At 36.4% G+C, this 72,089-nt stretch overlaps 1 protein-coding gene across 1 annotated transcript; it reads left to right on the forward strand.

Moving 5' to 3' along the window:
* Positions 1 to 14,199: 14,199 nt before the first annotated feature.
* SLITRK6 (SLIT and NTRK like family member 6) lies at positions 14,200 to 21,789 on the forward strand. The gene is made up of 2 exons (XM_032208119.1): positions 14,200 to 14,694; positions 18,062 to 21,789. Exon 2 carries the CDS (start codon positions 18,077 to 18,079, stop codon positions 20,597 to 20,599), a length of 2,523 nt encoding a protein of 840 aa, XP_032064010.1. The 5' UTR covers positions 14,200 to 14,694; positions 18,062 to 18,076; the 3' UTR covers positions 20,600 to 21,789.
* Positions 21,790 to 72,089: the final 50,300 nt, after the last annotated feature.

Genomic DNA, 72,089 nt, shown 5'->3' on the forward strand with positions numbered 1-72,089 from the left:
GCCTGGACAGTAAGATAACATTTAACTGCAATGCTTGTCTTTAAAATCACGTGTGTATCTATGTATATCTTTGTCTATGTACAGTTCTAATTTTTAATTATCCACATTACATTATTTTCTTTTGTTGCTAAAAGTTAGAATTCAAAAAAAATATTATTTACTGCAATTAATTTCTTATCTATATAAATAATACACGAAGGTATTAATTTTCAGGCTCTTGAACAGTTGATACTTCCACAATTAAGAAAAAGGCATGAAGTTAAACATGAGCGATTAAATGTAATTCACACAAACAAACAGACAAACACCATGATGCTGACAGCTTCAAAAGAATAAAAACAAAACAAAACAAAACAAAAAAACAGAAACATAATTAATTTAGAAGTTTGGAAACAAAATTTGGCAGCATTGTGAGGATGGAAAAATACAGTGTATTTTTTTTTCCTGCTTACTGCCACTGAGACAAATGTGAATGATTCAGACTGTTGTGAACTCGTATACTGCCGGTTTTGATTATCTGTTTTTCAGACTGAAGCAAGAAATATCAAGTAAAGTAGCATTCATGATATACATTTTATCTTAAAATTACATTTTTCAAAACTAGATTAGGTCATTATTTTCCTTTGTGAGGACACCAGTATCTGTGTTACTCCAGATCATCCATAAATATTAGGAATAAACCAAAGATGAGCTGGCCTTAATTGAGCTTCTTAATTATTGTCATTTCTAGAAGCTAAAATCACATGGCTTGTTTTATATGAGCTGTTTTATGTTGATATGACTTTTTAGTGGTATATGCTAAGCTTTCAGATAACAAAAGTATTATTTCCATAGCACTCCTACAGTGTCACTACATGACTTTATTTTTACTATGAAAGGTGTGAGTGTGATCACACAAGTTTAGCTAGAGAAGATTGCCAAGCATCATGTCCACTTGGGTTTTGAGCAATTCCAAAGATGGAGACTCCATAACCACTCTGGGCAACCTGCTCCATGGTCTGACCTTCCTCATTTCAGTCATTACACCATGTTTTGTGAACTAATGTAATTCACTGGCTGTAGACTGAGAACTTCAGTTGTAAAGACATAATGATCACATTTTCCTTCTTTCTTATTTCTTCCTTTCCTTCTTTCTCTCTCTCTCTCTCCCTTTCTCTCTTTACTTTGTTAGTCTTTGATGTTAAATGTGTAACAGATTTTCCTATGCTTATATGGCTGGCAGGATGAAATAGGTGTCATCCTTTAAGGAAAAATAATATTTTTAATACTATAATATTCATTTACCACAAAACAGAGAAATTTTGGAAGACATGGACTAACGATTTTTACACAATAATACTACATGAATGCAACGAAAAATTAAGAGGTAGTCTCTGTATGTATGAATTGAAACATCATGCAAAGTCAACTGAAAAATGTGATGGTCTTAGTGATAATGATTGAGATCGTTATATGACAGTTGAACAAAATGGTGTTATATTTTGTCTATTGAAATGATACTATTTCAGACTAACCACACTGTCTATGAAGAAAAGAAAGCTATTGTGGCCGTCAAAATTAATGTAGCTTTGATATCTTTGATAGCTTTGAACTATCCTGATAAAACAGAAAGCTTAGACTGCAGCTGTAGATTGTCCCCTCTGAGTTTACTCTGTATAGTTTATAACTTCAGCCTGATCTCTACAAAAACTATTTATTGTGAGACACCCACAAAGGAGATTAATACAGGGAAGCCATAGTTTGGAATACTACCGTTTCTTTGATGAAGATAATCTAGATCTATTTTCACTCTGTTACAGAGACTGATTAGCTGATACCTAAAAATCTTCATTCATATAACAAGAATATTTTTTCCATTCAATGACAGCAATAATTTCAATCTAAGAGTTATATACCAGTTCTATGTTTACTTTGATGAAAAAAGGATTATTAGTATTAGATACACATTATTAGTATCTAGGTATATGTTTGGAATATGTTCTATAAATTTTCTCTTTTGCCACTTCTTTCAGGATATAGAATCAAGAGGATATTACATTACACTCTGTAATTACATTCTGTAATTTTGCACTCATGTTACTGATATATTAAGGAACTTATTAAAATCTTAATAGACTACTTTGTTGGTTTTTTTTTTGTTTGTTTGTTTGTTTATTTTTCTCTTGCAGTGAGACTTTAAATTATTCTGTAGGTCTACGCAGATTCATAGAATAGTTAAGGTTGGAAGGTCATCTGGTCCAACCCCCCTGCTCAAGCAGGGACAGCTAGAGCAGGTTGACCAAGACCATGCATGATCAGACAACTTTTGAAGATCTCCAAGGAGGGAGAATCCACAAGATCCCAAGGCAACCTGTTCCAGTGGTCTGTCACCTGCACAATAAAGAAGTACTTCCTGATGTTTAGATGAAATCTCTTGTGTTCCAGTTTGTGGCCATTGCCTCTTTTCCTGACAGTGGGCACCACTGAAGATAACATGGCTCCATCTTCTTTGCACACTTCCCTCAGTTATTTATACACATTGATAAGATTGCTGCTGAGCCTTCTCCAGGCCGAACAGTCACAACTCTCTGGTCCTTTGATCATATTGGTGGCCCTCCACTGGACTTTTTCAAGTATGTCCACGTCTTTGTTGTATTGGGGGCCCAGAAATGGACACAGAACTCTAGGTGTGGCCTCACAAATGCTGAGAAGGAAAGGATCACCTCTCTTGACCTGCTGGCAATACTTTACCCAGTGTGTTGAAGAATGCCATTAGCCTTATTAGCAGCAAGGGCACATTGCTGACTCAAGGTCAACTTGCTGTCTAACAGAACTCCTAGGTTCTTTTCTGCAGAGCTGCTTTCCATCTAGGTGGTCCCCAAAATGTACTGGTGCATGGGTTTCTTCTTCCCCAGGTGCGTGGCTCTTCACTTGTCCTTGAATGTCATGAGATTTTTATATCAGCCTACCTCTCCAGCCTGTCAAGGTTCCTCTGCATGGCCCTCCGGCGAGTCTGCCACTCCCCCCCACCCTTCACCCCCCTTTTGGGTAATCCATGAATTTACTGAGGGTGAACTCTATCCCACCAACCAGACTGTTAATGAAGATGTTAAATAGGACTGGATCCAGTATTGATCCCTGGGGTACTCCGCTCATTACTGGCCTCCAGTTAGAATTTGTACCACAGACAACTACCTTCTGGGTCTGGCTGTTCAGACAGTTTTCAATCCACCCCACTGTCTTCTCTGCACTCATTCAAACTATAGAGAAAATAAACACATAAATAATCACAGTTGAGAAAACTGAAAAGCATCTGAGTGGTTGCTGCCATTCATGAGCATGTAGCACATATAGCATGTACATCTTTATGTATGTGCATGGTAGACTTATATAAGATGTAAAATATCAACCAAAAACTTATGTTTGGTTTTGGTAAGCATATGATCTTCATTTACACAAAAAAGCCTCCAAAGATAAAATGATTTTCCATACTAAAGCTAGATAATTTATTTTCTAGTTAGAACTGAAAATGTTCTTTAAGGATACTGTAAACTCAAATATATGGTTCTTTTGGGGAGTATTTATCTTATTGTTTCAAAATACAGCTACAGCCTGGAAATAGCAGGGGAGAAATAATTTATATTTATTCAGTTAGGTTACACTACACATTGTACAAAACTTTTTATGAATTCACTGACCACGTTCACTGTTAATAATTGGTGATTACCATATCGTAGTATTTTAATGAGAAAAATCTAACCCCGATACCATGCAGAATACCAAACCCTACTACTGACTCAGTAGCTGTCTTACTGGTAAGCTCAAACCTGCTCACATTCTGTGCTTTACTGAATTCCATATGGCTTTGCATGGATGCCAGTATATGGTCAGTAGTAGTTAGATCTTTAAGTCAGAGTCAGACAAAAAGTCAGAATATTCCTTTACTATGAGTTCTAAACAAAGTTTCTTCTACAAAATCCCAGGTGAAAAAGAGATTAATTTAACTGGAAAAGTTAAGTGTACCTAAAAGGCTTTATACATAAGAAAGGTACATAACAAGTAGCATTTAATACAATAGATTTTTGGAAGTAGAAATATGTCTATATTAAAACCTACTTTATTTATCAGTGCTGATATGCTTCTTTTCCTGAGGAAAAGTAAAGGTGTGTAATAATATGACCACAGCAATCAGATGGACTATCTCAATGAAGAAAGTCACTGCTTTACTCTATTCTAATCTCCTTCAGTAATAAAAAGAACAGCAAGCTCACTCCTCCTGGCCTACTTCCTGTTTTTTCTTTACTGGAAATATTCCCACCCCTGTACGTATCCCTCACTCCTGAAGAAACTAAATTGAATCTTTTTTTTTTTTTTTTTTATAAAGAAGCTTTTTTCCCCCTTTCCCCACCTTTTCAGGGGCAAAGTGACTGATTCTGCTGTACTAATGTCATAGATAACATAAGCAGCACAGATTCAAGATTTGAGCCACAAAGGACATTTCAAGATAAGATGCTGTATATGAATAAATATGGATATAGGTTGTATGTGAATAAGAATTCTTACTGTCACATAAGATTCAAAGGATCAATTTGTCTGTATGTCTGACTGAATAAAAAAAAAGCAGTAGTCAGCATCTACCTAAATCAAAATTGAAAAATAACACTGAAGAAGGTTTTATAAGCCTGTCCCTACTTTGGAAATAAAACAGTAAGTTGCCCCATGAACTTGCTGTTAGAATCAATTTTTTTAAGAAGGAACTTGACACTTTTTTTTTTTTTTTTTTTAATAGAGAGAAATCTCCTGGAAACTTTTAAAATAGTAGGCTTTTAATTTAGAAAATTGTACACTTTTTGTTCTGATCATTACTTTTTCTTCTATATAATAAATTCATTCTATAGTGGCTGCATGACCTTTATATTTTTAAAAGTTACATTCTACAAACAAAGAGATATTTTAGAATAGAAGCCAAAATGAAATCACTGGCAGATGTAGGTTTATGTGTTCTCCCCACTTAGACAGAAAAGCTTTTTAATATTGCTGAAGTGAGGGCTAAATTTTTAATGAGCTCTATTTACCCCATGATAGTAATGTGAATAGAAACAAAGAGTATGGCTACATGGCGGAATGAAAAGTTGAGAAAAAATATTCAAATAAATAGCTACTCTATTAATTAATAGCATCTGAGAATTTAGATGCAGGGATTAACTGAACAATTCTGGCCAACTTGCTACTAAAAAAAATGACAGTAAAATAAATAAATAATGAATAAATAAATAAATAGATAATCCAAGTATTTCAGGATAGACAAAAGAGCATAGATTTGTAACTCCTTTCCTTATTTGTATCTGTATCAGGTATATTCACTCTTCTTTATAGCTTCTGCGTTTCGCATTAAAGCCCAGTTTTCTTGCACTCTTTTCTATAACAGTACTGCATCAGGGAAGGGTGAATTTCCCTACAGATACCCAGAGAAAAGCTGAGGTAAGGAGAAATGGTTTCCAGTTCTTCCACTTCCTGAAAAGTCTTACTAGTCTGCTATTGTGCAAAAGGAGAACACAGCCACTAGGAACTTAGATACAGGTGCTTTTTTGTACCTCTGTGTTGTAGGTTAACCCTGGTAAGCAACTCAGCTCACCCCTCTTCTCCCTGCAGTGGTATGAGGGAAAGGAAAGAAAGAACAAAAGCAAGAAAATTAATTGGTCAAGACACAGTTCAATAAGCAAAGCAAAGAGGAAGAAACAAAAATCTCTAAAATGGGATGCCAATGCAATCAATCACCACCTTGCATAAGCAGACCAATATCCAGCCACTGTCGGAGCAGTGTCTGCCTTCCCAAAAATGGGCCTGTTGTAGTTTAATCTGGCAAGCAGCGAAGTACCAAAGAACTGGTCACTCTCTTTCCCCAGGTGGAATGGAGGAGAGAAGCAGAAAGGTAAAAGTGCAAGAACTAATGGGTTGAGATAAAGACAGTTCAATAGGTAAAGCAAAAGATGTGTGCAACAGCAAGGCAAAGCAAGGAATTAATTTGTTATTTCCCAATGGAGGTAGATGCTCAACCACTTCCAGGAATGCCAGACCCATTCATTACCAGCAACAGTTTCTTGGAAAGACAAATGCCATCATTCTAAAAGTCCCTCTCCCCCTTCCTTCCTCTTTACCCCAGCTTTTGTTGCTGAGGATGATGTCATATGGTATAAATTATTTCCATGGTCACTTTGGGTCAGCTGTCCTGGCTGTGTCCCCTCCAAATCTCTCACATGCCCCCAGCTTATCTGCTGGGAGAGCAGAGCTGAAAAAATAGAAGTGTAAATATGGCTCAGCAATAACCAGATCACTGATGTGATTTATCAACACTATTTTAGTCACTAATCCAAAATGCAACACAATACAGACTGTTATGAAGTAAATCAAATCCCTCTCAGATAGACCCAATACATTTTGTTAGCTACCAACCTGGGAAAATTATTTAGGATAAGATTCGTCTTAGGGACTGCAGTTGCCTAAAAACTACTTGTCTAAGCTAAGCTCTAGATTTCCCACTGAATGACAGAAAGCAATAGAGACTTCCAGAGTGATACATTCAACATTTTAAGATGCCAATCTTATTTACAGTTTTATAGATAAGATGAATAATCACTGATTTGTGCATGAATTAAATAAAGGACAATAGGACAATAAACTTAGGTTGAAGTAATGACATTTTAGATTGAAAATTAAGTGACTTCAGTACTGTACTGAGAATTCTGACTGATGAGAGGTGTTTCCCTCTGTCAAGATTTACAACTGAATACTACTTATGACTGTAGAGATCAAAAAAAACCTTTGACCTGTGCACACACTGGTTTCAGTCCCTATATTGCATACTCAGAGTTCAGAGTGTAAGTTATTACCTCTATAAAAGACATGCATTTTCAGAAAGAAAAAAAAATCAAATTCAAAACAGAGTTTAAATATGAATTGATTAGACTTGTGTTGGACCTATGAATTTTACTGAATATACATATGATCCTCAATTGAATTCTATGGCTAGTTGCAATCTGGTGACATTCCAAACTTGATTGTTTACTGCAGTATTTATTTACTTTTTTTTTTTTTTTTTTTTACAAGTTGTCTGATACGATGTATGTTGGCTGTATTTCTGTGGAAAAGAAGTATCAGGTAACGTACAATTAGTTTATGCACAGACATGCATTATCATGAATAATCTTTGGCACAGTCAGCACACAGATACTAATTTGTGTCTAATAGGATACTAATGTCAAATATCAATGCATTATTCATAGCCAAAAGAAAAACAAACTGTTTTACACAATAGTTTCAATATTTCTTGTTTTCTTATTGAGACATAGAAACAGATTAAAGAGAACAATTTTTTACCACTGGAAAAAAAAAAAAAAGTATAAACATAAGTAAATTGTCATACCCTTTGTTTTGCTTGTTGATTACTGCATGTTTAGTGATTATTTTTTCTTTGTTTTCCTTTTCCTGTAAAGGGCTTGTAACATAGTACTATACATGCACTTTTGTAACTTTATGAACTGCTGACAGCTGAATTTCAAGTTAGCACTTCATCTGAACTGTTAGTATCTTAGACTGTAATTTGAAAAAGGACATCATGGTACATCACAGACTTGTACAGCATGTGTGTTCATGCTTCACCGTCTATCTTAGGAACAGAACACCACAAAGATTTTCTTCTATTATGGTGTGGTACAGAGAACAAAAAAGTTCTGTTATTTACTTTGAGAACTTTACACAATTTGGTTACCTATGTAAAAGTAAAGAGAATGTACATAGCACAGATAAACTTAAAAGTATGTTCTAATTTAATCTTTTTATTCAAATGTTGGTTAACAGATACTGAATGGATGTCCAGAGAAACTAGAAAAGAAGTAAATGCACAAAGAAACCAAAAGAAATTCCTCTTGACTTCACACTGTGTTTTTCTCTTCTACCTGACAAACAGGTGCTTTGCACCACTTGGCTGTTAACAGTTTCACTGGCTATGTGCTAGTAGAGAGGATGACTTCATTCTAAAACTACAGTAAAATTACTGTAAGGTTAATGGACAATAATGCTTCTGGGATTGCAAAAGTTGCTATAAAAAGGGAGCATAGGTAGAATATTAAAGAGGTTTTCAGGCTGATAGCATGTTACATAAAGATCAGATCACTTACCAGATGTCTGGTAGAAATACAGTACAGCAGAGAGGAAACAGACTAGGACATTCCTGTGTAAGACAACTTCCTGACACATTTGGTGAGTTAGCCAGCTAGAGAAGTGAGCCCTGCTGCACCTTTTGCTTACAGAGAAGAGCTTGTGGATGATATGAAGGTTGGAGGCTATCTTGGGCGTAGCAATCACAAAATAATAGAGTTTTCAATTATTGGAAAAGTAAGGAAGGGGTTAGCAGGCATGCCACCTTGGACTTACAGAGGGCAGACTTCATTTTGTTTAGGTGCCTGTCTGGCAGAGACCCTTGGAAGGTAGTTCTGAACGGCAAAGAACTCTGGAAGGGCTGGACACTCTTCCAGCAGGAAATTTTAAAGGCATAGGATCAGGACATTCTCACATGCCAAAAGATGAGCCAGCAGGGAAGATGATTGGCCTGGCTGAACAGAGATCTGTTTCTAGTGTTCAGAAAAAAAAAAAAAAAAAAAAAAAAAAAAAAAGATAGAGAGAAGAGTTTATGATCTTTGCAAGAGTGAGCAGGTCACTCAGGAAGACTACAAAGATGTCATGAGGCTATGCACAAGAAAATTAGAAGGGTCAAAGCCCAACTGGAGCTTAATCTGGCTACTGCCATTAAAGACAATACAAAATGAATTTATAAATACATTAGCAAAAAAAAAGGAGGACTAAGGAGAATCTCCATCCTTCATAGGATGTGGGGAGAAAAATAGTGATGACGGATGAGGAAAAGGTTGAGGTATTTACTGCCTTCTTTGCCACAGTCTTTAGAAGTAGAACCTCTTGTTCTCTGAGTACTGAGCCACCTGAGCTGGTAGATAAGTGTTGGGGAGCAGAATGAAGCCCCCATAATCCACAAGGAAATGTTTAGTGACCTGCTGTTCCACTTAGATGCACACTAGAATATTGGCCCAGATGGGATCCACACAGTGGTTCTGAAGGAGCTGGCAGAAGTGCTCACCCAGCCACTTTCCATCATTTACCAGCATTTGACTATCAGAGAAGGTCCCACTTGACTGATGGTTAGCAAATGTGATGCCAATCTACAAGAAAGGACAGAAGGAGGATACAGGAAACTACAGGCCTGTTATTCTAATCTTGGAGCCAGGGAAGGTCATGCAGCAGATCATCAGATGACATACAGGACAACCAGGAGATCAGGCCCAGTCAGCATGGGTTTACAAAAGACAGGTCCTGCTTGATGAACCTCATCTCTTTCTGTGACAAGGTGACATGCTTAGTGGATGAGGGAAAGGTTGTGGATATATTCTACTTAGGCTTCAGTGAAGCTTTTGACGCTGCTTCCCACAGCATTCTCGTGGCTTGGATGGGTGTATGCTTCATCAGGTAAAAACTGTCTGGGTGACTGGATTCAAAGAGCTGTGGTGAACAGAGGTAAATCCAGCTGTCAGCTGGTCACAAGTGGTGTCCCCCAGGGCTCAGCATTGGCGTCAGTTCTCATAAATATCTGGACAAGGGGATGTCAATGGTCTGGAAAAGGGGATAAAGTGCACCCTTAATAAGTTTGGAGAAAACACCAAGTAGGGCACAAATGTTGATATACACCAGGTCAGGGAGGCTCTACAGAAGGATCTGGATGGACTAGACTGATGGGACAAGGCTAGCTGTATGAGGTTCAACAAGGTTAAGTGCCAGATTCGCCTGGTTGTCCTGTATGTCATGTGATGGTACTCATGATCAGCTGCACTTGGGGCACGACAGCCCCATGCAATGGGGTTGCATACAGGGTACAAGAAGAGTGGCTGGAAAGCTATGCAGAAAAAAAAAGAATTTGGGGGTAGGTCCATTTTGGTCAACAGCCACCTGAATATAAAATAGCAGTGTGCTCAGGTGACTGAGAACACTAATGGCATCCTGGCTTTTATCAGAAATAGGGTGACCAGCAGGACTAGGGAGTGATTGTCCCCCCATACTCTGCTCTGGTGGGGCCACAGCTTGAATACTATGTTCAGTTTTGGGTCCCTCACTGCAAGAAAGACTTTGAGGTGCTAGAATGTGTTCAAAGAAATGCAATGAAGCTTGTGAAGGGTCTAGAGGATAAGTCTTATTAGGACCAGTTGAGGGAACTGGCTTTATTTAGCCTACAGATAAGGAGTCTCAGAGGAGACTGTTTTGGATGTTGTACTGATATGGGGTCAGTCTCTTGTCCTAAGTACCAAACAATAGGACAAAAGGAAATGGCCTCAAGTTGTGCCAGTGGAGGTTTAGGTCGGACATTAGGAAAAGTTTCTTCACTGAAAGGGTTGCAAAGTAGTGGAATAGGCTACTCAGGGATTTATTTATTTATTTATTTATTTATTTATGTTTTATTATTATTTCTTTAAATACCCCCAGTACCCCTGGAGGTATTTAAAAGACATGTAGATGTGGTGCTTAGGGACATGATTTAGTAGTAGATTTGACATGAGGAGAGGAGAGGAGGAGGAGAGGAGAGGAGAGGAGAGGAGAGGAGAGGAGAGGAGAGGAGAGGAGAGGAGAGGAGAGGAGAGGAGAGGAGAGGAGAGGAGAGGAGAGGAGAGGAGAGGAGAGGAGAGGAGAGGAGAGGAGAGGAGAGGAGAGGAGAGGAGAGGAGAGGAGAGGAGAGGGCAAATGGAGGGAAAAGGAGAGGGCAAATGGAGGGCGAGGGAGAGGGAGAGGGCGAGGGCGAGGGCGAGGGCGAGGGCGAGGGCGAGGGAGAGGGCGAGGGAGAGGGAGAGGGAGAGGGAGAGGGAGAGGGAGAGGGAGAGGGAGAGGGAGAGGGAGAGGGAGAGGGAGAGGGAGAGGAATTAACCTGTTCCAAAATGCCGACTCATATCAAGGAACATTTCCCAGTTCAACACCAAAAGTTATAAACAAGACAGATTCTCTCAGAACAAGTTAGAAGATTTTAACTTCGATACTAAATTTTTCCTACACTGTACAGAACCATGTGTTCTCTGTGAATGGAAGAGAACTACAGAAGAGATTGAAAATCTATTGCACAGAAACTGAAGAAGGAAATAATGTATATTAAATAAATTTTTATACCTCTAGAATAAGCTAAATAATGCAATTATTAAAAAGGAATACTGAAGAAGAAATAGCTTGGCATCATCTGTTTCAAAAATTAAGGCTATTTACAATCACTGCATCATATTTCCTGAAATGGCTAAGAAGACACTATTTCATACAGTCATGTTGCTGAGGATATTAAGATAAAATGGATTGTGTTTGTTCACTCCAGCAAGAAATGTAAAGGAACATACAACTTTTTAGCTTCTAAAATATATATATATATATATATAAATAATAATATTAATTTCAATGTTCCTTTTATTTAAAATACTTTGGAGAACAGGATTCATGCATGATGATGATTATCAATGTATCATGAAAATCCACCTTTTCAAGCATAATCTATAGATTTTAAGCCTAGTTTCTGTATTTGAAATTAATATCCCTTATATGGCAAACATTCTCCAAAGCAGTTTAGAGGTGGTATTTGTAAGTTATGACTGAAAGAACATGAGAAAGCTTTCTGTTACTTCTCACAGACTTCCCATTAGTCTTCAGAATTTTCCTGAATGGAAGGAATGAATTGTTAAAACCTTCATCATCAAAAGAAAACAAAGTATTCCAAAAGAACCTTCCCAGGCTTTTTCTGGTCATACCAAAATTTAGAATTTATGTAATTCATTCTTAGTTGTTTCCTCTGTAATATATACAGTTATAGAAGCCTGCACAGCTTACCATAACACAGAATTTAATAAAGCATGTTACACAGGATTCAATCATCCTCTGGAAAGGGTTATATACAAGGCCATTCTTAACAACATTGTAACTTCAATCTATATGAAAGAAATTCATCTTATATATAAGAAATAAAACTCAATACCTGAGGGAGAGTTCTGTATAATATATGTACAGTTAGAGTGGTATAGTCTCCTCATTTCTATGTGGAGATGCTGTATTTAGTGAAGAAGAGGAACGATCTAAAAGATTTAGGCCTTTTTCGAAGAAGGGATGACAATTTTAGATTTTATTTATACAGCTTCACAAATTTTAAGATTGTCAAATCAATTGATAAAGGTGAATGTTTAAAGTGGAGAATGCAAAATCCATGTCAGTTCAACCCTGTCGTGTACATGGGCTTTCAGAATCATATTCCTTATAATAACCTACTTAATGATTCTTAAATTTTGGTAGAAAACACACCAGTGGCCATATTTTTATAAATCTGGTGAATATATTATAAGGAATGGCAAAAATTATCAATAATCATTCTCCGTTGTTTTTATTTATGTATTATTAAGAAATGGGGAGGTGTTAGTAGTTGATTTGTGGAAACACTTTTGTGATCAGGTTTTACATTTGTGGATATTAACTTAAAAGCAGAGCAAAATTATTTTCATTTCTGATATAAATATATATAGCGATAAAGATATCCCCCATCTCAAACATTCAGCTACAAATGAAGTGCAAGTACCTGTAAAATATTCAGTAAAAATTAGGAAGAATTTGACTTACAAATTATAAAATCAAAATGAATAAAGAATATCATGACAGACAGATGAGAATCTTTCAGCCTTAAAACACTTGCATTCAAGATATAATTGCAAGATTTATTAAAAGTAGCAACATGAAATAAATGACGTGTTGAGAAAAAAAAAAGAAATCAAATTCTTACCATTTCTTATGAATATTAATCTGTTGTTATTATTTTGCAAAATTAAAAATTTTATCTGTAGATAGTTAAGTACTAAAGAATTCATTCTAATAAGCCAATATATATATATATACATATACCAATATATGTGTATCTTGGACAAGATTTTTGGAACATTATGATACTACGCTCTTTCAAAGGCCAATGAAACTTGGAAACCTCTCAGCACAAAAGGAGTTACTGGAGTCTGACTGGTATAGAGCCTCTAATAAACAATCAGTAAAGTAATCAAAGACATGACATGAAAAACAAAACAGAAAATGTATGTTCTACAGGATAAGTATGTGCAAGGAACAGATCTGTTGGATCTGTTCTACAAGATAAGTATGCCAAGGAACAGATCTCACCAAACAACAGATTTGGTCTGTGTTTTTGTGGCAGTAGGACGAACAAGGAAGTAGTATTTGTAGCATATAAAATCAGCTGAAGCAGTGCAGGAAGGAGGATGAAAATGTTTCTTGGATGAATGAAACATTTTGCCATAGTCCTACTGCATCTAAATATATTAATACCTAACACAGAATACATGCCTTTAAGATTGTACCCCCCCCCCACACACACACCCCTGTCCCCCGACTGACTTTTATCAAATAAATGTTGCAGGCAAATAGAATAGAATCTCACTTGGATGGATACCAACACACTGTACTAATATCTGTAAAACAGACAATTAGAATCAAACCAGTTCTCTTCCTACAAAACACAAATGGCAGTTTTAAAAAGGACTGACTGTAATCACTGTGCAAACATTAGCACTAATATTCTATCTATCTATATAAATATATATTTTATTTTTTTTTTCAGAAATAAAGCATGTAAAACTGTAAATCTTCATCCCTATCCCAGTCAAGCTGGGTTGACTAGACTAAGCTGTACTGTCTCATTTATATTTTTGAATAACCTTTCATTGTATTGTGATAGACATATTTTCCAGAGGACAAAGTTTTCCTTGTTGTGTGTTTTGTGAAGTGTATTAAATCTGTATTTTTTTTCCATTTTTAAAGCAAGCATTTGCAGATATAAAATAAGTGCAAGATCTGTCTAAGAGAACAAAAGGCAAGAGCTGCAGCAGACGTTTACTGTTTAGCAAAATCATCCATTAATAGCAATCCACAAGATATTTAGCTGAATTTTACTTTCCGAGGTTCAGTTCGATAAGGTAAAAAAAAAAAAAAAAAAAAAAAAAAAGGAGGTGAGGCGAGTTTCAGGAGAAGGAGGAGCTGATCTGTCTCAAGGTGGAGCTATATCTTGTGTTAAATGACACTGGCAGATTAAAGCTCTCTGATGGGGAAGGGCTTAAAGGCTGAGTCAAAAGCCAAGAAGTCTCTTTATTTACGCCTACCTCCCAGCCCCTGGCAATCTGACTAATAACAAACTGAGCTAACAAGAAAGACTAGAAACAGCAGAGAGAACATAGAAGCAGCTTGGATCTAAAAATCAGACAAACCAAGTGATCAAGTAAAGCCCTGCTGAACATCTTGTTTGTTTACTGCATCCAAATGCTTGCAAACAGTTAACTATGTGCAGAAAAGTCAGCATAGCTGTGAAGTATGCTGTGAATTTTAATTGAGGAAAAAGGACAACTGATTACAGGATGGTTTAATGTGCACTCTGTCTGGACGATTTTTTCAATTGAAAGCTTTGTACTTTGTCTTCTGAACAAGGATTTTGACTTTATGGAGCTGTAACGTTACCAGAGCTTGCAGCAAAGAAACTCAGACCAAAGTGTGCATTTTTCACAAAGAAAAATTACATTGCATTCAAACAGCTGCTCCAACTGTGTATTACTGGGTATTTTGGGCAGTTTTACGGCTGTGCAGGTAAGATAAAATCTAGTTCATTAGTTTAGGGTGTAAGAAACTCATTTCTTATCAATTGAATTTATTTTTCTGCATGACTTAGTATAACTTTTATGCTGAACGATGGCTGTTTACCCTGTATTGCAAATGGTCTTCCAGGTGCAATCTGTTAACAGTGTATGTGGATAGTTGAGTGTGTATATTAAGAAAACACTGATCTGAAATCAGCTGAAGGTGGGAGGAATGTGTGTTTCTTTTTATTTTCTGAAGTGCATGAATGATCTTAAATCTGACTGTGGCTCTATTCAGAATTTAATAAACATTCCTGAAAGCTTTTAGAAATCACCAGTTCCAGGCTGGAGACTTTAAAATTCCTCAACTTGCATTTTTTATGCAGATGAATTAAAACAAGCAAATAATAAAACTTCAAGAAAGAAAGAAAAAGAAAAAAAAAAAAAAAGCTGTTATTGATTATTATTTGACAAACATTTGACTACTCCTGAAAGTATTCAACTTTCCCTTGTAGAAAGGACTGTGACATTTTTAGTCTTTTAGAAAGCACATTGAAAAAGCTCAATTACATTATGCAGCTAGTAATGACTTTCATGAAAGTAGATAAAACCAACAAACCTAAGTTACCATGTAGTTTGCTGAAAAATCTCACCACATGAAACAGAGAAAGGTCAGCCTTACTAAGTTTTTAAATTAAAATTTATTATATTGTGAATTCATTCAGTAAATATTGATCTAATGGTACTTGAAAGTGGTTTTTATTTTACAGTTGTAGCCCACTGAGAGTTTCATTACATATTGCTGAGTGTTCAGACCAAAACAAAAGTTTTAAAGGGGAAAAAAATCTTATTAATTTTTAGCATGTGTCTATTTATGTGTGTGAGAATTCTAGCAGTGTTGCCCACAGAAGTATGATGATGATTAAAACGGGAATGTTTTCCAATTGGTTACAAATGTTGCTACTTTCATCTTTGAGAGGAGGGCTCTCATTTTTATAAACAAATTTTTCAATATGTATTAGAATGCAACATGCTTTTCAGATTACTTTTTTTTTTTTTTTTTTCATTTACATTTCCTCTGGGGCTTTGTAAATACAGTTTGAATTCAATGCAGCTTGAAACTAGAATTCCTATGGGGGGGAAAAAAAAGTGTGCAAACAAGTACAAATAGTCATACAATAGGTTTAAAGATGGCATCTGTGTCAAAAGGCTACATTCTTTTTTAATGTGGTTCAGAAGAAAAGATATTGATGCATGTAAAGCATGAAAAAATATGTAGTATACTGTGATCCTAGCATTATCCTGCATACATTGAAGTAAAGTTTTGGCATGTTGTAGCCTGTCCCCAGTACTTTTTGGGGTGGGAGGTGGGGGGAAAAACTTAATAGAGATTATATATATTAAACATGGGCAGCTGTAGTTCAAGGACTATTGTATGAGACAAATATATATATCCATATTTGTTTTACTGAAACAGAAATAAAACACCATATATTTAAAGGCACTTTCTCATATTATGAATTGCAGTCACTGCTTTTAAACTCCTACATCTGCTTCCAGTTATCAGAAATTTCTAATGGAGGAAAAATACAGTTCACTCTGCAGTCATTTACCTTTTTTTTTTTTTTTTTTTTTGTGTGTGTGTTTGTTTGTGTTTGCTTTTTATGTGTGTGGTTTGTATGTGTAATGCTCATAAGAGAGCAATGAAGTCCTTGGATACTTAAATCTCTATATCTTCCTGTAACAGAAACCTTGAAGTGTTGCTAGTAACAAAGGTATTTGATTGTTTAAACTGTATTGCTGAGAAATGACAGAACATTTAGCCACACTATAAGAATATTCACACATATAATTGAATAGATTAACTAATCTTTCAGAAATTAAGACATCAAATGGTTAATTCTGTAATGATGTTTTTTTTCTGTAGTGACATTTTGTATTCCATGTTTTAATAGCTTACTTTGAAACATCATGTGACCTTTATTAGCTGGATTTTTTTTAAGAAACAAGCTTAGTTCAGCCTAGAATGAATAAAGCACCCCAAAATTATTGTTGTAAATCTTCCAGTCCACTGTAAGATTTTTTTTTTTCTTTTAGGAAATGTGGAAATATTTATTTTAATTAAAGATTATAAACAGAGATTTTGCTCCATCTCATAGATCAAGAAATATCTTTGTTCCTGCTAATCAGACAGAAACAGAATTTTCAAATGAGGTGTAGCATAATCTAATTTCAAACGATAACAAACGTTTGATTTCAGTGTGTAGATTTTGCTCTTGACTTCATAGTTGTACTGTAATGATGCATTTCTCTGGTATTGCAGAGTTTGAGATCAGTTAGACGGCTGACAAGTTAAGTTACATAATGTATTTGTGATACTGGTGATGATTTGTAAGTAGAAAGGCAAAGTTAATTATGCGTACATTTCAAAATATTTGTGTTAATAATTCTAATAGTTGGAAGGAGCTTAATAAATAGTCTTAAAAAAACTGTTTGCTCCTTGCCTACTTGTTTCTTCTGAAATGTACTGCATTGTAAACTCTCTTCTTCTTTTCTTTGCGTACACAATTATTTTGTGTGCACACCATACATTACTAAAGAGGCTTAAAATGTGTTGTGTTTCTGCCTTCACTAAATATACATGAACTAAACCATGCACATTAAAATTTAATTAGAGGAAAAGCAATATTTTACCTACTTACTTTTCAGTCTGGGGGGGTACAAGGATTGCAGAGGAAGGATCTTTTAATTTACATACATAATGCAGAACCAAAGGAGGGATTCCCTGTATCCTGCCTGAATGGGCTTTTGCTTACAAAACATTGTTGAACAAAAACAAATCTTTTATCTCTCTTTAACAGCTGGACAACATTAAGTTGAGCTTAGCAAGATACTGTTAAAATCTGCAATGCTATATGGTGACACAAAGAAATGATCCAAAATATATTAGCCTTGATATAAGTTGCTTGGGGCAGTAACTTACTATTTCTGTCTACTGTCAAAACATATGGCATATAAATGGTCTATGTATGATATATAAATAAATACAATGCATTCCTGATTATCTCTTACTTAGGTGTATCAGCATAAAAGTACTGAAGCACTCCTCCTTATTACTGTGTCTATTGATTCAGTATGTTAAATTAAATATATTTCTCTCTGCTTAGAAAATCATTTAAATGCTTTGCAGGATATAATAATGCTAGAAAACGGTGAGGCAGGTCAGTGGAAAGCACCCCTCAATCCCCCGCCCCCTGAAAGAAAGAAAGAAACACAAAACCACAAACTGTGAAATCATGACTCTTGCTTTTTTTTTCTCCCCCTTCCCCCCCCCCCCCCCCCCCCCCCCCCCCCCCTTTTTTTTTTTTTTTGTATAGAATCTGCTGGGCAAGATGAAGCTCTGGATTCTTACAGTATATTCAGTTCTGGTTGCATCTGACCCTTTCCAGTCAGAGTCTTCTTTTTCTTCAGTCAGAGGATCTTGTCAGAGTTTGTGTTCCTGCGAAGAAAAGGATGATACCGTGATTATAAACTGTGAAGAAAGAGGCATCAAGATGGTATCAGAAGTAAATGTCCCACCATCACGGCCTTTCCATCTTAATCTGTTAAACAATGGCCTGACTACGTTACATGTGAACGATTTTGCTGGCCTTGTTAATGCTATCTCTCTACATCTTGGATTTAATAACATTGCAGATATCGAGCCTGGGGCTTTCAGTGGTCTCAGCTTTCTTAAGCAACTTCATATCAATCACAATTCTTTAGAAATACTTAAAGAAGATACATTTAATGGATTGGAAAATTTGGAGTTTCTTCAAGCAGACAACAATTTCATCACAGTGATTGAAGCAAGTGCCTTTAGCAAGCTCAACAGGCTTAAAGTGCTTATTTTGAATGATAATGCCATTGAGAATCTTCCTCCGAACATATTTCGTTTTGTGCCATTGACCCATTTAGATCTTCGTGGAAACCAATTACAGACACTGCCGTATGTTGGCTTTCTAGAACACATTGGTAGAATACTAGACCTTCAGTTGGAAGACAATAAATGGGTCTGTAACTGTGATTTGCTTCAGCTGAAGATATGGCTCGAAAATATGCCTCCTCAGTCAATTATAGGTGATGTTGTTTGCAATAACCCTCCAGTTATCAAAGGCAGCATCTTAAGCCGATTGAAGAAAGAGTCACTTTGTCCTACTCATCCTGTCAATGAACTTGAAGATCCTTCAGGGTCATTACCGTTGGTTGTAACCACCTCTATGGGTGATAGTCACCTATCAACTAAGGTCATTCCTATCCTGAAAGCTCCTACTAAAGAATCAGGTTTAGTGCTTCATACTTCAAAGCCAACTACTCAGTTCCCGGGAATCTATTGTCCCATTCCCTGTCACTGCACCAGCCATATGCTCTCAGGAGTTCTCATGCACTGCCAAGAGCGAAATATTGAAAGCTTGTCTGATTTAGGACCTCCTCCTACAAATCCTAAAAAGCTTATTCTAGCTGGAAACATTATTCAGACATTGCTGAAGTCAGATCTTGTGGACTATGCTAGCCTGGAAATGCTTCATCTGGGGAACAATCGTATTGAAATCCTCGAGGAAGGATCTTTTATGAATATGACTAGACTGCAGAAATTATATCTCAATGGCAATCATCTTACAAAGCTAAGTCAGAATCTCTTTCTTGGCCTTCAGCACCTTGAATACTTGTACCTTGAGTATAATGCCATCAAAGAAGTTTTGCCGGGGACATTTAATGTGATGCCAAAACTTAAGGTCCTCTATTTAAATAACAACCTTCTGCAGACTTTACCACCCCATATCTTTTCAGGGGTTCCACTTACAAGATTAAACCTAAAAACAAACCAGTTTGCTCATCTGCCTGTGAGCAATGTCTTGGATGAACTGGATATGCTGGTACAAATTGAACTTGAAGACAACCCATGGGATTGTACCTGTGATTCAGTTGGGCTGCAAAAATGGATACAAAAGCTGAGTAAGAACACAATGATGGGTGATATTTTTTGTAAATCTCCAGGACACCTAGAAAAAAAAGAACTGAAATCCCTGAACAGTGAAGTATTGTGTCCAGGTTTATTAAACAGCCCTGCCCTACCATCTCATGCCAGTTTTGTGGTTGTGACAACTTCCACTACTACTACCAACACTGCAGACACAATCCTGCGGTCCCTTACAGACGCTGTCCCACTTTCTGTTCTAATACTAGGACTTCTAATTGTGTTTATAACTATCGTATTTTGTGCAGCAGGCATAGTTGTTCTTGTTCTGCATCGGCGGCGAAGATGTAAAAAGAAGCAAGCAAATGAACAAATGAGGGATAGTAGCCCAGTTCACCTCCAGTACAGCATGTATGGGCATAAGAAAACACACCACACAACAGAGCGCCCAGCTGCAGCTCTCTATGAGCAACGTATGGTTACTCCCATGGTTCAGGTCTATCACAGCCCATCCTTCAGCCCCAAACACATGGAGCAACAAGAGGAAGGAAGTGAGAAAGTAGTTAATGATTCCAAACATCTCCGCAGAAGCCTCCTGGAAAGAGAGAATAGTTCACCTCTTACTGGTTCAAATGTCAAATATAAAGCTACAGATCAATCTGCTGAATTTCTGTCTTTTCAAGATGCCAGCTGCTTGTATAGAAACATTCTTGAAAAAGAGAGAGAACTGCAGCAACTAGGGATCACAGAGTACCTACGAAAAAATATTGTCCAGCTCCAGCCTGAAATGGAAGTTCATTATCCTGGAACACATGAGGAACTGAAGTTAATGGAGACACTAATGTACTCCAGGCCAAGAAAAGTTTTTCTAGAACAAACTAAAAATGAGTATTTTGAACTCAAAGCTAATTTACATGCTGAGCCTGACTACCTGGAAGTCTTGGAGCAGCAAACATGAAATGATGCATTGGGCTGGGCCAAATTTCTCTAATTCTATTTTAACCGCTGTAAATAAGTGCCTTATAATAACAAGTCAACAGTCAGAACTTAAGCACAGCAGTAATCCTAGCAAAAAAGAATAAAAAAGAAACAACAAAAAAACAACAACAACAAACAAAAATAACTCAGGGATCACTGTGGGAAGCCATGGGGTTGTGTGCAGATAATATCTTACCCCCAGTTAAACATGAACTGTATGACTGAACTGTGGGAGGAAGATTGCTTATTGCAATACTCCTCAACGTGTTTTAAAGGTGTGTATGGCACTCTTCTTTCTGTACCTAACCTATGGAAAAATATTTGTTTCTTGTACTCCTTTTCTGTCAAATTAATTACATTCCTTAAAACAAACAAACAAAAACACCTGTGTTTGTAGTCACAAGGTTAGAGCGTATTGGTTAGGTATTAGCATATGCACTGCATATATGGCCATTGTCTACAACAACACCTAACATACCCTTGTAATAAATATGAAAGGATTTGAAAAGTTGTCATACTAAATGTCAGTTAAAAACAAAATGAAATATTTTTGCATATGCACCCATACATCCAGAGCCTTCAAATACTTGATATTTACATGGAACTTCATCAAATATGTTCTTTATCAGCATGAGGAAGGAAAATATCTATGCTTACCCAACATCTTACAACAAGAAGAAAAAAAAAAAAAAGCAAGCCTTTGCATACTTTCCCTATCTGATAGCTTTACTTAAGTTTGGACAATCTTTTCTTAAGCTGCTGCTATAAAATATTGTGCATCACTGGTGTTTCAACTCATAATCATGGGCAATTTGAAAAGCTACTGAGAATCAGCTGTAAATATATTGCTGTGTTTAATAAGTTTGATTTTTTATATGTCTATCAATATATATAAATAACTTCTGTACTGGCTTTAAATATACGTGGAGGGAATAAGTTTGCTGTGGCTAGGAGATTCCAGGTGCAAAAGCAGGTCCTGACTGACACTACCCAAAAGCAACTCCACCCCTCCCTACAACAAAACAGTTTTGTGCAACTGCAACAAAACACATGTATGAGGAACAGTAATAGTATTTAGATGTTGTTTGTACAAAAAATATGTTATATTTTGCAGAATCTAGAAGAAAATAGTGTTGTGGGGAAATAGGGAAAAAAAGAAGAACACTGCAGATTTATTTTTGCAATGAATTCTAGCTAGATTTATATTTACTATTTATTCTGTATAATTTTGTATTATTGTTTTTTTATTTTTTTTTTATTTTTTTTATTTTTTTTTCAACTCACAAGAAAAGAAAAAGCTTATTCCTAGCTGCCTTTCAAGCAAATCAAGGAACTCTTTCAATGAACATGAAATAAAGAGTATTTTAAATGTCTTTTTCTTAGAGGTCACTTTTTAAAGAATAAGGTCGCAACTTCATGCACAAGTTTAGAACTGTTCAGGAATTTTCAGAGGACAAGGCTTCTCACTCTTGCCATGTGGACAGGACCATCTTGTCTGGAGTGCAGTAGGGCCATTCAATTTCTGTGCATGGTTGACACAGTGCCAGAACACAAATTATGATCTGCATTTATCTTCTTCTAAACAAATCTTTGGTAAATTGTCTATGCATGAATAACATTTTTTTTTCCTAATTTCTATTTGTAGAGCTAAGTATCAGCTGAATTTCTACATATGTATGCCAAACTTGGCACTGAAGTTTTGATAAACTAAAAGAGATATGTTCTTTAGTTCATCTTACTGCTGATGTCTTATCTACTTGTATACATATATGTGATTTCTTCATTTTCTTTGCACATGGGTACATAGGCTGCTGACAGAATTTTTTCCTATGCTGTATACAGAAGTCAAATTATCAGTTCTTTCAAATTTGCATAGAGATAATTACATTGATGGTGTTATCCTAATTTTTGTAACCCAAGGATCTGACCACTTGTTTCTGTTAACAATTCAACTTCCTTATTAATATTCTTAAAAAGTGATCACTTTGCTATGGAAATCAACCTTCTTAGCTTCCAAGAATCAAAATGTTAGTTATTAGAAAATAAGTATTCTTTCTTCTTTCTACAGCTGAGAATAATTCAGTTTAGAAAACCTCTGTATTGAGGAAGCGTAAATCTGGTTGCAATATATTTTTTCCTTGCTATCTTTATTCTAGACAAGTGAAGGTAATGCTAAGTATTACTTGTGGAGGTAAAGGTGAGACAAAGGGGAAAATGCAACTACTTTAATTTTACATTAACTTAAGTATTTAGTGTTATTTTAGCTGTCCTTGCACATCTTCATGGACATGTCAGAGAACCTATGGAAACCCCTGCTTTCATCTAGAGAGGCAACTGAAGCCCAGGTGAGATGGCTTAGAGCACTAAAATTACTCTAATTGTCTTCATCTAACTAACTAAATTAAATTCTGAAAATAATCTATTAAGAAACAATGAAAAATTGAATTCAGTCGATAGAACTGACAATAGAAAGCTTTGAATTTTAAACAGACCCACAAATATCCTTCAGTGAATTCTCAGAGATCTTAAATTAATGTGGAAAAAATCAACAACAACATATATGGTATATAAAAACAGACTTTAGCATTTCTGTGTCTTTCATTTCAGTAGTCATTTCCATTAGTAAAAAATGGGTGTAAAAATAATTCTCTGGAATTGGCAAGATGCAGGGAAATGATGAATCAGACCCTCAGGCTTTGATTTAAGAGAAATAGTTTTAGACTAAAGACAATTGCCACATGCACAGATGTCACTTTGCTTAGCTGCTAACAGTTACTTGGCAGAATGTTGAGGACAACTGTGTGGCAAAACATTTTTCTGCATTGCAGTCTCAAGGAATAACAATAAAACAAAACAAAACAAAAAGCTAAATTCATGTCAAAGCATCTCAGTTACACAGCTGTATCAGAGCATCACTCAGCAGAAGTAAACAGAGATTTAGCTTTTAGCTTTCCATCAGCAGGGTGATTCACACCATTCATTATATTAGGGTGACTGTACTTTGTGGTAGTCTGTAATGCTGCAAGTCGTTTTTCAGTATCCAGAAGTCAGTAGAATGTGGCATGTCATCCATTTTCCTATCATCTGTCCCTGCTGAACTGCCATGTAGTAAATGTTTGTATTACAAAGTGAGAGCAGGTCTGTCTATAGACTTTCCTCATAATTACATTCTCAGACAGTGACTTCCTAAATGAGGAGATTTTTTATTTTTTTTATTTTTTTTCAGGAAGAAAATTTATATTGCCATAACAAAAAGGGATAAGAATTTGGCCTTATATGATTATTCTTCAGATGAAGAATATCAGTATCAGCTGATAAAATCATAACAGGTATTATACAACAAAAGAAGGATGAAGTATGTGTTCCCAAAAGTTCCTTGGTAACTTATTTTCATTATATTAATTATCAATGTGTTCCTAACACATTGATACCATCCTTGATACCATCTCAACACAAGCAATGTGTTCCTAACATTGTTACTGATGTTTCTGGAAAGTTGGGAGTGGTATTCAGATTTTGTTGTTATTCCTAAAGCCATGTTCTTGTATTTATTTACTTATTTATTTTCCAATGACAGACACAGTAAGTGATTTTACACATTTCACTTATCTAGAATAATGAAGGCTGGAAGGCAAAGCAATGTTTGACAGTCTGCAATGAAGTGGATCCATTTTTTTCCTGTCAGCACGATATTTTGAGGAATGATTGAGTTTGATTGAGTGGAGGAACAGTGTACAGAAGACAGGTGTACTTTGCAGCTATATTATTGTTGTTAGGGTACCTCAAAGTAACTAACATTAACATTTTTCCCCTTGCATTTGAGTGAATAAAATATATTAAATAACGATATAGACCTCTTCTCTAAATAAAAAACATAATAAATACATCTATTGCACTAATTTATTTTAACCTGCTTTTATATTTCCAACTTCATAAATGTCAAACATTCTCATTTCTTCCTGCTACAGGTGTTTTTCACACAGACTTTTAGTATTTATTTAGTAATATATTTGTATTACCTGCAGTGATGTCTCTTCAAGCTTATGAACAGAAAAAAGCAACACCCCCCCCCCAAAAAAAAAACCAAACATTTTTCAACCAAAAAAATGTGAATTTGCACATGAATTATTTGTCTATTCTGAAATGGTTCAGTAATTTCATGCGTTTTCCATTCGAATGACAGATCATCCTTTCTATAACCAAGTTGTAAATTGAAAATAAGTTCATACTTTTTCTCTGTGATGTGTTAAATCTACAAGATTTGAACTTGAGCCTTTTCACCTTCAATAACTGATTTTCTGATTAGAATCAGAGAATCAGGTTCTGGCCCTTCTCTTTATAAAGAAGTCCTCAATTTAACCCCAAACAGCAGCTCTTCATAATGTGACCTACGTAGAGGTTGCTAACTGCATAGGTTGCTAAACTGGAAAGATACTGATGAGTATAAAGATGACTTGGAGGGGAAAACACTTCATCAAGATCCGTTTCTGTTATGTGAATAGAACATGGGTATTTACTGCAATGAAAACATTATTTCACAGGGCATGGTGTTAAGGGAAAAAAAAGAGACTGAGTCTCAAAGTCAGCATCAGAAAGAATTCTGGATTATAATTTTGAGGATGCAATTTTCTAAAGCAATATATTTCATCAGCCACACCACAACAATCTGCACATTTCAGGTAAATGTCCTGAAATTGTTACAAGGCTAAAAACAATCAAGTGCTTGTCTTAATTAAAAAGATCAGCTGAGAAACTTGCTAAAGACTTTGTCTATTTCTCTTCTCTTGTACTGCCCAAATATAAAATACCTTTATTTCCATTAATGAATTTCCATCATGGACAAATCCTGCTCTGCCATAGACAACACCCTAGCACTAAACTGAAACCTACTCCATGGGGAAGTTTTGTGTGTGTGAATTGCCTTCAGTTTTCAGTTCCTCTGCCACTTGATGTTTAGTTTACCCTACTGGATTTGGGACAGGGAAATGGATCTATTACAGAGCTTAATTTTTGAATTATAATTCAAAAGATTTGTCCCTGTTTGATTTTCTGAAGTTTATGATATTCTTGATCTTGTTCCAGGAGATGGTATCAAATACATTTTTTTGTTTGTTTGTTTTTGTTTGTTTTGTTTTTGACTTGAAACAGAAATGAGCTGTAGATGGAATCAATATGGTGAACTTAACTGCCATACTGAAAAGATATAGCATGGCATTTTCTTTCCTGCACATCTCCTAACAGTCTTTTGGCTTCTTGACACAACAGAACAAATTCTTAAGAGCCACAGTCTAATGGAAAGCAGTTAACATAAAGAAGAAAGTAAAACACCAGATGCTGTTCAGTTTTATGAAATCAAGATGTGATGAAAAAAATTTTTTTTTAATCAGTTTCAACAAGATTGAGTGCATATGTTCCTCCTACTTCTACTACAAGGACTACTTCTACAGTTACTTTTAGTTCATGTTATGGAATGATAGCAGAGAAAAGAAGAAACAACTTAGTTTCATATATTAAGGAGAAATGTTATTTATTGTAACTTCATCTGTTTACCTTTGTAGATCAATTCATCTAGATTATTTCATTTTGAGACAAATTATTTTAGGAAATAAGTATTTTAAAAATCTTCCAGTTGTAATTTATTACCTACTAAACTCCAGAGAAATATATAAATTCAAATATAAAGACATCTAGACCCCCTTTATACATCCAGAAATCTGTCCTATGAAATGTTAGCATAAAATTGCTTTTTAAAATAAACTGTAACTTTTATTTTGTTACTTTATAAAACTATTATTTTTAGTTTTGAATTAAGAGCTATCCCAGTCAGTATTTTTGCATTTTTTAATTGAATGCCAATATAACACTTTCATAATTATACATATTTGGGTTAAATACATATTAAATATTTCCATACTAAGACACATTAAAAAATAATACTGTCAAATATAATCTGACACCCACCTCTTCTTTCTCTTTGCAGAAACAATGCAGTTTGCTGTGAAAAAAAATAAAATAAAAAAAAAACAACAACAACAACAACAACAAAACATTTAGTGGGGAGGAACAAACAAACAAAATTATCTTGTGTCTTCATGACCTATTTTGTGAGTGAAATATTTTGGATCCCCATCCCTGTGGTGCAGTATGTTCATACAGTTCATAGGAAGTATCTAAGAGGTTCAGACTAAAACAATTAAAGACATGACACTGTTAACACAAAGGAGTGGCTTAATTAATAGTCTATGTAATTGTGTTCTTTTGTAAAAAGGTAGTTGCAACAACACTTTTCAAAAGATGCGGTGTGTCAAATTTCCTTTGATTATATCTGCTAAATTGGACCCCAGTGGTCCTCTTACATCTTTATGAAACTTAGTAAGATGTGAGATTCAGGCTGCCAGTGCTGGGCTAGTTCATGGCCATCCAGACACTCTGTATGCTTGGATATTTGGAGGCCAGCAAAAAACCTCTAAGGTGATGTGTTGAAGTGAAAGAAATTCTGAGAAACAGTTAAAGATTTAGCTGGCTCTTTTAATCTTGCCCAAGATGTTCAATATTCCATAGTATTATATCGTGTGACTTAAGGATGAATGTAAAATACTAATAAATCAGAAATGTAACATTTAGATGTCACTGTTCACAAAGGGTAAATGATTACATGAGATGCCATGGAATGAACGTGAAGGTAGGGAGACTTGAACAGCCTCATGTGTTATGTAAGTGTCTTTAAGTACACTCAAAAATAACACTCAGTATAACCCCAGAAAAGTTGGTAGGGGAGCGGAGATTTTTGTCTATTGACCGCTCATGAATACAGCATTTCTGAAGGGAAATGCTCTTCTGAGGATAGCTAACTTCATGCTTCCATACAAGATATTACGAAGGCTGAATCATGTTCTATAGTTTCTAACATAATCTTGTATGATAGGCTGAAATCTGTCACTGCTCTAAGCCCTAAAGTGTCATCTGAAGTCAGCAGGACTTCTTGCATACCTAGATTCCATGGTTATTTTTACTCATAAAAATGATCACAGAATAAACTTTTTATTATTATTTTCCTACATAAAATCAATCCTGTAAAGAAAATGATTCCTTCTGAATTTTTCATTCATGTCTTATTCCAAGGGACATTAAAGCTAAGCAAATATGTCTTTCAGATCTGGATTTATGCATCATTGTATTAGAAGTCTATAGTTTTGCCTGCACAGATACATATACATGTAGATTTAAAAACTGTGCAAAAACTTAGTGGTGTTGTTGCACCGTCTTTGATCAGCCAGCATGAATTGTGAGCACGAGACCAGCTACCATTCTTAAATTTAAAGCCAAGCCATATATATTTGAGGTTCTGAAGATTCACTTGACACTGCTTCCTGAAAAAGTGAAAGCTATGTCTTTTTATTTTTTTTTTAAGTTCATTTTCTCCAACAGATAAGCATGTAAAGAAGATCACAGTGTAGGTTATAGAGGTCAATATCAAAAATAAACACCTAAAAGATACCTGGACTTTAAGAATAGCCTTCTTCACTAACGGAAGTAGTGCAGCACTAAAAAAGGTTATACAAAGTGTCTGTGGAACCTTAATCCCTTGGAGATTTTCAGGATTTTTCTGTACATTCTCAGCTGGTATACAGTAAGCAGCAATGCTGCTCCAAGCATCAGGAAATTGGACTTGACAACCTTCAGAGATCCCTTCCAATCAGCATTTCTTTGATTTCAACGTGATTTTGCAAAAGATTTTTGAGGGTAAAATAGAAGGGTGTTTCTTTTCTTTATATACATTTCCTCAATATGAAGTTAAGCAAAAAGGTAAATACAATACTCACCAAACACTGAAATGAAGTAAAAACTTTTCAATTAAGTCCTGTAAAATACAGAGAAGCAGTAGTATCAAAGCTGCAACAACTTAAACAGTGCTTCTCTGATGTTGGTCAGAACGCATGTGAATTGTGGTTACCTAAATTTATTGTTTAAAGTATTTTTTTACTTGACATATTTTAAATCTCTAAATAAAATACTGAAACTATCTTAAATCCTTGACTGATTCTTTATTTATTTTCCTTTTTTTGTACTAGTTCAATTAATGAACTGTATGAAGTTCAACAAGGCCAAGTGCCTGGTCCTGCACCTGGGGCGCAATAACCCCAAGCAGAGCTACAGGCTGAGAGAGGAATGGTTGGAGAGCTGCCTGGTGGAGAAGGACCTGGGAGTATTGGTTGATAGTCAGCTGAATATGTGCCAGCAGTGTGCTCAGGTGGCCAAGAAGGCCAACAGCATCCTGGCTTGTATAAGAAGCAGTGTGGCCAGCAGGGCTAGGGAAGTGATTGTCCCCCTGTACTTGGCTCTGGTGAGGCCACACCTCTGTTCCTGTGTTCATTTTTGGGCCCCTCACTACAAGAAGGACATCGAGGTACTCGAATGAGTCCAGAGAAGGTTGACGAAGCTGGTGAGGGGTCTGGAGAACAAGTCTTACGAGGAGCAGCTGAGGGAGCTGGGCTTGTTCAGCCTGGAGAAGAGGAGGCTCAGGGGCGACCTTATCACTCTTTATAAGTACATTAAAGGAGGCTGTAGCAAAATGGGGGTTGGTCTGTTCTCCCACATGCCTGATGACAGGACAAGGAGGAATGGGATAAAGTTGCACCAGGGGAGGTTTAGGTTGGATATTAGGAAAAACTTCTTTACCGAAAGGGTTGTTAGGCATTGGAATGGGCTTCCAGGGGAGTGGATTGGGATTCCAGGGAAGTGGTGGAGTCACCATCCCTGGAGGTCTTTAAAAGACGTTTAGATGTTGAATTTAGCGATATGGTTTAGTGGAGGACTTGTTAGTGTTATGTCAGAGGTTAGACTTGATGATCTTGAGGTCTCTTCCAACCTAGACAATTCTGTGATTCTGTAATGAACCCTGTTTTCTTGAAATACTGTTTTCAAAGGTGGTGATAATCTTAGTTTTTCAAAGGGTCTTCTAGGCTCTAAAAGGACCCCTTTTAATATTATTAATATTATGTATTTAATTAATATTATTAATATTATGTATTTATTATTATTAATATTATGTATTCTGATTGTCAAAAAGTCAAATTATTGTGGTCTATGTGATTAATGAAAATTGTAAATTAAAAAATATTTTTTACATAAAATGCTACTTTGAATCTTTCAAATTATGGAGCAACAGCTGGCACAAAGTTCTTCAGAGAAAAGGTCCCTATATCTATATCTATCTATATCTATAAATCTATATCTATATCTATATTTATTTCATACAAATATATTTCAATGGTAAATAAATAGATAAAAATTCATATGTTTCTCTTAGATCTATAGTCAGAGATTTTGACTGTTTTTATTTATTTATTTATTTGTTTATTTGCTTATCATGCTTTTGGCAGCAGTAAGCTTAGGAAGAGTTTTTCATACTCCTAAAATTCCTTTGAAACTCTATGAATATTCAAGATATAATAACAGTAAAATATGCTATTTTTTATTAGAGGTGTTGGTGGGACTGTCAATATTAACATCAAGTTTCTTGTTAATTGCTGTAATCCTCTGTGAGTCTACGGTAAACTGACTTGTTAGCAGAAAAGACACAATACTTTATATCCCTTGTAACAACACTTAGTTCAATTAGTTCTGAAGCAGACTTTTTTAGTTTAGATGGCCACTGGAAACTGATGAAAAGTGTGGATGAAAAAATAATGTACTTCAAATAGTTAAGTAATGTTTAATGTTACTATACCTAACAAATTATTCTAAAAAGATTGCATTTACAGTTTGTTTGCTCTGTTCCCTGGGTGATATTAGATGTATGAACAGCTTTTATATACTCTGCCTCACTTGTCACTTAGCTAGGATCAACTTTGTAACTGTATCAATGGAATTTTAGAACCGTATGAAATTTCTAGGCTTTGATGAATGAAGTAAGCATATTTCTTTCTGATAAACACATAATCACAGATATTCTATCAATTCTCATCAAACCAGTTCACTTTCTTGGTTACTACCACCTTACTTTGTGTCATAAACTACTGAGGGTAATACTGTGTCACTTCCTTTTCTCCATCAAAAATGTAAGAAAGACTAGAAATACGAGTATTAGAAAACCTACTGATCAGATACAAGTACTCAATGGAACTATTTAAAAAGACACATATCCACATGTTTTCTCAAATAGAAGTGTCTTTGGTTCTAGTTGGACTACAGGTTATATCAGAAAATAGCTCATGCCTCTTTTTTAAAAAAAAAAAACAAAAAAAACCCACAAACTTTCAACCACTATGTTTTCTTGGAGCGTGTTGTCAGGGAGAAGGTGGTATGGGAAATATTAATGTTGACCAGTAGAAATATGTAATGGATATAGTAGAAATATAGATATAGCAGTAGAAATATGTAATGAATATCAGACCTCATTGATTTAAATGCATTGCTTCATGCTAGTTTTAATTAGTAGTTTTATAGTCCTTGTACAATATCTGCTATCCAAAGCTAGATACTTTCATAACAGAAAAAGAGAAAAAATGCATGCAACGATATTTGCCTTATTCCTACATTCTTTCCCAGGCATATACTTTTGTCTTTCTTGGAGAATGAATGGATCTTTGATTTGACCTGGAATGTCTGTCACTAAGTTATTGTGCAGAGTCACTGTGGAACTAATTTTCTCAGGCAGAATTGTAATTAGAAGTGTTTTTATTTTTAATTATTTTTAATGGACTTTTTTTTTTAAATGGAAATTCCTAAGAATTATTATAATTATGTATTACATTAATCTTGTACCTCTGAAAGGTACACACCTGTATATGTTTCTAACAAAACAATTATTTAGCCAGAAGAGGAAGTGAAAGATTCAAAATCAGAGAGACTGTTTAGTCAGAGAGACTAAATACATGACAGGCTATGCAGAGAACAACAACAACAAACTTTAAATCTTTTCTTCCTTCATGACTTTTTCTTTTTTTTTTTCTTTTTTTTTTTTTTAAACCCATTGTTTTCATTAAAACACCACCTATGTTTTTTCTGTCCTTCGTTGGAACTTCCTCTTAGAAGTGCGACTGAGGTCGCTGCAGTACTTTGCATTAGATCATTATGTTCCTTAGCCTGTTTACGTATTTCTTGTCAAAAATAAATAAATTATGTGGGAAAAGAATTTTCAAATCTTTGTGGGTGTGCATTGTCATATGTAGGTAGAAAACAATTACATTTGTGATTGACATTAATGTCAGATAATTTTTTTTTTTTTTTTTTTTTAAATATATCACAAACTGTGTTTTGGTCTTGTTGGCAAGTTTTCAGGTGTTTGCTGCTTATCACTATGTAATGGGGTAGTCTCCATCCCGGGCTTTTAAAAACAGATGGGTAATGTTCTAATATATTTGCTAGCCTATATCTTATTATTTACGTTCTTTTCTCTTTTGGAGTAAAAACCTCACAATACGAATGATTAAAACAGTTTGTATAGATGGGAGAGCAGGGGAGGAACTATATCTCAAGCTGGCTGGGAATTTTCCATCAAAGTAAATTTGATGGAAAAAATGTGTTTTCAAAAAAAAAAAAAGAGTTTTTAACACAGGTAGACTTTTTTTTTTTTCCATAAATAACTTTTTTTTTTTTTTCAGTTGAACACAGTTGTCAATAATTAAATCTTTCAGCTTGTCAAACTACTCTGTTTTGATTTATTTCTACTTTATCCACATACATGTATAGTCTTTAATAAAACCCCATGGAAATTGTAAGAGGTGAGCCTATGACTTTTTTTTTCTGTTTAAAAAGTTTATTAATTGAACATTTTCCCTTGTATCTTTATAATTTCCCATCTACCTCTACTTCTGGAAGGCATGGCAGCACAAAAACAATAGTATAAAATATACAGACTTCAATATGGCAAATATTATGGTGGTTCAGTATGAGTTTTGATTGTTGTGACAGTCAAAATGTTATCAGGCAAACCAAAAATAATGGTTCACATTGGAATTATATATATACATAAAGTTGAACATATTTATGATAAACTTTTCGTAAATATTTTACTATTTTTACTTTGTCTTTTAATGCAAGTTCAAACAGTGATGAAGTTCAAAATTTTCTACTATTTTTTTTCTACTAATTCTACTAATTGTGTGAAACACAGCAAATAATTTGCATAGTATAAGATTATCAGTTCTCATGAACTGATAGGAATGTTAATTACATAGTTTGGACGCCAGACTCTTAAAACACACACCTTTCTGGAATCACCCATACCAACAGAATTCCAGGCCTGTAAGCCTCTGCACTGGCAGCTCTTGTATTAGTTGCAGATGATTCGTCTGACTCACTGACAGATATCACGAAGTAGATGACCTGCAACGTGTATTTAATGTTCATAAAGCAATGAAAGAGCCTTGATTCCCATGGCCTGGAACAGCTTCTAGTTACGGATAAAAAAACAATTCTCTTCCAACTAGTTTAGAGAAATACGTTATGTGTATAAGAAAAATAAATACGGTAACTACTGAGAGGTGTCTATTTTGATTGAGAAAGTATAAAGTCAGCCTCTGTGTAAAGAGATAGCCTTTTATTTTTTAATTTGTTGTTGTTCCTTTTTAAAGGACCTAAGTAATAATAACTATGTAATTTTCCTTGGAATGAAGGAATGCTAAGTATAATGATAATTTAATGATTTCTCTGCAATTTATTACTGGCATTTTGTGTAAAGGTAGTGATTTTGGTTCTTTTCATTTTGCATAGTGTGAGTCAAGAGTCCAATACTATCAAGAGTCCAATTATCAATGAATTTAAAATCATACAAAAACGGATAGTCAAGCAGATATTTCAAGTATCTGACAAGTGATAATTTAGTAACCTGAAGAAACACTTTCCACTTTAATATTTGTCTCTTGCAGAGGATAGTAGTACTTTCTTTATCACTTAGAAAAGAAAATGGAGAATTACACATGAAAAACAGAACTAAGAGTAGTAACATTTGGACCATCTCTCCTCTCCTTTTCTTTCTTTTTTTTTTTTTTTTCTTTTTAAGACCAACTGTTTTAAAAACATAAAAGAAGAAGTCATTTCTTGTATCAATGTTATATAATTATTTCTTAATTTCTATTTGAACATCACTCTGTTTTTTCCCACTACCATCAACACAACAGGGGAAAAAAAAAGTTTTAAAAAAAGTTGTTCTGTTGTTCTGCTATCATGTATCTGTTGGGGAAGTATGTGTGTATCTCTATTTATTTACTTATTAATCTTACTTATTAATCTTTCTTATGTTGTTGGTGTAATGAGGGATCAGTTTTTATACTCCAGTATCCATTACATATCTTTGTCAATTATACCTAGTAAATATGCTAGAATATACAATTTTTGTGTACAACCAACAAGTTAAACTTCAAATTAGGGAAGTTTAATAAGCAATTCCATCTTTATTACTGGGTTTGGATCGTTTGTGTAAAAGAGGGATGTGGCAGTAATGTAATCCAGTTATCAAAAATTATTCTTTGTAGTGCACGCTTGGCGTATTATCAAAGATGAAATCCCAGCACTACAAAAAACTATTACAGATAGTTCCATTTATTAATCCAGTAGCCAGACAGAGGCAAGACTACCTCTTCACTGGCTGAACCAGTAGTGAGGCTGTGCACATATCCCCAGTTGGTACACGTACACCCAGCACACATACACATATACACGAGGCCAGCCACACAGTTCAACACAGGTAAAAGAAAGTGCTCAATGGTTTCATCTCGTTCCTCTCTGTATCTCATCAGGAGTAAGGCCTGTTAGTGGGAAATAGATACATACATAAATATATCATATATCTGAATATATACATTGAGAATTGTTCTAGTAACTGGATCTGGGGACTCAGTCGCTCCAGTTGGTGGCACGAGAGGCGCCCAGCCTCACTCCCACTCCAGTTGCCAGTAGCAACCATCTCACTCGTGGAAACACACAAATGTCACTCCCACAGGCAAGCTCCCACAGTAACTAACTTTAGACATCCAATATATCTACTACTGTTTGTGGTGGTTGTGGAGGCTGTGGATGACCAATCCCTGGAGGTGTTCAAGACCAGATTAGATGAGGCCCTGAGCAACCTACCTAGTGGGTGGCAGGGGTTTGGAACTAGATGATCTTTGAGACCCCTTCCAACTGAAACCATTTTATGATTATATGATTCTCTGATAATGCTCTGAGATCATCAGTCTACATAGCAGCAGGCAGCTGGGGTGTGAGCATTCATGCTTCACAGCCCTACTCCACCTGCAGGTGTTCAGATGCCCTTGCGCACATGTACACACACATGAACACACATGGACTCTCTTTGCCCTGCCCGCTGCCCACAGCAATTAGACTCTTAGACACAGTCTACCCAGCAGCTGGCCCTTGGATCCTCTCAGATACAACTACCTCACAAACAGACTGCACACGCAGATGCGTCTGAGTCCACCTCCAAGCCCCACAATACTTGGCTTACATCTTCTGATCCCTTCAGAAGCCAATTCGTAGACCCTCCAGTCTCTCCAGTATCCAGCACAGATTCATACATAGGATCATATAGAACAGCTTGGGTTGGAAGGGACCTTAAATATTGTCTAGTTCCAACCCACTTCCTATGGGTTGGGATGATATCCACTTGATCAGGTTGCCCAGGGCCTCATCTAACCTGGACTTGAACACCTCCAAGGGCGGGGCATCCACAACCTCTCTGGGCAACCTGTTCCAGTGTCTCAACCTCTGAGTGAAGAATTTCCTCCTAACCTCTAATCTAAATCTCTCCTCTTTCAGTTTAAAACCATTCTCCCTTGTCCTAGCATTATCTGCCTGAGCAAAAAGTTGCTCTCCATCTTTTTTATAAGTCCTTTGTAAGCACTGAAAGGCAGCCATGAGGTCTCCCTGGAGCTTTTTCTTCTCCCGGCTGACATTCCTCTCTCTCTCAGCCTTTCTATATATAGAGGTGCTCCAGCCATCTGATCCACTTTGTGGCCCTCCTCTTGACCAGCTCTAATAGATCCACATCCTTCTTGTGCTGGGAACCCCTTTGATACCTGCCTCCCAATCTGCTTATCCTACTTGCAGATTAGTCTTGAAATTCATTAACTATCACACACTGATATATGTACCCACATAATCAACCACTACAGTTTCTCTGCAGTTGCTGGCACCACAGATAAAAAGGCTGCCAAGACCTGTGGTTCAACTCTAGCTCCTACACTCAGATCTCCATAGATTCCCTCACAGACAGAAAAGAGAACCTCCTCACCTAGAAAAATAGTAATTTCTAGTGAACAATCACATAGAAAGTGAGCTCCAGAAAATAAATAAATAAAAATAAAAATAAAATAATAATAAACCCTCCTGTTGCTTCCACAGTATAGCTTATAACTGTTGGAATGGTATAGCTCTGCCTGTAACTGCTGTCTGCACCTGGGCCCTTGCAGGGGCAGGACATATCTCTCTTAAGGATTTGTGACAGACTTGGCTGTTTGAAGCTTGTTGGAGCCAGTTGTAGCCAGTTCCCTGCCCTCCCCAGGAGCTGATGTGACTCACCATGCAAGCAGAGCTGCCCTTCTCTTTAGGATCTCCAAAGGCTGCTAGAGAGAAATAGCCTAGCAGAGTTTAGCCCTCCCTCCCCTGGTGAGGCAACCAGTGAGGACTGGTGGGTGAAAAATGCATGCTGAAAGTTCTCAGGCCAAGGGAATAGGCACCACCCCCATCAAAGGATGGTGCCTCCCAGGTCCCCTTCACTGGAGTTCCTCTTTGCTCCTCCCAGCAAAGATTAAGCAAGGCCATGCTGCTCTTGCAGTAGTTCTTAAGGTAAAACAAAGACTCTTTTTTCGTTTGCTATAAATATTTAAACAGTTGTTAGTATTTTCTGTATTGCATATTTTGGAACATTATTTAGAATAACAATAAATTATTGTGGTTTTAGCATGTGTTTGCTTTTGCCTATAAGAAGATTTCAGTAGACAGATAGCTTTCTGTCGAAGTTCTGCTTTTTCATGTGGGGAAGTAGAGAGGGAGGTGCTGACCTCTCTTGTCTCTCTGGTGACCAGTGATAGGAGATGAGAAAATGGCTTAAAACTATATTAACAGAAGTTCAGATTGAATATTAGGAAAAGGTTCTTTACCAAATGGGTGGTTGGGCACTGGAACAGGCTCCCCAGGGAAGTAGCCATGGCACCAAACCTATAAGTCTTCAAGAACTATTTGGACAATCCTCTTAAACATATGGTTTAACTCATAGATTTCCCTGTGTGCACTCAGGAGCTTGATTCAGTGATCCTCATGGGTCCCTTCCAATTCTACATGTATGATTCTAAGTAGACAGCCAGGTAGGCATCAACAGAGTAAAGTAATACACTGTACTACTTAAACCAAAAAGTAAGAGTTAAGCACTGAGACAGCATTTAGGCAGATTAGCCATTAGGTTTTACTTTCACCAACCTCTAATCAGTAAAATTGAAGAAAGGGTGAACATGTCATGACAAATGCCTTCACTTTAATTCTAAGAGCACAACTTGAAATAATCTTTCATTGGATCATAAGGCACACTGTTGTTTATTTATTTATTTACATTTTTATTTATTATAGTTATTAAAAATGTAGTTTTGCTACAGCAATATATTTTCTTGAACTAATGTTTAATGGTTTCCAAGTTTGTTCAGAGCAAGAATCCTTACCCCCATTATACATCCTGCTTTTTATGTTTTCAACATGATTTTTAGGAAAAAAAAAAGTTTGTATTTCCCCAGAGCTTATACTGTTCACCTTTATTTGCTTCTAGAACTTAATTATTCAATGACAAGACTACATTTTGAGGTTTTCAAATGAAAAGCTACTTATCCATACACACAGAGGAGTACCTCATATATGCTGGGGCATGGTGCAAACAAAGGCATTCGTTCTAAGAGGAGGCTGAGCAAGAGTCAAATCACAATAAAGGACCTAAGGGCTCTCTGATTTAAGCTTCTAAACAAGGTAAATTTTAACAAACCTCAGAAAATTACAATACTAATTAGAAATAGCCGAACCTAATTGTTTACGAGTAGGACTTTTTAATACTATTACTTTTTAATTCAATATGGTTGTCAACATAGATATTATATTTTTCAGTCCCTTCTCCATTAAATGTCTTCAGAAACCTGTAGACATTATGTACTTAGTATAGGATACAGATATTAATGTATAGTTCTATATATTACTAGATAGTGCACTATACTAATCTAGAAAATTCATAGAGCATACAACCTGAGAAAGAATAGGACCAGCAAGCCATTTGAATGCATTAAAGGACCAGGAACTATTATGGATTTGCAGCTCCTGGAGTACAGTCACTGGGAGTTTAAGTAAATTAATTTATACAGTTTCTGTGATTATTAATATTTTACTGTTCATATTCATTCAAACTAGTAAAGACATTTTTGAGACTCAATATTACTATAATGAATAAGTATTTTAGCAAAGATTATATTTATGAAAAAATGTTTTATTTATTGTTTTAATATATGGAATAGAAGTTATTGAAATGATAGCCATGAGCTCTGTTTTGCTTCACCGAGTGATAGTGTCCACGTGAAAAAGAGAAGAGAAAAAATAAATATATTTGCCTTTGGCACTTGTTCATCCTGACTTGCAGAGGTGAATAGGATAAACAAAGCAGCAGACAAAAATTTGGTTATTTGATACTTTCCAAGGCCCTTTGCCTTTTGATAAAGCTAACCAAAATGACAAAAGAGTCTTCAGAGAGATTTTCATACAGTTTGTAGCAAATCAAAAGAAAAAAACAAAGTGGTGGATGTGGGGGGGGAAGTTAACACCCAGTCTTGTGAGCTTATTGTAAGATCCGACAGGCAAAGGACATTTTCTCTGGTTAATGGGCACGTTATAGGGGCCCATTGTAAAGGTTGAGTTTACAGTTATAATAATAAAAGTGTAATCCACTCTCTCAGAGCTAAGTCAGACCCACACTACCAATGAATAAAATTTAGCTTCATGGTTTTCGGTAGTCATAAGGTAATTATATTATGTAAATGTACATTTGAGGACTGAAAAGTAAATAGTTCAATTCTAGGATGAGATTTCTTACTTCAGTCAAAATTTGGCAATTCCCTAACTTCACTTTTCAGTTGTTTAAAATGAATATGTTTGTATTTGTCCAGACACATAGCCTGCTGTTTATGTAATTGGTTCTTTGCAGACATGAAAGAGAATGACGTTCATGCTCAGTGAGAGAATCTGGATCATTCAGCAATAAAACACAGGCCTTTTTCATTTAAGTTACAGGAAAGCTTAAGATAAGACAAAGCAGCTGTACAGTGTTAAACCATTTCTTTTATTAGAGTTACTCTGTAATAACAACAAAGAAAATGTATTTGCTGTCTATTTACTTACAGCAGAAACAACCAGATGTTTGAAAGAAATAAAAGATAATGTACAAATATCAAATCTAAAATATATATGCATATACATACACACAAAAGCATATGTGCATGCAGATAAATATAAATTAAAAAATAATAACCTTTGATCCTTTGGACAAGTGCTAGTTTTTCTTTGTTTATATTTTGTTGCTGTTGTTGCTGTTGAGGCAGAATATTAAACTACCTAACTAGCAGCAGCAGAAGATTAGTAGGTAGCAATTCTGTAAAAAATGAACATTTTCAAAGTGGTTCATGAACCAACAATGATTAAAGAAAACTCCACTTTTGCAAAGAAAAAATATGTGGAATAAATAGTAATATTTTCCATTTGTTCAAAACCAGAGGCTTCAGCTGAATTACTATTTTCAAGTTTGTGCACCGTAATTTAAGAATTTAGAACAGCCAGAAAAAGACCAGAGGATAAAGAATAGTCATTGCCTAGAAAATACAATTTTTGTAAAAAGACTGAATGAGCTGGGACTGTTTATTCTAACAAAGAAGAAACTATGGAAAGAACATGGTGGTAGTTTATATAATACATGAAAGTATGCTGTAAAGAAGAAACAATTTCTTAGGAAAATAATAATAGTCTTCAGTTCTAATTGCGGAAAATTAGGTTAGATGTTACTAAGAAACCCCCATGGAACTTTATAACAAAGATAGCAGAACATGTAAATAAACTGAGAGGTTCTTAAATCTCTGTTATGGGAGGTCTTACAGGAAGTAAGTAGGACAAACAGCTGTCAAGGCTATCGTGTGTACAACTAATTCATCCTTGGAGCAGGAGTTTCACTTCAACTACTTCAAGTCTTCTAAGATCAACAGTGAGGTTTTTTGTTTTGTTGTTGTGTTTGGGTTTTTCTTTGTTCCGTCAACAAAACGTTTCACTATGATCATCATTGATTCATTTTTAAGACATGACCTTTTGTCTTACAGTTGTTGTGACTAAACGTATGCATGCAATATAATCTAAATTCTGAAGGCTAGACAGGGAGACGCAGTATCATAGGTCAAGTACTATACAGGTGTACTTCATTATTCCCTCTATTACAAGAGGAGAGAATTCATGTTCTTCTCATGGAAGAATTCAAAGCTCAGCACAGTGTTAACTCACTGGACTCAGTGATCTTGGAGGTCTCTTCCAACCTAGATGATTCTGTGATTCTGTGAATCACTTCCAAAAGCAAGTGAGATGATTAATTAGCAGGTACATTGCAATCCACTTAGTATATCATAAAATCATACATGTAGAATTAGTTGGAAGGGACCCACAAGGATCATTGAGTCCAACTCCTGGCTCCACACAAATACCAGACCATACATCTGAAAGCACTGTCCAAACGCTTCTTGAACTCCAGCAGGCTCTGTGCTGTGACCACTTGCCTAGGGAGCCTGTTCCAGTGCCCAACTACCCCCCCGGTAAAGAACCTTTTCCTAATATCCAACCTTAACCCCTCCTGACACAGTTTCATGCCATTCCCATGGGTCCTGACGCTGTTTACCAGAGAGATGAGCATTTGCCCCTCTGCTCCCGCTCATGAGGAAGCTGTAGACTGCTCTGAGGTCTTCTCTCTCCTCTACTCTGAACAAACCAAGTGACTTCAGCTGATCCTCATACATCTTGCCTTCTAGAGCCTTCACCATCTTTGCAGCCCTCCTTTGGACACCCTCTGATAGTTTTATGTCCTTCTTACATTGTGGCATCCAAAACTGCACACAGTACTCGAGGTGAGGCTGCACCAGTGCACAGTAGAGCGCGACAATCATTTCCCTTGACCAACTAGCAATGCCATGCTTGATGCGTCTAAGGATACACCTTGGCCTTTTGGCTGCCAAGGCACACTGCTGACTCATATTCAACTTGCTGTCAACCAAAGCCATCAGATCCCTTTCTGCAGGGCTGCTTTCTCATCCCACAGTTGTTATATACAGCCAGATATGTCCCTTCCCAGGTGCAGAATCTGGCAGTTCTTGTTAAACTTCATGCAGTTGGTGATCGACCAGCCCTCAAATTTTTCAAGATCTCTCTGCAAGATCTCTCAAACTGTGAGGGAGCCACCAGCTCCTCCCAGTTTAGTGTCATCTGCAAACTTACATAATACACTGCCAAGTCCTGCATCCAAGTTACTTGTGAAAACATTAAAGAGTATGTTTCTCTTAACACTTAATGTTATGTTTTCATGGACTTGTTAAACTGTACTATCATTCACACTGTTCAGTGCTAGCTGTTTTTTTAAGCCTCAGGTGTGTCCCCTGACAAATGAGAAGTCAAAGCTAGAACGTATGCTGCATAGAAACATATTTGTACAATAATTACTGTCTCTAATTAAAAACAAACAAACAAAACTCTTTCAGATGTTCTATCTTTTTATATATAATGACAGATAATGTTAGATAATGCCACTACTCAGAGGAGTGCTGATTTCTTGTTAGATCAAATGTTTTAATTTGTGCTTCATGAAGGATTCATTGAAATAATTTATTCTAGAAATAGAGATGTCAAGGGTAACTGTGAAATGGTCTAAATCCGTAGAAAAATAAATGAGATTACTTCGTGTGAGACCTTAGTGGGCGAGTGGTAAAAAATACCTTTTTGGTATGCAAGTGTTTTTGGTTTTGTTTTTTTTTTTACTGCAGTCTCAGCTATTCCCAATTGGTTTGAAAACATTTTAGAAACTGCATCTGGCAAATTCTAACTGTTTTTCCATACTCATTTTGGTGATACTGAGTTGATACTGAGTTTCTAGTGCTTGGTTTTAATCATTAGTTAGTTGTGCTTCCTTATAAGTTGTTTTTTTTTTTTTTTTTTTTTTTTTTCCTTGAAAGCTGAATTACTGTAAATGGTTTGGTTTTCTGTTAAGCATAAATATAAAGGAGAGGTTTGTCACCATTAGGGATGCTTGGACTCTGTCATTAACATTTTTTTTCTTTGAAAGGAAATAGTTTTACAAATGATGGATGCTAAAGGTTATATATTCAGTTTAGAAGAACTTTTTGTGATAATCAGCTTTATTTTCTCCCAGAAGAAAAACACATATACAGATTGTATTTATTGGAATGGAAATACAACGCTTTGATGTAAGTCTCGTTAGAAAGTAAAAAAGAGACTAAACCAGACACAGTGGTTTGTACAGACTGCGTGTTTCCAAATCTTTTTGACATTCTGTCCAGAAGAATCAACCAGGCAACCAGGGGGATTGAGAAGAGACTTCCTAAGTGATTTTAAAAAGTAATACAGTTTCTTAATTCATCAACTGTTATTAAATTAGTTTGCTCCCTCAACTGTCACCTCAGGTTTCATTCAAACAGCATTCTACAGTAATATCTAACCTCAGGACATGTATTCACAAAACCATTTAAAATGCATCTTTTTTTTGCAGATGTTCTCTGTGTATTCTTCCATACTACAGTTTCTTTTTAATGACTGTGGAACAGCAATACTGTTAAGAAGATAAGATTAAAGAGCATAAATTATGTGTTTAACTTAGGAATTGTTTAGTATATCAAATAGTTGGGCATGTCCTTCTCCTTCAAAGCAAGTGCTAATATAATTAACAAACTTTCCCTTTGAAATGAACAGTCCATTAAAAGAAATTTTACAAGTGCACATATGCATAAAATCTATTCACAAGCATTAATGTGTGCATACTATATTGGATTTATATGGCAAGGTTTTGGTAGCAGGGGGCTGCAGGGGTGGTGTCTGTGAGAAGAGTCCAGAAGATGCCCCTTGTCCGAAAAGGGCCAGTTTGAGCCATATGCAAAGGGACCTGCTGTTGACCAGAGTCAAGCCAGTAAGCGAGGTTGATTGAACCTTAGTGAGAGCAGATTTAAGAAAGTGAAAATAAAATTATAAACAAAGAGCAACAAAAACAACAAAATGCTGTACAACAGTAGCTGGGAGAAGGGAGTGAGAAACAGCCACGCAGACACCAAGGTCAGTGAAGAAGGAGGGCAAGGAGGTGCTCCAGGTGCCCCAGAGCAGTTTCCCTGCGGCCTGTGGAGATGCCCCTGGTGGAGCAGGCTGTCCCCCTGCAGCCCATGGGTCCCACACGGAGCAGATCTCCATGCTGCAGCCCATGGAGAAGTCCCTGGTGGAGCAGGTGAATGTGGCCTGGAGGAGGCTGCAGCCCATGGAGAGCCTCTGCAGGAGCAGGCCCTGGGCTGGAGCTGCAGCCCATGGAGAGGAGCCCATGCAGGAGCAGGGGGCCTGGGGAGAGATGCTGCCTGTGGGGGACCTGTGCTGGAGCAGTTTGCTCCTGGGGGATGGACCCCATGGTACAGACCCATGTTGGAGCAGTTATTTAGGAGCTGCTGCCTGTGGGATGCCCATGCAGGATCAATTCAGATAGGATGGCAGGAGCAGAGGTGGAGAGTGACAGAGATGAAGCATTAGGGACTGACCACAGCCCTCATTCCCTTTTCCTCTGCACCACTTGGGGAGAGGAGGTAGAAGAGGGTGGGTGGGGGAAAGGTGTTTTTAATTCATTTTTAGTTTCTTACTGCTCTAGCTTGTTAGTAATGGGTAATACATTTTATGAATCTCCCTATGCTGAGTCTTTTTTGACCTTAAAGGTAATTGCTGGGTGATTTCCCTGTCCTTATCTCAACCCTTGAGTCCTCTACATCGTATTTCCTCCCTCTTTCCCTTTTAGGAGGGGGAGTGAGAAAGTGGTTATGATGGAGTTCAGCTGCCCAGCTGGGTAAAACCACCACACATGGATACACTGTTTTCTCTTCAATGACTTTTTACACATCCTCGTCTGTACTGAAGTCCTCACTTCTGTTCTCCTTCAGATAATGTCTGAAACCTTATTTGCTATTACACCTCTTGAAGATTTTTATAAGCTTGTCACCTCTATTTTTGATGAGTAAAATGTTTTGTTGTTGTCATTGTTTTGGTTGGTGTTGGTGTGTGTGTGTGAATTTAAACATTTATATTTTGAAGAATGTTGGTTACCATGCATGCTACTGACAGACAAGGCTCTTCCTCTCCCCGTTTCCTTCTCAGTCTTAAGAACCAGATGCATGATCCAAGAAATCTTACCATGTAAGAGATAGGAGATTGAATGTACACATCTACCAGTTTGCCCAGTTACTTTACATCCTGACACAATGCAGTGTTCTGTAAATTACATTACTCTGTACCCTGTAGTAGTTTATAATTACTGGGCAAAATTTAGAGAAAATTATTTAAAGAATTCATAACTTCAGATTAACATTACAATAATTCTTCACCAGGAAAGGAAGAAATGTTTGGAAATACTACTATTAGGGATATTTGTGGCAGGTGGAGATGGTGCAAATTTAGCAGCCTGATAGAAGTTAGGCTCCCTGCCCCCCCGTTCAACCAGTAGCAAGGCTAAACATGTATTGCCAGCAGGTCTTCCCCTACACAAATGCACAATACAATGCACACGTATATAAATATGTATACTTACTTGGCCAACATTGACACACTCAGTACGCACACAAACACAAGCAGTGCTAATGTTCTCATCCAGTTTTTGTCTTTGCTTGATTAGGCTGAAGGTCTGTTTGTGGGAAATATGTATGCATGTATGTAATATATATATCTGCACTGTGGATTCTTCTAGCAGCTGGGCTCAGACATTCAGTCTGCCTATTTACAGCTCCTGAATTCTATTTTCCCCAGTTTCTGGCACCTGGACATACAAGGTTCTTAGGCCACAGTTGGTACAGAACTGCACGCAAGCACACACAAAACAAATGCCCCGGCAGCTGACCCTGAGCGTTCAGCCAATCCCATCTCATCCCATATCTTTGCTCTTCCCTCTAGACACACACACACACAGACACAAATGTATCAAAATTGGCACCCTAGACCCCAGGTTCTCTCCAGCAGCTTCATGGGACACTCCTGGTCCCTCCAATACAAAGCTCACTCTTAGAAACCCATGATACTGAAGCCACTTTGTTAGCCCCTTGTGATCTTGTTAGAAGTCATACACACACTTGTCATGAACTTCCTCCAGTTCTTGGCAGCACAGACAAATGGACCCCCTTGACCCAAGCTCTCATTTGTAGAAATTCTTTCCTGGGAAAAAGAGTTGTACTGATAGCCTATAAAAGTAGCATGTCTAGGATTTGGAAGGGAATGGCTGAGGGCACATGTGAGATGTAAAAAGGCTTTGTATGGTTTTATGGTCATCTGAATTTATTTGTTTCCTCCACATAATTATTTTCCTTCCTCTGAGTAGTCACCTTCATATCACTGGTTTCTGAATTCATTATTCAAATTTGTTTTATTGCTATTTGTACTTAAAAAAATAAGACAGCGTATAGACCTTAAAAATATGCATCAGTTAAACTCTTTAAGGTCTGAAATATTTTTGTTTCTTACTAATGAATCACTATTATTAGACTTCCCCTGCTATATTTATCATAAATTTGCCTTTCTATACAAATTGCATTAAAAATTTACTAGTTCCTCAAACTATTTTCATGTATTATGCTTCTAAACTATAAATACTGAATGTAAACATCTCTGTAAGCTTGCATTTGCCTCTCCTTGTTTTAGTGTAAATAGAGGAAAATAAGTTGTTTATCAAAATCTGAGTGTTTCTGTGGCTTAATTCTGTACAGCTTTTCATCAAGTGTCATTATTTTTGTGTATGTACACAAAGTACAAGTAATACTAAACAAATAGTTTTTGTCCAATTCACATGACTGAACAATGACCTAGAAAACAAAGAATCAGAACTGTGATGTTTATGAGAGGCCTCCCCAAATATAAAGCATTTTGGAAGACTGGCTTTTTGTATTATTGAGGTTTGGTTTTCTTTCTAAATATGATACTCCATATGCTGAACCAAAGCTTTGAAATATTGAATGTAATATTTTGCAACTTTTCCAAAGTATGTTCAGGCAAATTATCTTTAATGAATGTAATATAGCATGTATCGCTTCATAATTATAATCTGATGTGAGTTAAACAGTTAAGCCTGGCTTCATGTATAAAGCTTAGCTAAAGTATTGAGCTCGTCTTAAGTCACAAAACTTTTTTTTTTTTTTTTCTTTTCGTTTGTAATGACAATGAAATCTAATCAAGTACTTTATATTAAAGCTTTAAGCATCTTGTTATGTCCATCCCAGACTTCATCTCTTGGGGGAAGGAATATATACATATGTGTACCTGTCTATCCCCAGGCTTTTATAGATAAAGATGTATAGATACCTCCAAATTTCTGTCTGCCCATAAGCTACACCACTACATTACATGTAGCAAGTGAAATATTACCTATAGTAGGTAACATTCGATTCTAGCTTAAGCGTTATAACAAATGGAAAGTAGAAAACATGGACATATGTATACTAGCAAGAAAATGAACAATAACTCAGAGACAGAATAAGTAGTAGCAATGCTACAAAAAAAAAAAAAAAAAAAGCCTAGAGCCTATGACTATATATTTAAACAAACTCTCCATATCAGGAGAGTTACTAGAATATATAAAAATTATTAGAATATATTTTAAAATGTTTCTTTTTATTTATTAAAAACAGCATACCATTTTATCCATCTTGCATATTGTTATCAAAACAACCATTACAGTGAATGTAATATATCACTTTTGTATAGTAATGCAAATTATACCTTTTTTATTTATAATTTTTTAATTCCTTTGACTAATTCAGGCAGGATAATAAAGACGAACACACAGAAAAATAAAGTATGGCCAAATTTAGAGGAAAGATATATAAAGGGTCTTTTTTCCCTCCTTTCTGTGGAAGCATATTTCTTCCTTTTCAACATAGTTCTATGGGCAGGTGAGGAAAACTGAGCCAGCCAAAGCTACAAAGCTAGTAGAAAAAAACAGCAAATGACATATGTACCTCTATCATTCACAAAGTTGTGACTAATCCATGGGCAAATCATCCCATAGTAAATGACACCTGAAGTTTTATTAATTTCTAGTAAATTATCTGAACTTGTCCTCTAAGTGAAGACAGAGCAAAGACTAGGGACTGTGAGCCAACAGTAGCAAAGTTACTAATGTTTCAGTGGTTGAAGGTGGGCTGCAGGACCTTCACTCCACACATCATAGTACTGTCTGTGCTTCATAGGCAGGGCATATGTAACTCTGAAAAGCAACTTGAGATTTTTTATATTGTTATGTAATGCTATTTATTCTATTGCTTTTCACGCTTCAGATCTTTTCTTGTTTGTGTTTCTACCAAGAAAAATTCCAAGAACATTCTTCCAGACTTGATAAGATGCAAGACTTTGCCCCTTACAGAAATAAAATCATCTTGTTTATACAAAAGAATAAATGATAATAATGTAATTTTTTGTCTTATTATGTGGATCAGATGACTTCAAGGTCACATCAAAGGAGAACACAGTTGTAAAATAGTAGGTGTAGATAATAAATGTAAAAAAATGTCTAGAGATAAGCACTAGATAAATCTATAATTGGGGACATTTCCATGTCCTTCTTCTGCTGGGTGCCCCACAGCTGAGCACAGCACTCTACATGGGGTCTCACAAGAGTAGAGTAGAGAGGGACCTCCCTCTCATGAGACCTTGGATCTCATGAGAGCAGAGTAGAGGGGGACCTCACCTCTCTCACCCTGCTGGCCATGGTTCTTTTGATGCTTCTTTTTTCTGTTTAAGCTTGGTCAGGAGCTCCATGTTCATCCATGCAGGCCTCATGGAATTTTTGCCCAACTTCCTCTTTGTTGGGATGTATTGTTCCTTTGTTTGAAGGAGGTGATCCTGGAATATTAACAAGCTTTCTTGTGCACCTTTTCCCTCCCTGTCCCATGGTACTCCACCAAGCAGATCCCTGAAGAGTCTGCTCTCCCAGTGTTCAGGTTAGTGAGCTTGCTTTGTGCCTTCCTTGCTGCCCTCAGGATCCTAAACTGCACCATTTCATGCTCACTGCAGCCAAGGCTGCCCTTGAGTTTCGTATTCCGCACCAGCCCTTCCTTGTTGGTGAGAATGAGGTCCAGCACAGCACCTTTTCTCATTGGCTCCTCTATCACTTGGAGAAGGAAGTTGTCATCAGTGCATTCCAGTAACCTCCTGGATTGCCTGTGCCCTGCCATGCTGTCCCTCCAACAGATACTGGGGTGGTACAAGTCTCCTATGAGACCCAGGACTTGTGAATGTGAGGCTGCTTCTATTTGTCTATAGATTGCCTCATCTGCTTGGTCTTCCTGATCAGGTGGCCTGTAGCACCTTCCCCCTATAATGTCCCCTGTCCCTGCCCTCCCTGTAATCCTAACCCATAGACTCTCCATCCTTAAGCTGTCATCTCCTTATCCATCCCCATGCAGAGCTCCATACACTCCAACATCTCATTGACATAAAGGGCAATGTACAGTACAGGGAGGATGTTTCCCCTTTATCTACTTTTCCTTCCTTCCACTAGTTCACCATGAATTAACCTCTTTCTTAACATTACATTTTATAATTATTGAGGGGAGACTCAGTTTCAGAATAGGAATTAAAAATTAAATGTGTAGATGTAGTTGTCTGTCTAACCAAAAGTTAAGATCAATGTAGATCTTGCTAATAGAGTCAGCGGAGCCCAGAGATTAGTCTGTTGATCAAATATAGGTGCTTACTTCAGTGTGACATATTTCCCCAGTCTCTATTGTCTTAAGTGACTGACTCTCCCCTAACTGTAAAGGAAACCTAGACAGCTATCAAAGCTAAACATTCTAACTATTAGGTTACAAGTTAAGAAGTCAATTCTCCTCTGGTTTAATGAATTTAAAATTCTCTTCTGTCCACAAACCACCTTCAGCAGCAAGAGTTGAAGAAAGTCGTCGTGACATGATATTTTCACAACAATACTCACAAAACTTACATGGCTTTTCAGGAAAGATGAGGAATAATTTAGCAATTATTTTTTTGCTAAATTATTCCTCAAATTGCTAATAATTGAATAAAGAAAAGAATAATTGCTAAATTATTCCTCAAATATTGCTAAATAATTCTAAAAGGGAAGGTTGAGAAGGGAAGATACAGTGACTTGGTGTCATGGTTTTGTCTGGGATATAGTTAATTTTCTTAATAAAGGCTCATATGATGCTGCATTTTGGATTTGTGATGAAAATAGTGGTGATAACACACTCATGTTTTAGTTGTTACAAAGCAGTGCTTACACAAAAACAAAGACTTTTCTGCTTCTCATGCTGCCCTGGTAGTGTGGCAGCTGGGGGTCCACAAGAAGCTGGGAGGGGGCATGACCAGGACAGCTAACCCAAATGGACCAAAGGGCTATTCCATGACATCATGCTCAGCAATACAAGCTGGGGTGAAAAGGGGGAGGGACATTCCGAATGATGGTGTTTGTCTTCCCAAGAAGACGTTACATGAGCCCCCCTTTCCTGAAAGTGTTTGAACATCCTTCTGCTGATGAGAAGTAGTGAATGAATTTACTTATTTTCTTTGCTTGCATGCACAGCTTTTGCTATACCTAGTAAACTGTGTTTATCTCGACCCACAAGTTTCCTCACTTTTACCCCTTATCCTGCATTGCACTGCAGAGAGTGCATGAGTGAGCAGCTACGTGGTGCTCACTTATGCCCACCTACAGGGGTTAAACCACAACAGTTGGCCTGGCTTAGACTGAAGAGGAGAACACTGAAGAGGAACCATGTTAATAATCCTTAAATAGATCAAAGATTGCTGCAGTGACAAGCAGATCAATCTGTTCTCCAGGCTGTTGTGGAGAAAGCAGGAAATGAAACAGTTGAAGTTAAGCATGAATGGGGAGTTCAAGTCTGTTCGTGTTACTCTGACCAATGGCTTGAATATGAGCTTAACATGGGCATGAATTTTTAATCATCTGAATTTGGGATAAGTTGAGTTTTAGTCTCTATATTGATTACATTAAACTGAAGCTGATTGCCTCAATGGATCCTATTTAGAAGGGAAAAAAAATAAAATAAATTGAAAGCAAAGTCTTATGAAAAAAAAACACATTTCTTTCCACAACAGATTTGAATGATTACAATTTGTACTATTTGTTGACCCCATACTTTCTTAAAAAACAAACAAACAACAAAAAAAATTAGATTGTCATTGACATTTAAAAGATAAATAAGTATAAATCAAATAAAACTTTTTATTTAAAAATAAAAATCGAAACATCTATGATCTCTCTGCCTCTAAGCTTCATCCTCTGTATAGTTAGTCATAATTAATTAACATAATTAACATAATGAAATATACATAATTAATTAGTCATAAGTAATAGGGTATTCTAGTCAATATGGCTTACTATGCAGTTAGAACATTCCCATTTAATTATATGCTGTGATCTTACCTGTTCACTGTTAGCGTATTCTGATTTGTCACTTGCTGTTTTTCTTCCTGTACACACACAATCTGTCTCTTGAATTATACCATTTAGCAACTGTTACACAATTATTTCAAGGACAGTAGTGTTACTAAATAGATTTTGTCATCTTATTTACCTCATTTTGCATAGACTTTTGAAGTTAAATGCATGCCTAAGATTTTCTTGAACCATTTTCTCTTACAGACCAACTGTCAGCATCAACAAAGCTATCTGTGCCAAGACATGGGTGTCTATATTTAGAATGAAACACCCTTCTTATTTTACAGAATGATAGAATCATAGAATGGCTCAGGTTGGAAGGGAATATATAAAATAATTTGATTGTATCTCCCACCTTATTAATATATGGACTGCAATGCATTTTTCTCCCAAAGAACCACTGAAATGGTGGTTTCTCCTTAGAAATAGACACCTCATTACTAGATAATATAATTTTACAATTTTATATGAATAGATACACATTAGTATGAAACTAAAGTTATTGCTTCCCACTTTGTGCTGGTGCAGCCTCACCTTGAGTACTGTGTAAAGTTTTGGATGCCACTATATAAGAAGGAAAGCTATTGGAGTGTTCAAAGGAGGGCTATAAAGATGGTGAAAGGTCTGAAGGGGAAGATATATGAAGACCAGCTGAAGTCACTTGATTTGATCAGCCTCCAGAAAAGGAGAATGAGGGGAGACCTCATAGCAGCCTAGTTTCCTTATGATGGAGTAAAGAGAGGGAGGCACAGATCTCTTCACTCTGGACACCAGTGATAGGGCCCAAGGGAACAACATGAAGCTATGTTAGGGGATGTTCAAGTTGGATATCAGAAAAAGGTTCTTCACTGAGAGGGTGATCGGGCATTGGAACAGGCTCCCCAGGGTCATGGCACCGAGCCTGCCGGAGTTCAAGAAGCATTTGTATTATTCTCTCATACATATGGTCTGATTTTGGGTTGGTCCTGTGTGGAGCCAGGAATTGGACTCAATGAACTTTGTGGGTCCTTCCAACTCAGGATATTTTTTGATTCTATGAAGACTAATAATGGATATTTTTAGTCTTCATATACAATACAAATACCCAATATGAATGGGTAAAAATACAGAGGTACAGCTTACTCAGACTATTTTCTTACTATTATTCTGACAGGATTAAAAAATGTAACAATTGTATCACAGAATCACAGAATTGTAAGATTGAAAGAACTGTAGGAAAATCATTGGAAAAATAAGTTAAAATTATAGAAGAAAATGACAAAACTGTTGTTTTCTAAGGTCAAGGGTTTTTTGTTTGTTTTTGTTTGTTTTTTTCTCTTCTTGTTGATTCTTCTGTACTTACGTTGTGATAAACATATTTTCTCAGACTATACTATGGCAATCGTTTTGCTTTGCTTTCTGGAAACAAAAATGAAAATACGGAATTTCTCCTTCCTAAAGATAGTGACTTATCATAGAAGTTTTTTACACTGACTATGCTCAAAGTGATTCATATTTCAAATAAAAAGCCATCTAACTAAAACTAAATTTCAGAATCTGTAGATTAACATGACTTCACATTCACGTGCAAGATAAAAGGTAAAATGCATACTGATTAATTTTGGTTATTAAAATTATGGTCATTATCTGTACTTAATTTTCCGTGCAAGACTGTACCTTTCATTTGTATGGGATGTAGCAAGATTCCCTTGTAGTGTAGTAATTTCCAGCTTTCACTGGTGCACTTGATCAAAATATAAAACACATTATATGTCAAATGTATCCACAGTGGCAGGCATTACTGCATGATTTGAATGGCTTAAGTGGACCCAAAATCCAGGGGCCATTCTGATTTTACAGTCAGTGGTTGATTGAATAAAACAGAAAAAATCTAATTAATTATAGATTGAATTCGTATATTAGAATTTGAATTAATATATCTGGACAATTTCTGCTCTGGATTTAGCTTTGAAAGGTGTAAAGGCCAAATCAGGATAAGACTGAGTACATTCTTTGCAGTGCTGGCATAGTTAGGAAGAAAGGCTTAACCATCTTGTGGGCATGGTCTGATAATTGATGGATTAGCTCTCTAAAAGTCAGCTATTTAGCCTGCATAAACTTTCCTGGACTTTTTCCAAAGTCAGTACAGAGTGATAAGCCCTCTAGCACATTCTTTAGCAGTGGAATGAATTACGCCTACATATTATGCCTGGCTTTTGAAGACTTATACATGGTAAAATGAACCTCACTTTTTTTGGTTCTAGCTGGATTCGCCTCTGGCACATTCTCTGGCATTTATATGTATTTGTACAGTACATGCAAATCTATGAGTTGAATTTCAAAAGGAACACTGACACCCCTGTGCTGCTATCTTTTGGAGGGGATTGAGGACCCTTTGTTAGAAACCAAGACCCACTACACGCTGTACATGGAGAGGAGAAGGCCTGAAGATAAGACCAAGAGATACCAGCACATTGATGTTAAGTGCTGAAAAGCAGAAGTCTAAATCCTACGCCATATTGATGATTGTTATTTCTAGAGTGAAAATAGGTGTGTGAAACAACTCTTTCAAAAAAAACTGATACTTTCAGAAAATAACCAGTTAGCTCTGGTCTCATCTGTGTCACAGAAAAGCAATGCTGTATTTAGCACATTTTTCCCTCCTCCTGCTTAAGATGAGCTATTAAGTAATGAATAACTTTAAATTATGCAATTAAGAAGAAAACATTCAAATTCCAACAGTGTGTTTTGGTAAAGAGATCTAAAGGAGGAGGTAGTTTTTCCTTGTTTCCTTTCCTCACAGTCTTCTTGATGGTCCTTTAGGTTAAACTTTATTAGAAAATAAAACAATATAATAAATTATTAGAATAGACATGAGAAATCAAGGTTTTTAATCTCTGCTCAATGTTGGAACTCAAAGCTTAACAGACAAGTTTATATTTCCTTTCTTTTCCTGGCCCACTGAATCTTGAATCATTCTGCTAACAGGCTCTTCAGAGAGAAGGAAAGTGCTACTACTCTTTCTTCTACCCAACTGATAGCCTCCAGTTTAGTGCTTAAGTGACTGTCATAAGAATGAGAAATTTACATTGCAATCTTTCATGCATGGAGGGAAATTGAATCTCAGGTTTTTGTTGCATGAATAGATATTTCAACCTGTCAGGTTTGTTTAAGGGGACTTTACAATCTTTCAGAAAAGAAGTATTTTAGAAAAATACAGCTGCCTTAACTACATGTTGTTTCATGTATTATTTCTTAAGTTGGTTCTTTTGGAAGCAATTGGGTGAACTCCATTCAGGCCTACCTATATGAAAGCAGATAAGCTGTTCAGGATTTCTAAATTGGAAAAAGTTAGTAATAACAGCTGTAGGGCCAGATTTAGTATAATCTCCTTTCACTTCAGTCACAGATGAGCAGTCATTACAATTTTGGATTTAGCTACCTACTTTCTGCTTGTTTGTTAGTGTTTGGCTTGCATTTTCAATGGGAAACCTAGCCCCAAGTGTAAAAAGAATCAGTTGTTTTATAGCAGATTTTTATCCTCAGTAAATTTGCAGATGACATCAAGTCGGGGGAAGTGTTGATCTGCTGGAGGGTAGGGAGGCCCTTCAGAGGAACCTGAACAGGATGGGCCAAGGCCAGTGAGATGAGGTTCAACGTGGCTAAGTGCCAGGTCCTGCACTTTGGCCACAACAACCCCATACAATGCTACAGGCTTGGGGCAGAGTGTCTGGAAAGCTGGTCAGAGGAAAAGGATTTGGGGGTGTTGGTTGACACTTGCCTGAACATGAGCCAGCAGTGTGACCAGGTTACCAAGAAGGCCAACAGCATCCTGGCTTGTATCAGGAATAGTGTAGCCAGCAGGACCAGGGACATGATTGTTACCCTATACTCTACTCTGGTGAGGCCGCACCTTAAGTACTGTGTTCAGCTTTGGGCCCCTCACTGCAAGAAAGACATTGAGGCCTTGGAACATGTCTAGAGAAGGGCTAGGAAGCTGGTGAAGGGACTGGAATACAAGTTCTGTGAGGAGCAGCTAAGGGAACTGGGGTTGTTTAGTCTGGAGACAAGGATGCTCAGGGGTGACCTTCTTGCTCTCTACAACTACCTGATAGGAAGGTGTGGGGAGTTGGTGGTTGGCCTCTTCTTGCAGGTAACTAGTGATAGGACTAGAGGGAATGGCCTCAAGTTGCACTAGGGGAGGTTTAGTTTGGAAATTAGGATAAATTTATTCTCTGAAAGCATAGTCAGGCATTGGAACAGGTTGCCCAGTGAGGTGGTGGCATCACTGTCCCTGGCGGTATTTAAGGAAAATTTGGACATGGTACTTAGGGGCATGCTTGAGTAGGTGATATTGTTGGTAGGGGGATGGCTGGACCAGATAATCTTAGAGGTCTTTTCCAATCTTAATGATTCTATGATTCTGTGATACTGAATAACTTTACCACTTTTTTTTTTTTTTTTTTTTTAAACAGCATTCCCTAGATAAATGAATGTGGTGTAAAAATTTTAATTACATTTGTTCTTCTATTTTCCTTAGGAAGAAGTAAATATGTTCTTTATTTTGTGTTGGTTTTGCTAGCTTGCAACTTTTTAAGAGGTTGAATTGTGCTATTTGGAAAGATGTGTATTGAAAGCTATCCAAAACTATACTAAGTCACACAAAACTCAGAAAAATTTTGCTCTGGGGGCAGGTGGATTAAAGGAGTTGAACTCTGTCACCAGTTGCAGTCTTTGAGTCTTCTGAGGATCTGAGCAGAGGTTCAGTTCCTTGATTTGTGGAACTGTAATAGTAACTGGCTTGGGAGGGGGTCAGAGAAGGAACAGAAAGCAGGAAATCAGAAAACAGTTTTCTGAAAGCCAAAACATAGAAATGAAAACCATTGTAAGGGGAAAAAAAAAATGGGGGTGACAATTAAATGGAAAGGGTTGCTCAAATCCCAGTCCAACTTTGCCTTAAACACTTCCAGGGATGGGGCATCCACAACTTCTCTGCCCCACCTTTTCCACTGCCTCACCACAATCACAGTAAAGAATTTCCTCCTAACATCCGATCTAAATCTGTCCTTCTTCAGCTTAAAACCATTACTCCTTGTCCTGTTACTAAACACACAGAATAAGAAACTGTCTCCTGCTTTCTTGTAGCCCCCCTTTACGTACTGGAAAACTGCAATGATGTCTCAGTGGAGCCTCCTCTTCTACAGGCTGAATAACCCCAACTTCCTCACCCTGTGAGGTGTGGGTTGAGCCCCTCGATCATCTTGGTGGCCCTCCTCTAGACTTGTTCTAATATTTCCATGTCCTTCTTGTGCTGGGAGCTCCACGGCTGAACACAATATTCTAGGTGAGCTCTCATGAAAGCAGAGTAAAGGGGGAGAATCAGCTTCCTCACCCTGATGGCCATACTTGTGATGCAGCCCAAGCTTTCTAGACTGCAAGTACACATTGCAGGATCATGTTGAAATTTTCATAAGACAACACCAAAAGTTCCTCTCAATATGCTCTCAATCTGTTCTCCACCCAGCTTGTATCTGTGTTTGGGATTGTCCCAGCATAGGGGCAAAACCTTGCACTTGGCCTTGTTGAACCTCATGAGGTTCACACAGGCCCACCTCTCAAGCCTGTCAAGGTCCCTCTGGACAGCATACCTTCCCTCCAGCATGTCAGCCACACCACGCAGCTTGTTGTCATTGGCAGACTTGCTGAGGGTGCACTCAATTGCAATGTCCATGTTAACGACAAAGATGTTAAACAGTGACTGTCCCAATACTGACCTCAGAGGAATACCACTTGTTACTGATCTCCACTTGGACTTGGAACCATTGACCTCAAATCTTTGAGAGTTAACATCCATCCAATCCCATACCCACCAAGGGGTCCATCTGTCAAATCCACATCTCTCCATTTTAGAGACAAGGATATCATGCAGAACAGTGTCAAACACTTTTCACAAGTCCAGGTGGATGATGTCAGTTGTTCTTTCGCTATCCAGCAATGCTGTAACCCCATCATAGAAGGCCACCAGGTTTGTCAGGCATGATCTGTCCTTAGTGAAGCCACGTTGTCTGTCACCGGTCACCTCAATATTTTCCATGTACTGTAGCATAGCTCCCAGTAGGATCTGCTCCATGATCTTGCTGGGCACAGAAGTGAGACTTGACTGGCCTGTAGTTCCCTGGTCTTCCTTTTTTCCCTTTTTAAAAATGAGGGTTATACCTTCCTACATAGTCAGTGGGAACTTCACCAGACTGCTATGACTTCTGAAATATGATAGACAGTGGTTTGGCAACTATATCTGTCAATTCACTTAACACCTTTAGATGCATCTCGTCAGGTCCCATGGACTTGTGCACCTTCAGATTCCTTAGCTGGTCTCAAACCTGATCTTCTCCTAAAAAATTGACTAAATTATCTATCTCAAATAGTTCTGAATTATAAATAACCATTTTTTTTATTACAATATTTCAACCATTTTGAGACAAAATTGTTTTGAGGATTCATTGTTTTCCAGTGGGAGATTTTTTTTTTTCCCCTCAGTTCTACTAAAAATATTTTGTACCTAAAATTATATGAAAGTAAATATAATAACATAATATTACTAAAATTAAGTGTATTTAATTGACTTTGTATTGATTTCTTCATTTTTTATGCTGTTTTGAGAACCATTTTAGGTGACTTTGTAGTTTGTTCTAATCTCCCATATTTATTTGATAGACATCAAATAAAATTAAGATAGATTAATCATTTGCTGGAAGACAGACTGCATTGGGGTAGGTGGCATGATTTTGGTTAGCAGGGGGATGGGAGGCTGTAGAGATGGGAGGCCTTTGTGAGAAGAGGCTGGATCTACATAGCTGGTTCCAGCCAGTTCCAACAGACCCACCGCAGGTTAAAACTGAATTCATCAGATGATCATCCTGTTGTTATCTCATCCCACAAGTTTTTTCCACCTTGTTTTCTCCCTTTGTCTCACTGAAAAAGAGAAGTGGTTGGGTGTGGATCTGGCAGCTGGCCAAGGTCAGCCCCGCCACACAGACGGAGACTTACAACTGAAAAAGCAAAGGTGTGTTATTCAAGTGTTAGTTTCAATACAAAGTGCTTGTGGGTAAACCTCTGATATCTCTTTGTGTCTCCTTTATGTTTGAAGGAAGGGAGGAGAACTTTGTTTGCTAGGGATGTCAGTACTGCATTTTCATTGTAAAAATAGACACAAGTAAAATCACACAATAGAGATATATATCAGAATAGAAACTGCCTTTCTGGAACATCTGCTTCAGGTGATTGCATGTTTAAAACAAGCAGTGCAAGTTTTATCAGATTCAGAAGCTGAATTCACTTTACATAATAACTCACCACTGCAAAGTGCGCTACTACAGAAAACAAACAAACAAGCAAACAAACAAAACTATACCGTTAGTACTAAAACATTAAAGCATCCTATTATTTTTTTGACTTGTGATTGTGCACTTCTGTAGGAATATTAGCTTTCTAAGTTCTTCAGCAAGACTGTGATAATTTCATCCCAATGGGCACCTAAACTCCACCATAGCCACTTACTCCCACTCCTCTAAGGAAGAGGGGGTGAAAATGTGATCAAAAAGGGCTTAAGGGTTTAGATAACAACAGGAAGATTGCTCACCAAGTACTGTCACAGGCAAAATACACTCAGCATAGGGAAATTAATATAATTTATTGCTTAAAAAAATTAAAACTACAAGCAAGCTAAAAGCATCTTCTCCCCATCCACCCTCTTCTATGTCCTCCCCCTGAGCAGCTGAGGTGAATGAGGAATGAGGGATGTGGTCAGTCCCTAACATTTTGTCTCTGCCACTCTTTCATGGTCACCCTCTGACCCTCCTGCAGTGTGGGGTCCCTCCCATGGGATGCCATCCTTCCCAAGCTGATCCTGTGGGGGCTGTCCACAGGCAGCAGCTCTTCAAGAACAGCTCCCACATGGGTCCCCCATGGGCAGCAGCTACCCCCAGATCCCCTGCTACTGCATGGGCTCTGCTCCATGGGCTGTAGCATGGAGATCTGCTCTGTTGTGGTACACCACAGGCTGCAGGAGACAGCCTGCTCTACCATGGGCCTCTCCACAGGCCACAGGGGACTTCTGCTCTGGCACGTGGAACACCTCCTCCCCCTCCTTCTTCACTGACCTTGGTGTCTGCAGGGCTGTTTCTCACTCCTCACTCTCCCGGATGGTGTTGCACAGTTTTTTTTTTTTTTTTTTCGTTGTTGTTGTTGTTTTGTTTTGTTTTGTTTTTTTCTTGCCTTTCTTAAATCTCGTCTTGCAGAGGCTCAATCAACATCACTCACTGGCTCAGCTCTGGCCAGCAGTGATCCCTTTGGATCCGGCTGGAGCTGACTCTGATCTGACATGAGGCAGCTTCAGGCCTTCTCACAAAGGCCATCCATACAGCTCCTTGCTACTAAAATCTTGGCACATAAACCCAATATACAAGTATTAAAGAAGGAGACCAGGTACATAGCATTTTCTGAGAGATTTTTTTGTGTGTACAGTAACGGTCCTTAAGGTGACAAGATGGATCCTTAATGTTAAACGAAAGGAGGTTTTTTGTTTGTTTGTTTGTTTTTCACACTGCAATAAAGGGACTTTCTGATATATGAGGCAGAAAACCTGCAGCTCTCCTCAGCATTTTCCACTAGCAAATTTACTCTGCTAGTACAGCAGTTTGGCTTCATGGATTGCTCTAGGTTTGTAATTCTTCCCATGCACTATGAAATATGGTTGGGCGCTAAAAACAGACTATTCCATAACATGGAAAAATAATATGAACAGCAGAAATTGCAATGCCAGGCATTTTAAGACTTATCTCTTGTCTTAAATGTTTTATTTTCTAATAGAGAATGGGTGACAGTCTGGAATGATGGTCCTATCATTTCTCGTTGGTTCTGTGTAACCTACACCCACCCAGGAGCAGGGGTCTGGGGGGAGCTGCCTCCCGTGGGGAACCCATGTTGGAGCGAGCAGTCAGTTTGCTCCTGAGGGATGGATCCTGTGGTACAGACCCACAGTGGAGCAGTTCTTGAAGAGCTGCTGCCTGTGAGAAGCCCGTGCAGGATCAGTATGGGAAAGACGGCATCCCGTGGGAGAGACCCCACGTTGGAGCAGGGTCAGAGAGTAACTGTGAAGGAGCACCAGACACAAAGTGTTAGGGACTGACTGCAGCCCCCATTCCCCATTTTAGAAGAGGACATATGAGGGAAGGTGTTTTTAGCCTGTTTTTAGTTTCTCACTGTTCTAGCTTGTTAGTAATAGACAGTAAATTGCATTATCTCGCTATGCTGAGTCTGTTTTTCCCATGATGATAATTATTTAGTGATTTACCTGTCTTTATCCTTGTCCTATTCCTATCCTATTCCCTGTCCCTTGAGCCCTTTCCATTGTATTTTATCCCCTTTTCCTTTGAGGAGGGGGAGTGAGAGAGCAGTTCTGGTGGAGTTCCACAACTACAGTCCAGTGTAGTTCCACCAATAAATTAGTCAAATTAGTTTTTCTAATTACACATACATAAAGAAAAACAAAAGAAAACAAAAAAACCCTTGCATGTAAAAGAATAGCATATTAAAACAAATAGAAACATGTTACAAGATCCAAAATTACATTTGCTGTAATTGCCTAAGGATCTAAAAACCTAAGGTTTTTATGCTTGCTAAGCCAGGCAGAACTAAGTCCCTTTGGTGTCTTGTAGAGTTTAGAAGGGTGCTTAGGACACAATTAATTTACCCAGGTTTTAGAAAACTGGAATCTGAATATTTGATTCTAAATTGATTCCCAGGTGCTTCATTTCCAGACATTCACAAGGAAAAGGCACATTTAGATGGAAATATCTCTAGTCCTGAAAAAAAAGGTGTCTCAGATATACAGAATAATTGCCTTTTGACTTGTTACATGAATGCGGTGAAAGCTGCAGATGACTAGATTTAGTGTCAAACTTCAAAGGGGCAAAATGATTTCACTATAATGGCCAAAGAAAATCAATAACTTAGTAATCATTTTGCTCTACTTTATTTTAAAAGTCACAATACATAAATCATATTACATAAATAGAGAAGCAAGATTTTAATTTCATCGTATTAAAATATTTGTCTAAATGCTACTTTCCATGTCATAAGTGATGAAAAATAATATGTAATATTAAATATTTCTCTTTTTCATGGATACAAGTGTTCTTTTTACTTTAGTTTTAAATTTTCACCATGAAGCAGCAATGATTTTGTCATACAAGCTCTTTTTTTTCCTTTTTTTCTTTTTTTTTTTTTTTTTCCTATAATATATGGTTATAGGTTATGGTTATTATTGAAATATTTCAGTGTTTCTTAGTATGGTGAATGGGGCAAAATCATTGTGACACTCACATGGAAATGTTATATACTAAGAAAAATACCCATTTAAGAAATCTATCCTATGGAAGGAAGTGTTAAGAAACACATGCTTATATATCATAATGATAAAAAGTAATCATTACTTTTCAGTCATTATTCTAATTAATAAACATTTAATGGAAAGGTAATTATTTCTCAAGAAATTTTTATTTAAGGGAAAAAAATCTTAAATGATTCTTGACAAATTGCTCTGCTTTCAGTGTTTTTCTGCCATACCTGTTAGATAGAATTGGTTATATATTTTATGGTTATATATATTGGTCCTTCATTATTTGGAATGATCCCAGGGTTTATTTTCACACTTTTAAAGATTAACTTCTGGATGAAAAATTATATTAAAAACAAACATACAAACAAAAACCCATGACATTGCAAATGTTTTGGAATGAGTTTTCACTAAAGGAAATACACCTTTGATTAACACACATTTGAAACATGGCATTTTCTATATTTTATTTCACAGCAGCTATGACTGCCTATGTTTAGTTGTGGCATTAGAAAGTATCTTTGTTTTAAATTTGCGCTTTAAAGTACAGCAAAATATAGATTATCTAAGATATTGTTTTCAAATATACCACAGTCAAAAAGGTTTTTCTCTTTTAAACATCTGTATTGTGGTGTAGCAAAAAAAAAAAAAAAAAAAAAAAAAAAAAAGCTTTTTGTAAACATAATTTCACCTGGTGTAATTGGCGTAGTGACTGTTCTGAAAAAGGAATTTGTTTATGAGGAGTATGTATGTACTCATACAGAATGTTACATTTGTCAGCCTGTATCCAGCCTTCCAAGTATGGCAATTTTTCATTCAGATAACAAAGAATAGTTGCTATTTTCAAGTAGTATTTATGGTCTCATCACTTATGCACACAGGTAAACACCTGTGTCTTCTCATTTCTGAGAAGATATCTTCTTAAAAGTAAGAATGTATAAATACTGATAAATATGAAATATACTAAAGAACAGTGCATCTTTGAGGTTATGTATACAGATTTAGCATTTTTATGAATCTTTTTCCAAATAAGAACTTGTTTATCTAGTTATTCTTTTACAGGACATTGATTCTTTTTGCTGCAGCACTTTCATCTTTCATTTATAAAGAAAGGCAATATATGTGTAATCCTTTAGAGTGCTTTCAGAATTACAAAAAAAAAAAAAAAAAAAGAGAAAAAGGTCCTTGTATTCTTATCCTTGTATTCTTAAAAGAGCAACATAGAAAGTTTGTCCTTGTCTTCACATTGACACAGATGTCAGCTTGTAGCCAAGTCTATTTAATTTTAACAAGTTTTTCCTCTTATTCAAGGGGGAAGAGAGGGAAGTGTTGGAAGAATCTATAAGCTGAATCACTGCTGTTAAAAAAAAAGAAATCTAACACACAATAGAAATCTGTTATAAAAGGAGATCTCACTGAGAGAAAAAGATTTTTCTTTTTTTTTTTTTTGTCATGAAGAAAAGATAATGCAAAGCTTTAATCTTTCTAAAGGCTTTCTACAGATATGAAAGTGTGTTACATTTTGTGTTGGTTTTTGTACTAAAACTGGCAGGTGGCTGGAAGAGGACTCAGGAGAGGTTAACATCTGTCTTTTAATAGTTTGAAGAATTCAGGTTTCATCTTAACTCATTTTAACTCTTAGAATTCTGACAGTATTAAAATCCCCTTTATATTATATATATATTGTATATATATATTGTGTATATATGTGTGTATGTATATAAATATATGTTATATTTTTTTATATTTTCTTCTTCCATTTAACTGATCCTTGTTCACGTTAATTAATGATTTAAAGGATTTAAAGGCAGAATATAATTTTCATTTCTGATGGTAAAATTTCCCTCTTTATATTTGTCTGGACCTCTGGAGAGATATATATATAATGTATATGTATGTATATGTATATGTATGTATATTTTTCCTGTGAAATAAAGAAACTAAGCTGCAGATTCTAGAGAGTTGTTAATTAGCTTTCTTCTTCTTCTTCTTCTTCTTCTTCTTCTTCTTCTTCTTCTTCTTCTTCTTCTTCTTCTTCTTTTATGTTAAGAATATCTAAGTTTTTAAACTGGAGAAAATTGTAAGAAAAAGCTTTTCTCCATAATATGTAATTTAGTTACATGATTTGCATTTATACACTGATCTCATTACTGTGCATAAAAGAATGTATGTGTATGTGTATATGTATATGTGTGTACCTTTACTGTATATGTGCTACAGTATGCTTATACTAAATATATGAATACTATTTGTACATTGTATACTATATCTACTATATATACACACACTACATTCGTATTCTTATCTGTATATGTTTTTTTATACTATACTATATGGTTTAGTGGTTTCATGGAGGACTGGTTAGTGTTAGGTCAGAGTTTGGACCAGGTGATCTTGGAGGTCTCTTCCAAGCTAGACAATTCTGTGATTCTGTGATTATGTGTATGTGTGTGTAAATTTTAGGAGATAATGGAATATGTAGCAAAAGGTAACAGAAGGCAATCCTTAAGGTCTTACACTACAAAAAATGGTGGAAAGAAAAATCCCTCCAGACTTCTAATTTTCTAATGTCTGCAAAGTATTAAAAACTTAAGTGGAAGACATTGGCCATAAATACATGCCAAAGTGAATAGGCAGTGGTGTATGCTTTAACTTCTTCAGCCCGAAATATAGCAGTGTGGAAGAGGAAAGGAGTGCAGAAGTTATGCTTTCCTCTGTAGTATCTCTTATTGCAGCAATGCTGAGCTGGATGGACCACTGGTTTGGGCAAGTAGTGGTCATTCCTTGTGTTTGTTTGTTCTAAATACATTTCCAGAAGAGGACTAAGGACATCTGTAAGTGAATTACTAAATTAAACCTTTCTGATCATGTTTTCAGGACATCTTGTCACCTAGTTTCTCTTCTTTCCACAAGGTACAAATATACCCAACTACTATGACACTGAGTCCTGAACACACAAACACATATTAGTTGTGAGATCCTAATAAGAGTAAGTATTTAAAACTGTATGCTTTTTGAAATAAAGGGATCATATGAAAGTTAAAGTTTATTCTTCTTCACTGCAAATTTTAAGGATGTGACAGATATAATACATGTACAATTACATAGAAACTTAATTATTTACATTTACAAGAAAAGAAGCAAAGAAACGACTGCTGAATACCATTTCCTGGATTTCATCTGGATCCTAACTTTTTGAAAAAATAATTCCCTTATGTGTCCAAAGCTAAGGGTATGTCTAGTCTACTACCTACAAAACAGGAAGGGACCTAGCTCTGGTCCAAGGCTAAATGACACCAGCTATCTCACATCTATATTGTTTAGATATAGCCTAAGTAATATGTCTTGTAGACATATCTGATGTAAAAACCTAGTTGGAGCAGCCCAAAATGTAGGCAGGAAATCAGCTAAGCAATGAAGGTGATCAGAGTTCTAGTGCTTGAGCTTCCTGGCTATCATTTATTTACTGCTGCAGTTATAGACTCAGGAATTTGCTATCTCACAATCCTGCAAGGACATAGGGAAGAAAGGCATTATAAGAAAGAAATATTTCTGGTAGTGAGGTGGTTGGGTGCAGACAATAAAACAGTGAAGCCTAGAACTCCAACTCAGTCAACAGATAATATACATCGGTCTTTTTGTTTAATAGTTTATGCCAAAATTTCCAGTCTCTTTTCCCATTTTGTTTTTCTCAGTCTCAATCCACCCACCCTATATCTTTGCTTCTGCTTTTGCTTGTTTTCAGTCCCTGTTTTGTACTGCATCCTTGCAAAATTACATAAAGAAACTTGGAACCTCATAGAATTCTGCAAGACAAAACAATTATAGGTATATTTTTAAAGTCAGTCACTTTGTACCTGCATCTCAGACAAGGCAGAAACACATAACAACACACTACCACTAATAAGACTATAAAAATCCCCACAGTGAGAACTGCTTCTCCCCAGTAGCAGTGGGAATTGAGATACCGATAGTTACGAATGCACCCTTCCTTCAGATACAGAGAATATTCTCTTCATCAGTGCACAAAAGAAAAAAATATAATAATAATTAAAAAAAAAATCAATGTGTTATACCCTTCCAGAAACCACATTTTATACAGTTTATGCAAAAAAAAAAAAAAAAAAAAAAAAAGCACTGGGCTTTTGTACCTGTCCTGTAAATTCATAGCATTTCTTGACACTTCTCACATTTAACTTTGACTGGATGACAAGTATGAACACTCTTGGTCTAAATTTATGAAACATAAAACAGTTCTCTTGTCACAACTGGAAGTGCTAAAGAAAACATCTAAACTGGGAAAGATTGTCTGGAACTGTTCACACACACACACACACACACAAAATGCATGATGGCTGCTTACTGTGTCTCTTTCATATATCTCTCCTCCACACATATATTCACAGTCTGTGTATACATAGAATTCGGTAAAACTCTCCCAAAAAAGAAGCTCTGCATTTTCAAGTGCTATTAATAAGTGTGTTTAATGTGAGCACACTTAACTAAGCTCTTAGGAATTGCTGGCAATATTATTAGAATCTGACTAGGTTTGTAGAAAAATCTTTGTTGAGTTACAAAGGCATACAGAAATAATCTGGTTTAAAGATAAATTAGTTATGAAGAACTAATAGTTACTAGAACTAATAATAGCTAATAGTTATTAGTAAACTAGAAAAGATCCATTTGGATCAAAGTGGCCAATATCACAGTTAAAGGACTTCTTATATGTAACATATATAATCAGTTCAGGTGAACCCTTTGTAGTTCATCTGCAGTTTAGTTTGACGAAGTACACTTCCTACATTACCCATGAAAAACATGGTAAAGACTTCAGCTTGCAAAGATATATACAAAATACAAAAGGTATAAGATTCATCAGTAAAATCTTTCTGGCATTCTGTGCCTTGCTCGATCACTCTTTTCCCACATCAGGAAATGTTATAATGGCAATCTTTACTAGTAAGTATCAATTAATGTCCAAATTATACTTCTATTTACTCTCTCTGTATCTTTGCAATTTCATAAAAATCCATTGATCCTTGATCAATTAAAAAAAACTGATTTTCTTACACTCAAAGCAAATATCATTCACATTGAAAATATACTAAAATATAATAAATAAACATATAAATAATAAATAAAATATAATAAATAAACAAGGTATGTAAAAGAAGTCCATAGCATCAAAGAACTACATTAGGACAAGTAATCATTAGCGAGAGGACAGAAGAAGAGAGAAGATCCAACTGTGTTATATAATCTTGCCAGTGAGTCTTAAGGCCTCTTTGAAACTAAAGTTGACATCTTCTAGATTTCCAAGCCTCTTCTTAGGGTCTGGGCTATCACTATATGGGCCCCAGTATCACTATCACTTCAGACACATTTTGGTCCACAAACTGATCCTAACCAGTACAAGAAAGAGGCCAATGAGAAATGTTGGAGATCCATGTGTTACTGACACTGTTTCAGTTAATGACAAGTTACTGGTGAAATCACGTTTCTGAGTTATATTACTAACTTAACTTCACAATTCCATTAATGATTTGAATCTTTTAACTATAGAAATTGCAAACAACGACAAGAAAAAAAAAACAGACAATATGTCTAAATTCTGGAAAATATCATATTTGATTGTGTCAGTAAGAAAGCCTATAAAACATAGACATTTTGCTGTCGTTTCTTCTGCCATTAACATGTCTACATAAAACACAGTGTAAAAAATTGCCACCAACAAGGTGAGAATTAATGTGTATTCTATTTTTTTTCCAGCTTATTGGGGAAAAAATAATAAATAAATAAATAAATAAATAAATATCAGAGAAGGACAGAAGTTAAAAAAGAGACAGCTAAAGCAAAGTTTAATCCCTCACCTTGAAAAACATCTTGTTTCTGTCATTAAGTAATCAAATCTTCTGAGCTAGGCTTGTTTGCTTGTTTGTTTTTTTTTTATTTTTATTTTAATTTTGTAGATGTGGAGGAATACATGCTACTGAGTACTTAGGGAATATGTTAAACAATGTAAGATTGTACAGATAACAAATGTCCATAAACATCTCTGTAAGCAACTTCCTAAATTGACAAACATGGCCTGAGAGATTTTTTTTTTCCCAAGCCATCTATGAAATAGGTCACATACTCCAGATTTTAAATGAATAAATGCAAATGCAAATGAATAAATGCAGCACTAAAGCAGCAGAAACTAACTAAGAGAAAATAAAAAGCAAAGCAAAGCAAAGCAAAGCAAAACAAGACAACAAATAAATACCTTTTATTTCTTCCAATAATTTCTTCAAGTAAAGGTCCTGTCCTGGACCCAAATCGAGATGTCAAAAAACAAAACAAAACAACTGTGAAGTAGGCCTGGATCTGTGCCATCCCCATAAAAAGAAACAAACAAACAAATAAATAAATATATTTTTTTTCCCTGAATTACCTATTTGCTGATTTTTTTTTCTAAACATCTATTAAAACTTCTGCATCCGAATTTCTGACAAATGTCAAAATAAATTGTCCAGTGAAAAATATTTCCTGTATAGTTTTGAACTTCTAAACTGTTTAAAATTGTACTATCCCATCATTGTGCTTTACTTAAGAAGCTTGTATTCTATTTGATTTTTTTCTCCATCTTTCTTCTTATGCATTCTAAACTCTTGTTTGAAAAATTTAGCTAAAGACCTGAACACTTGTTCCCAAATTTTCTTCATTCTTTCTCTCCAGACTGGTTTGTGAGAATCAATTTCTGTTTCAAAAAGATTATTTTTCATATTTTATAATGTTAATTATTTTATAAAATTACCTGGTTTATTCATTTACATTGATTTCTTGTCTATAATGCACATAATCATTCTGATTTAAGATAGTATAATAAATCATATTTGTATTATTTAATTTTGAAATTTTAACAAATAAAAAAGTTCCAGTGAACTTGAAGTACTTTATCATGTTGATTTTTGCTGGGATAGAGTCAATCTTCATTGTGTGATGCTATTTTTTGCAGTAGTGACCAAAACAATCCTGGTTAGATACCACTCTTACCTGTTGCTGAGCAGTGCTTTACACGGTGCCAATGCCTTTTCTGTTTCTCAAACCAGCCTGCTGTTGAGGATGCAAGACATTTGTAGGGGAGACAGTCAGAAAGGTGGCCCCAACCTAAGGGGTATTCCAAGCCATATGACATTATGATCAACAGTAACGGCTGGGGACTATGCAGATTCTGGCATAAAAATTAACACTCCGTGATGTAACTATATCAAACAGTAGTCTTACTCTATAGTATAGTGGAATAGAGGACATACCGTGCTACCATATTTAGAGTACATGATGCTTTAGAAGAAACATCTCCTAAACAGGTAGTTTAAATATCTGTATTTCTCTCTCTCTATATATATATCTTAAATATACATCTTAAATTTTGTGGATTTTAGATTTTAGTCCTGTTAGATATGAAGAGCACATTTACTCATTATGAGTGCACTGTGTGGACACCGTTGATGTAACCCTGTAGCACAAATAATAACAGGCTGTCCAGGAACTGTATCTTGACACATTGTTGATCTTTCTCTCACTTTTTTTTTTTTTCTTTTTCTCATGTTGCAGAAAGACTGTTAAATTAGTAAATATTTTCAAAGTGGTAGGTATTCTTAGATACAGTTTTTAAAAACTTACTGTTTTTTGATCTTGAGATATATTTCCCCATAGCTAGAGTGGTTGAGCCTGGAAGAAATCTCTCGAGTGTCTAGTCCAACTGAAAACAGGGTCAACTAGAAGAGATTGCCAAAAGCCATGGCCAGTTTTGAATATCTGCAAGGACAAAGACTCTACGATATGTCTGGACAGCTTGTTTCAGTGTAAAATATAATGTAGTACTCACAGTAAAGCACTTTTTCAAGACCAATTTTTCCTCATTCCAGAGACTAATGGTAATTATTTCAAAGACTACCTGTTAATAAAGATCTACTGATCTTTAGGAACTCTTTTGAATAGAGTTCCATTTCAACTTTAGGAGTCCTACAAAATGTAGCTGTAGTTAGTGACAACCTATATAATCTTGTTAATATAAGCATTCTGTTATGAAGAATTAGCACTTTTCATGTGCTAATCTCCACTTGTTGCCCTTTCCCTTGAGATTAGCCTTAGCTAAGCTTTTGTAATTGTAGACCAGTAATGTGGACATAGTATTTAACATCTGGAATATTGCTACCTCATTAGATCCTTCTTGTAGCTTCCTTCAGTATCTTTACAGAAATAGTTGTGCAGCATTGGAATAGACTGTCCAGGGAGTGGTTAAGTCACTGGAAGTCTTCAAGAAACATGCAGATTTAGAACTAAGTAACATGGTATTGTGGTGGACTTCAGTGCCAATTTAAAGGTTGGACTAAATAATCTTTTTCTTTCCAACCTGAATGATTCTATGATTCTATGAAATGTTTTTTATTTTATTTTATTTTATTTTATTTTATTTTATTTTATTTTATTTTATTTTATTTTATTTTATTTTATTTTATGCGTACATTTATTGAATTTGTTTTAATAAGAGTTTCAGATGACATATGGCAAGCTTGAAGATACTGCAAATATTCAGTGATATGGCTCACCAATAATGTGTCAATAAAGTTGTAATTATGTGTGGGAAATGTCAGCTGCTGGAAAAGAGGCAACCACACAAACTAGATGATCTCCTGACATGTGACAGTTTCCAGCATAGTATTTTGTGCCCTGTGGGATATGCTCTTCAAAGAGCTGGAGCTGAAAACAGGAGAGAATGCATCTCCTAAAGAAACTAAGAAATAGAATAGTCTTTGATGTGGCAACAGAATAATGTTTTTCTCCATCCCTTAACTTTTCTAGTGTAAGATGTTTATGGGTTCCTAAATTAATTTATGAGGCTAGCTAGGATTCTGTGGTAGTATAATGCTAGTCAGATGTGGAGAACTAGTTTTTGGTGGGACAGAATTCTGGTATACAGTTTGTTTGCCCGGTATGTATTAATGATTCTCAGATGAATTAAATAAAAATCTATTATTCTATAGAACATTCTTTATATTTCATCTGTTTGTATACAACTGAGACAAATGCATCATATTGCATTACTCTGCTGTTAAGCAGCTTTGTTTTGTACTTTTAAGAACAAAACTATGTTGCAAGACCATCAGAATAATGTGATTTAGACAGACTTTTTTTGGCAAAAGAAAAACTAAGGGGAATTTTATGAGCAAGGAAAGGGGAAACTTGTGAGGGAGAAAACTAACACTGTAGGTGCCATTTCTAAGGCCAATTAAAGGAAAAAAAATCTTAAAGTTGAATGCTGTTTGAAAAAAAAAAAGAATTACAAGGAATTTTTCATGCATTAAAGCAACAAAGTACAACTTCAGGATATTCTTTTTTTTTTTTTTTTTTTTTTTTTTCAGAAAATGAGTTACCATTCTTATGATTAACTCCAGAAAATAAATAAATAAATAAATAAGAAATTTATTTCTCTGAGGATGAAAAATTCATAATGAAATCTTCCCATACTGAATGAAACTAAACTGAAATCACATTCCATCATCTATCACTAATGCACATTGCTGATGTCATTTACATGTGACAATCTCAGGAAATATGATTTCTAGAAGTAAAATGAGGTTGTTTTATACAAGTTTGCTTTGCTAGCCTAATGCATATTGAATTACATGGCAATGGCTAAAATTAAGTGGCAGACCTTATGATCTTCTGCTAAAGTGGGAGGCTTTTCATTCTCCCAGACCTCGCTGTTCTCTTCTGTAACTTGGGCGGTATTGCTAGAGCACTTGCCACTGAAGACTGTCGCTTAATAACTCAGCCTTCTCCATATCCCAGGTAACCAGGCCTCTTATTTTGTTCTGGAGAGAGCTCACATTTTCCTTAATCTTCATTTTATCATGGATGTACCTATAGAAGCTTTTCTTTGATGGCCATCTTTGGTGCCCAAATTTATTCTACTAGGGCTTTAGCTTTCCTAACCTGGCTACTTGGACAAAGTCTCTGTATTCTTCCCAGGCTATCTGCCCTTGCTTCCACACTCTGTAGACTTTTCTTGTGTTTGAGTTTGGCCAGAAGCTCCTTGCTCATCCATGCTGGCCTCGTGGAGTTTTTATTTCCTCTTTGTTGGGATGCATTGCTCCTGTGCTTGGAGGAGGTGATTCTTGAATATTAGCCAGCTTTCTTGGGTCCCTCTTCTGTCCAGGGCTTTGTCCCATGGTACTCTACCAAGCAGATCCACAAAGAGGCCATAGCCTGCTCTCCCGAATTCCAGGACTGTGAACTTTCTGTGTGCCCTCCTTGCTGCCCTCAGGATCCTAAACTGCACCATTTCATGCTCACTACAACCAAGGCTGCCCTTGAGTTTCATATTCCCCACCAGCTCTTACTGTTGAGAATGAGGTCCAGCATAACACCTCACCTTTCTGTCTAGATAGCCTCATCTGCTTGGTCTTTCTGGTCAGGTGGCCTCTAGCAGACCCCCACTATAATATCACCTATCTCTGTCTTCCCTTTAATCCATAAACTCTCAGTCAGCTCCTCATTCATCACCAGTCAGGGCTCCATTCACTGCAGCTGCTCACTGACATAGAGGGCAACACCCCCTCCTTGTCTCCCTTGCCTGTCCTTTGTAAAGAGCTTGTCTCCTTCACTTCCAACATCCCAGTCGTAGAAGCCATCCCACCATGTCTCTGCGAGGCCAATAAAATTATGGCCCTGCAGACATGCACTTATCTCTATTTCTTTATTCCCAATGCTATGTGTGTTTACATATAGACAAGTTGGCCCCCAATTAAGTTGACTTATTGGCTAGAGTGGCTGGAATTCCTTTGTGCTGCTTTTCAGGTATCCTGCTGCTGTCCTGTGATCCTTCTCCAAACTCTGGGCATATATCACTTGTACTGGCATAAACTTGTTAGGAGTGGGATGGGTTGAGGTCCCCTTCCCCGGCCATATTTACAATACAGCTTTTACAGTCACATACAGTCTTGGAAAAGAACAGAAAGTTTTAATTTTGGCTGGTGAAAGTTAAAAATAACACACATATGCTTCAGGCTGTAGGTAGAAGTGTTTGAATATTTTTACCTTGATCAAAAGGGTTATAGTAAACTGTGTAATTCAAAATAATGCATAGCAATCTGCATGCTTTTTTGATGAGGAACAAATAATTATAAAGTTCAATCTTGTTCCATAAGAAATTTAATAATTTAATACATTAGAGCTGACAAACTATAAAGAAAAGTCCAAGATAGGGAAAAAAAGTTTGGTAATATACTAGTAACAGCTTTTTATTAAAAAAAAAAAAAAAAAGGAGAAAAAAGAAAAAAAAAAAGATTTGTTATTTCTAAGATTTAAACTGTAATTCTAGTGTTCTTAGTAGCC

The sequence above is a fragment of the Aythya fuligula genome, chromosome 1 (assembly GCF_009819795.1).
Source record: "Aythya fuligula isolate bAytFul2 chromosome 1, bAytFul2.pri, whole genome shotgun sequence".
Taxonomy (NCBI): domain Eukaryota; kingdom Metazoa; phylum Chordata; class Aves; order Anseriformes; family Anatidae; genus Aythya; species Aythya fuligula.

Excerpts from the sequence above, each read along its gene's own strand:
- SLITRK6 (XM_032208119.1), top strand. The coding sequence starts at position 18,077 with ATGAAGCTCTGGATTCTTACAGTATATTCAGTTCTGGTTGCATCTGAC.